This window comes from Solanum dulcamara, chromosome 10 (genome assembly GCF_947179165.1).
Source record: "Solanum dulcamara chromosome 10, daSolDulc1.2, whole genome shotgun sequence".
In the NCBI taxonomy this organism is placed as follows: domain Eukaryota; kingdom Viridiplantae; phylum Streptophyta; class Magnoliopsida; order Solanales; family Solanaceae; genus Solanum; species Solanum dulcamara.
Genome location: NC_077246.1, coordinates 70292277 through 70364365, shown reverse-complemented (window position 1 = coordinate 70364365; position 72089 = coordinate 70292277). Strand labels below are relative to the sequence as shown.

General features: G+C 34.2%; 3 protein-coding genes and 3 pseudogenes across 5 annotated transcripts; all 6 read right to left on the bottom strand.

Annotated features, from left to right (window-relative positions):
• Window positions 1-2507: 2507 nt before the first annotated feature.
• On the bottom strand, window positions 2508-4897 carry LOC129869934 (uncharacterized; annotated as a pseudogene).
• An 18676-nt stretch (window positions 4898-23573) lies between these two features.
• On the bottom strand, window positions 23574-33479 carry LOC129869984 (protein MAEA homolog). The gene is made up of 6 exons (XM_055944531.1): window positions 32915-33479; window positions 29935-30057; window positions 25223-25408; window positions 24434-24567; window positions 23929-24115; window positions 23574-23857 (listed from the first exon to the last, which is right to left on the bottom strand). The coding sequence occupies exons 1-6, from the start codon at window positions 33146-33148 to the stop codon at window positions 23756-23758; spliced, it is 966 nt and encodes a 321-aa protein (XP_055800506.1). The 5' UTR covers window positions 33149-33479; the 3' UTR covers window positions 23574-23755.
• Window positions 33480-33643: 164 nt separating this feature from the next.
• LOC129869985 (uncharacterized) lies at window positions 33644-34651 on the bottom strand. 3 transcript variants are annotated; one of them, XM_055944534.1, is made up of 2 exons: window positions 34627-34651; window positions 33644-34000 (listed from the first exon to the last, which is right to left on the bottom strand). In XM_055944534.1, exon 2 carries the CDS (start codon window positions 33977-33979, stop codon window positions 33797-33799), a length of 183 nt encoding a protein of 60 aa, XP_055800509.1. In that variant the 5' UTR covers window positions 33980-34000; window positions 34627-34651; the 3' UTR covers window positions 33644-33796. The 3 variants fall into 3 exon arrangements, with proteins under 3 accessions (XP_055800509.1, XP_055800508.1, XP_055800507.1); XM_055944533.1 differs by lacking the exon at window positions 34627-34651 and adding an exon at window positions 34515-34620; XM_055944532.1 differs by lacking the exon at window positions 34627-34651 and adding an exon at window positions 34329-34411.
• Window positions 34652-36653: 2002 nt separating this feature from the next.
• On the bottom strand, window positions 36654-39043 carry LOC129869933 (uncharacterized; annotated as a pseudogene).
• A 2271-nt stretch (window positions 39044-41314) lies between these two features.
• On the bottom strand, window positions 41315-43704 carry LOC129869932 (uncharacterized). The gene is made up of 3 exons (XM_055944496.1): window positions 43681-43704; window positions 42120-43582; window positions 41315-42035 (listed from the first exon to the last, which is right to left on the bottom strand). Exons 1-3 carry the CDS (start codon window positions 43702-43704, stop codon window positions 41315-41317), a joined length of 2208 nt encoding a protein of 735 aa, XP_055800471.1.
• Window positions 43705-49026: 5322 nt separating this feature from the next.
• LOC129869930 (uncharacterized) lies at window positions 49027-51416 on the bottom strand (annotated as a pseudogene).
• Window positions 51417-72089: the final 20673 nt, after the last annotated feature.

Sequence of the window (72089 nt, the reverse complement as noted above, 5' to 3'; positions counted from 1 at the left end):
AAATTATCAATGAAAATGATGAAATATCTATTTCCTCCACGAGTTAAAATTCCTCCAAATTCACAAATGTCAGTGTGAACTAATTCTAATAAATCAATTTTCTTTCAACTTTAAAATGAGGCCTTTTAGTGATTTTTGCTTTACTACAAGCTTCACACTTTTCAAAATTCTTTTTAATCACTGGGATTAATCCTAAACTACTCATGATTTCAACATAACGATCATTAATATGACACAAACGAGCATGCCAAAAATTAGTAGAAGAAAGCATGTAAACAGAAGTAGAAATTTTATTCATTTCAAAATTCAGTTTAAACATCCCATCACAAGCATACCCTTTCCCACAAAAATACCCTTTTTCACAATTACATATTGATCAGATTCAATAATCTGTTTAAAGCCTGCTTTATTAAGAAGAAAACTAGACATCAAGTTTTTTCTCATGGAAGGAGTATAAAGTACATCTTTCAAATTAATACCCTTCCAGAGGTAAAACACAATTCGACATTTCCCATTTCAAGCACTTGAGTAGTATGAGAATCACCGAGCATGATGGTTTTGGGCTCTCCAAAAGGAGTATATTTTTTAAATCAATCTTTGTCATAACAGACATGACGGTTTGCACCAGAATCAGCCCACCATCCATCAACATTCTCAACCATGTTTATGTTTGTAATCATTGCCACAAAAGGCTCTTCGGTAACGTTTGCCTGAGGTATAGGACCACGTTTTTGGTATCTGCAAAATCGAGCAATATGCCCACTCTTGCCACACAAAGCACGGTCCTTTATCATAAACTTGTTGATTTTGTGCTTGGCTATTTTCATCATTATTTTTCTGGGGAAGTCTACCATTATTTTTCTTGAACCTTTTCTTCTTAGGCTTCAAAGAGGTATTTTTGTTAGATTCAGGAGTAGCATATTTTGAAGTAACTAAATTTACCTTCGTTGTGATATTGCACTCTTCATTTTGTAAAAGTGCATCTTGTCCCCTTGCCTCCTCTTCCATGCGGATTTTCATGATCAAAGTCTCAAGAGAAGTTTCCTTTTGTTTGTGGCGCATAGTTTTTTGAAACTCCTTCCATGAAGGTGGAAGTTTGTCTATTATGCCACAAACAATAAGGTTGTCTCCAATTTTGACTTCCTCGGACCTGAGCTCTCCAACGATCATTATAAAATCTTGAGCTTGGTCTATTACTGATTTGTCATCCACCATTTGGAAACGAAAAAATCGACTAGCAACATATTTTTTCGCTCCAGCTTCTTCGGTATCATATTTACTCTGCAATGCTTTCCATATTTTCTTTGCACTAGAGTAAGTTCTATCATAATAATCAGAAAAATTATCAGATAGACAATTAAGAATATAATACCGATACTTGTAGGAATCATTATTGTACTTTTCCACTTTCTCTTGATGAGAAATAAATTCATCATTATCCATGGAGAGGATGTCAACTTTATTATGATTTTTTTGAGTTAACACATATGAAACATTGAGAAGACTTAAGTAGAAAAGTACTTTACCCTTCCATCTCTTGAAATGATTACCATTGAACCGAAATAGTTTGTTTAGATATCCCATCTTAATATCCGCGGATTTTTCAATTGTAGCCATATTGAATCTCCTTAAAATTATTGGTGAAATTACAAGATTACAAATTACAATTGAAAAATAAAATGAAGAAATTAACTTCACTTCTTGGCTGAGGCGCGGATATCTCGCTCTCTTTAAGGAGATTCAAGCCCACTGCAGTAAATCGTTTCACTGGTCCAGCAGTAGTTCTCTTGACTTGTCCCCTCCAGGATACAACAGCCTTATCACAAAAATATAACTCAACAAACTCTGGACAAGAGTTGAGTTTAAAGCTCTACACAAAGAACACCTCCTTTCAACTAATAAGAACTCTCTTTTTAGACAAACTTAATTCTCTCAATTTTTTCTTCTCTTATCTTACCTTTAAAAACAAAGAAGACCTCTCTATTTATAGGAGAGAAAATAATACAAAGATGAAAACAATAATAGAATGCCATCATTATCATCATTTAGTGCACCATTATGATTTAGTGCACCACTTATTAGTGATAATTAGATTAAAAATACATAATGAAATGATTTAGTGCACCACTTATTAGTGATAATTAGATTAAAAATACATAATGGAATGATTTAGTCTTGCACTAACTAAAGATGATAATGAAAGACATTTTTATGCACTAAAGAGAGAATAATAACATATGCCACTTATGCAAATTAATATCACTCAATATTGATATTAAAATGCTTAAACACTTACACAACATGTATAAATGCAACAAGATTGAAGCAAAAACATGTATAAATGCGTACTTTCCTATAGATTCAAGGTTTCGATAAAGAGATATCAACCTCACGTTCTGTCTGTTCGACAACTATCACTTATCTAGATGCATTCAGACGCCTTATCTATCTTCTATAATAAAAGAGCATGTTACTATTACTCGTCTCTGTATGAAACAATTATCCACTCAAAATCTTCTTTTCTTCAATTTGGAGAGATCAAATTCGTCTTCTTTCTCTTCGACATTTCTCATTTGCCTAGGTCCCCCTTGCCTCTCGCGATACTTCCTTCTTTCGTCAGTACTTTCACCACTTCCATCACCATCAACCCTCTCTCGATGATCTAATCTCTCAACTCTCCTATTGGTACTAGTAAATACCCGATCAGGTGGACTTCTTCTGCTAGAAAGAGACCTCGGATGCACGTGCTCCTGTACAACATCCACATTCCTCATATCATTCAGATGATGATCAGTGTAAGATGGAGAGTCACGCCTTTGAGAGGAAGACCTCGTTCTATCTTCCCTGTACATAACCGGAAACCTGTCCTGAGATGAATCTTGATGACCATTGAATCTCCTCCGAGGGGAGGACCAAGTACGGGATCTAACAGGAGATTTAGACCTCATTCGAGGGAAACCTCTTCTCTGCATCGCGGTAAAGTTTGTATTACCCTCAACGAAATGATAATCAGGTCCATCGTACATATATTGCTGAAATGTCTTCCTAGTCCTATAAGCAAAAGCAGCACCATTCAGCCAAGGAGCTGTACGTTTATGTCTGAAGCGATAATCAGCTTCACCTCCATAGCTTTCAAAATCACGCTCAGGATACCAATCTCTATGAAACCGGCTCCCTCTTCCACGCATGAAGTTCCCCCTTGAGCTACCAAATGAACGGTCCTCAAACCTATCTCTCAAAAATTTAAGTCAAGAGTTGAGCAGCATTATGAAAAAAATTTACAAATCAAACAGAAATAAAAAGAAAAATCACCTATTCCTTGGTAGATTGAATTTCTCCTCCTCCATATAATAATACATCTTCCTTCCACTTCTTGAAGACAGCGACCTACCCGTTACAGGATGAACTGGACTTAGCAGGTTCATTTTTTCAGCTTTCTCATCACAGCGTTTCACAAAGTCAGCATAAGACTCAGTATGAACATTTTTACTTGAATCTTCATTATTCTTTCCTGAATCCATCCCCTCAGCAATTGACTGCATCATTGGTTCTCGGATCTCACCTTCTTCATATTCCTCATCAGATTCATAATCAAAACCATAACATTCATCTTCCGACCCCTCACCACTTGCAACCAAATTATGCGTGTCTTGTGTCTTTCTGCATACCATGAGATCTTCAATGTTCATGCCCGCCGAAACAGATGCCTCAACTTTATCACTGGATACATTTGATTCTTTGAGGTCAAAGTTTGCATTTTTTGCAGCAATATCAGCATTTGCCTGATCTAGAACATTTTTACTCTTATTAGCTTCATTAGTATGAACAAAGTACTCAGATGGAGTAGAAAATCTAGAAGAACTACTCTCCTGAAGCTGCAAATCCCTTCCAATTGATTGGAGCGCAATCACATCTGATGTCATGGATATTTCCAGGCTAACTTCTTGGATTAGATCACATATTACTGGTTTTTGCTCAAGTAATTCCTTAGTTGACAACTCAATAGGCTGCAGATTCTGCCTCACAACCTCAGTGTTTACAACATTAGCCTCATATGTTCCACCTGGACGAACCGCAGTTCCAGCATTAGCTTGTACCAAAGTTTCTACAACAGATTCTGAGTTAACAGTTTTACAAGTAGGGGAATTCATTTTTCTATTCAATGCCAGATTTTCCAGCAAACTCGAGTTTGGACTAGCCCTGCTGGAGTCTACATTAGCCAACGACTGCAGTACTGAGGAGTCAAACCCTCGTAAAGTATCATCAGCATTCTTGCAACTTCCTTTCTGAGAAAGCAACGAAGGATTTACAGTTCCACGCATCAGACAACTCTCCTTAGTATTTGGATCAACCAAAGAGGAAACATGAGGTTTCTTTCGGCCTAATGACAGTTCAACATGCCCTGAATCAGCAGGAAGTTCAAATTTACTGTGGCTTTCCCCTTGTTTGGCAACAACTTCCTTCTTGACAGCTAATTTTTCGGCCAATGCTGGTTTCACTGGATCGCCAACATTACTTGAAGGACCGGAACTAGTCTTAGGATTTGCTTCTGGAGAGTCAACTTTCGCGGCCAAAGGTACTTCTTCTTTTACCTCTGGAAGAGAGTTATTGGGAGTATCAGATTTACCTGTACTATCACAAGAATTCAAGCCAGAGTCTTTGGTCTTCGATTCATTTCCAGTATGGAGAGGTGCACGCCGATAGATCATAGAGTACCTCTTCTTAATAGGAAGAACAGACCAAGAGTTACTAGACTGCCGGGCAACAACTCTAGGCTGCAAATACATGATGAAATAGAGTAGTATTAAAAAACAATGCAGGCAATACACAGTTAGACCAATTTTCAACAGCAAATGAGAAATCAGATTGAGACCTCATCGTTCCCGGAAACTGGCATGATTCCAGAATCAGCGAAAGCTTTAGCTCTTTTTTTTCCCATCTCGAGACGATATCAATCAAGTCTTAGAGCACAACTAAAACAGTAGATCACACTCCTCTAGTAGCACCCTGCAACCAGATATGCCAAAGTATCAATACAATACAAAAGAAGAGAAACAGAACATGCATACTCAAAATAAAAGAAGGGAATCCCCCCACCCCACCCCCCACTCATAACGTCGCATATCAACAACTTGAAGGATAAACCTACAAGAAAAATAGGGTATAGCTACTATAAAAAAGTAGGATAAAGGATAAAATAAAATTATTAAATAATAAGTAACAAAATGAGAAGAAAACAAATAAGGAACGACGCGATGATACCAAATTGATCGTTACACAAAGACTTTTGTCGTTACATAAAGATGGATTTAAACTAACAAAATAAATTAATTTACTATCAACAACTAACAGGTTTCGACCATCAAAACACTGACATAAATTACTGAAAATCAGAGAAAATCATCAGAATTCTGCAAAATAGACAGAAAAATCCTACCATTACCAGTAAATTCAACTAGTTTCGGATTGAGGCACAGTTGATTGATTGAACATATATAGGTGCAACCATCCACTTCTACTTTTCTTCTTTTCTGCATAAAGGAAACAAAATTGATCAACAAACAAGATATAAAGGCAGTCAAATATTCCAAAATCTAATCCTCATAACAAAAAAACCCTATATCAGGTAACAAACCAAACATTCAAGAATAAAAAACAAAACTTTACATGAAAAACATCAAAAACACCCCCCCACCCCCCCACCCAAAAAAGGAACAATCAAATAGCATACAGATATATTTATATATGTAGGAAACAAATGAGAACCTTTTTCAATGTTCTCAGACAGCAAAAAGAGTATTGAATGAGCAAAAAATGAGTGCAAAACCAGAGACAAAAAAGGGGAGAAAAGACTTTACTTGCTGAATTTTCTTTGATGTTTCCTTTTTAGTATAATGTGGGATAATTCTTCTTGCATACATATATATATATATAAACCTTAGTTAGGGTTTGTAGAGAATCTAAAAGAGATTCCTATTAAAGAGAATCTGAAAGAGATACCTAGCATTAAGGTAAGCTTTGTAGTCCTTTCTAGCAATGATTATTTAGTTCATGATATACACTCTAGCAATCTACATGGAAAGTTATTCATTTTGTCTTGTCCAATATTTACACCTTGTTTGGATTGTTGTAAAGTATCGTTTAAATTTATCGTTAGGTAATGTCGAAAAGGACCATTTTGTGTAACGATCGATTTGGTGTCATCGTGTCGTTACCTTAATATTTTTTTCTTATTTTGTCTTTACTTATTATTTAATAATCTTATTTTATCCTTTACCCTACATTTTCATTGTAGCTCTACCCCGTACCCTACTTTTCTTATACGTTTATCATTCAAATTATTGATGTGTGATATTATATAATGACGAAAAATGATATAATCTATCCAAACGTTGTTTTCATTCAAAGAAAACAATATGATACAATACAAGACGATACATTATGAAACAAATTTATTATCCATTTTACGAAAATCTGAAAAGGATGCGATTTCTCAAGTGATAGGGTTAGGTTAGTCTGATAACAATCTGCATTCCACAATCTGCATGAAGCCAACAATGACAAATTCTTAATTCCATCCATATATATAGAATTTGGAAAAGATTGTTTTCTAATTTATCATCGAGCATTGATTTTACGAATAAGAAAGCGATTTCACGAGTGATAGTTATTTTTTAGGGTTAGTCTGATAGTCCTTTTTAGCAATGATAGTTTAGTTCATGGTACATTCCAACAATCTGTATGGATCTAACAATCGGAAAGGACACATTAACTTTGTCTTGTTTAAAATGCTCCTCCTCGAATACTTCATGTAGACATAAAAATTTTGTGTGATTCTGCAAGATGAGTTCAGTTTTAGTTAGGATTTTTGGAGGCAATTCTACTCTAAACTCTAGTTCATGCTTATATATAAGGTTAAACCTCATTTATTTGCATTCAATAAAGGTCTGAAGCTGAATGGTTCATATATTAAACCATTAAGTGTATTTGTTTTCATTAAGCTTTAAGCATTTAATTGGTCTGAATTTGTCTTAATCATTAAGATCTAGAACAGAGTCTTGATATCATTAAGAGGTATTCTTTTGGGGATAATAACAATTACTCTATCAACAATCAACAACCACCATTAGTAATTATCTCTGCCATCACAAACACCACTCCCATTACCATTGTTTACCACAACCATCACCGCTGCTACTAATCACTACTGTTAGTTGTTATCACACATATCTTCTCCATCATTATTATAATTATATCCATTGTCACCACCACCTCCGTCTCAGTAGCTTTACATGTCTCCACCACCACTATCAACCACTGTCATCACTATAGTCAATTCCTACTACCAACAAACTCTACCGTCACAACTAGCAAGAGTTATTAAAATCAAATATTTTCCAAACTCAACTTTTCTTAAAGCTTCAATATCATCATCTGGATCATAGATATGGAAGAGTATTTTGTGGGAAGAGATCTTTTGACTAAAGGATAAATATGGAGGATTTCTGATGAAAAAAATATTAGTGTTTAGATCAATTCTTGGATACCAAATAATAATGGTTTTTTTTTCCTAAGAGTATCCATGGGCATAGAAATTTAGATTTATTGATTTCTGATTTAATTGATGAGAATATGCACACATGAAAAATACAAGAGCTAAATTCGATTTTTAAAGCTGGAGATGTCGATGCTATATTGTGTATCCCAATTTCTATTATAAATTCTAATATAATGATCGATAGGTTAATATGGTGCCATACAAAAATAGGAAAATATTTAAAATCAAGTTACTACTTCGGAAAGGATTTGATTGGTAAGATAATGAAACAAGCACGTTTTTGGGACTTCATGTGAAAGTTGGGTTAAAAATAAGTTTAAACATTTTTTAACAAAATGTGTGCTTAACTCTTTACTTGTTCATAGTAATTTAGCAAAAAGACTAAACAATGTAGATAATACTTGTAATATTCATGATCTTGGACCTAAAAATATAGTTCATATGTTATTCAAATGACCTGCGGAATAATTCCAGTAGCCTCTCTATGATCCACACAATTTTTTTAAGGGCCACTCAATAAAAATTAAGTGATTTTTTTTAGTTTTTCGTGTGTGTTAGTCCATGATTTTTTTGGTATTATGGCTTTCGGTCAATTTTTTTCTAAAACCTTTACAAAATCATCTGTAATGACCAAGGAAGAATTCTAGTAGTCTCAATTTTTCGTGTATGTTAGTCCATGAATTTTTTGTTTTTATGGATTTCGGTCAATTCTTTTCAAAATCCTTTACAAAATCATCTTTAATGACCTGTGAAAGAATTCTATTAGCTTCGCCATGATCCACGAGGACTTTTTTAGTACTTAGGGGTTACTTAACAGGATTTAAGCGAGTTTTCTCAGTTTTTCGTATGTGTTAGTATATGAATTTTTTGGTGATATGTCTTTCAATCTTATTCAAAGAATTTACAGAACCATCCGTAATGACTTGTGGAAGAATTACAGTAGCTTCGCAATGATACACACAACATTTTTTGGTATTTAGGGACCATTCAAAAGAAATTAGGCGATTTTCTTAATTTTTTTGTTTGTATTAGTCAATGAATTTTTTGGTGATATGACTTCTGATCAATTTTTTAAAAAATCCTTTATAGAACCATCCTCAATGACGTAGGGAAGAATTCCAATAGTATCGCCATGATACATGCCATTTTTTTTGCATTTCTGGGCCACTCAAAGAAATTTGGCAATTTTCTCAGATTTTCATGTGGGTTAGTCAATGAATTTTTTTGGTGATATAACTTTCGTTATATTTTTTGTTTTAAAACAACTACAGAACCATCCGCAATGACCTAAGAAAGAATTTTGGTAGTCTCGCCATGATCCAAGCAGTTTATTTTGACATTTAGGAGCGCCATTGAATAGGCATTAAACAATTTTCTCGATTTTTATGTATATTAATCAATGAATTTTTTGGTGATATGCCTTTCGATCTATTTTTTTTTCAAAATATTTACAAAATCATCCACAATGATATAGGGAAGAATTTCAGTAGCATCACCATGATCCACATATTATTTTTTTTGCATTTATATGCCACTCAAAAGAAATAATGATATTTTCTCTGTTTTTCACGTGTGTTAGTTCATAAACTTTTTGGTGATATGTCTTCCCATCAATTATTTTCCAAAATCTTTAAAGAACATTCCATAATGACCTAGGGAAGAATTCTAGTACACTGCCATGTTACACACGACATTTTTTTGACATTTAGGGACAATTCATTAGGAATTTGACGATTTTCTCAGTGTTTCGTGCGTGTTAGTCATTGAAGTTTTTAATGATATAGCTTCCGGTCAATTTTTTTAAAACCTTTATAGAACCATCCGTAATGTCTTAGGAAAGAATTTTAGTAGTCTCGCCATGATCCACACATCTTTTTTGGCATTTAGGGGCCAATAAACATGAATTAGACATTTTTTTTAGTTTTTCGTGTGTGTTAGTCCATAAATTTTTTGGTGATATGGCTTATGGTCAATTGTTTTCTAAAACTTTTACATAACCATCCGTAATGATCTAGAGAATAATTCCAGTATCCTCGCCATGATCCACACGGCCTTTTATGGCATTTAGAAGCCGTTCAACATGAGTTAGGTGATTTTTTCAATGTTAGACCATGAATTTTTTGGTGATATGACTTTCAATCAATTTTTTAAAAACTTTTAAATAACCACCCATAATAATGACTGTGAAACCCCAGAATTTTTTTTGCAAAGACTCGAACATTTCTTCACGTGTGGGTAGACTCGAACCGGAGGACTTGTAATTCTACACATGAGTTAGGATTAATTCCTAAGTATTTGAAGTATGTTAGATGTGTTTAGGGGTCATAAGGGATCTCTAACACCAAGTCGAGTCCAAAGAACTCCAATCGATTAAGTTTTCGGACGAGTTAGTATAAGGGTCAACTTCAAACGACCATATCTCCTAGGATATAAAGAGCTGGGTTTCCCACGACCTACCAAATTAAAGTTCTTTGAGTCTTCTTTCCAACGCCACCAAGATTGTAATTTTTGGTGTTCGGAGTCAAGAGTTATGGCCATTTTACTACAGACTAGTACTACAGGAATTTCAGGCCTGGGCGAAATTCAGGCTTGGCGCTCTAGTGGCGCCCCACGCCACTATAGCGCCAGAAAAAAACCTCAGTAGTTTGATCCTTGGCGCGACGCGCCACTATTAGATGTGCAGAGTTTTAGGCCTATTTTGGTTTGGCGCTGCAGTGGCGCGACGCGCCACTATAGCGCCAGCAAGGTTTTTGCCCAATTTTTTCAGATTTTTGAAGAAGGGCAACTTGGACTTTTCCCTAATTATATATACCCTATCCTTGAACGTTTTGGGACCATTTTTCATTCCTCCCTCTCTCTAAAAAGCCCTAAAAGTTTTTCTCTCTTCTTCTTCTCTAAATCCTTCTCCAACAAAGATTGCCTTCAAGAGCTTCAAGAATTCAAGCCTTCCATTGAAGACCTAACACCAAGGTTTCTTCAAAGTCTTCAAACAAGGTATGTAAGTCTAACCTAAAATATGGATTGAGTTCTTCCATATGCCCATAGATGTGTTGGTTAGGAGTTGTGAAAGAGTTGCACCTTCTAGAAAGGTTTTCTTGAAAGTTTTCCCTAAACTATGGGATGTTTTTAGATACAAATGGTTGATTGATGATTTTAATGACTTGAGTTACTAAATAGTTATTTTTCATATTATTAACTACAAATGTATCTTTGCATATAGATTTATAGGTATTGACGATATTCTTGAGTTGAGTTTTGTTGAGAGTATGGTTCATGTTTTATTCACATGAACCCAAGATGAGATTTCTTTTCATAAATGTCTTGAGGTTGAGATGGATAGTTGTGTGTATATATGTATTGATTGGAATGAAAAGAATGAATTGGTTAGTTAAGAATGTCCCTTTGCTTCAATAAAATGAACATAGGACAAAAATAAGGATTTTTGGAGTAGATGTTTGATGATTGATGTGATGATGATACTTGACAATGATGTGATAATAATGTTTAATGATGATGTAAATGATAGTATATGATGATGATGTGATGATGATGTTTTGATGACGGTGTGAGTGATGACGTGAATGGTGCTTATTTAATATGTGTAGAATGATTGATGAAGAGGTATATTGATGAGGATGTTATGTGATGGAGCGGATTGGAGTCTAATATGATTATGTGATATGTGATTTGCATGATCTGAGTTGATTGGAGTCTTATGAGTATTTTGAAAATAAGGGATCTTTTGAGAAAGAGTTTTAAATAAATTATTTGTGAGCATTTTTGCATAAACTATTTATACACTATTTTTGAGTTTAAGAAATAATTGTTTTCATCTATGATTTAAAAAGAGTTTAAGTATGAGTTGAGTATGAGGAGCCTTTAAATGAGTTGAGTATTTTTACATTAAAGTATCTATTTTGAGTTTGAGTTGAGGGGTTGAAATTATGTTTTAATGTACATAATATTTTCTACATTCACCGAGTTGAGATCGTACAAGTTTTAAAGAGAAGAGTTTGATGATTTGAGTTGAGTTTTGAAAAGAGTCCAATGAGACTTGCCATTATGACTCGATTGAGTTGAATTGAGGATAGAGTTGATGAGTTGGCAAGGTTCTAAATGAAACTAGCCGTGAGGGCTTGTTTGAGATGATTGAATGGAGTCTTATGAGCATAGAGTCATGGGAGGAGTATCGAGCACCGAAGCGGGTGAGAGTATAGTCCATACTCGAACCCCAGAAACTACGCCGCCAACGTAGGTAGGGATGGAACCGTTAAAGTCGGATGCTTCCCGAGGGATGGAACCGTTAAAGTCGGATGCTTCCCGTGGGATCGAACCGTTAAAGTCGGATGTTTCCCATTTTTATTGTCCTGAAATGATAGGACTTGACTAATCGATGGTATCCATGATTAGGGAGGCGTTCATGCCCTAGTAAGGTATGGACGGACGTGGCAACAACGTCTAATTGTTATACTATCACCGGCTCATAGGTGATGGTTGTCGGATAAGAGAAACTCCCATTTAGGTCTTGATAGTGCTCCGAGTCAGTTGAGTTGAGTGGTTTACAAGTTGGTCCTGTCTAAACTATTTCTTGTTAGACTTAGGGCATTTGAGTGAGTTGCTTTATGCTTATGAGTTAGTCCTATCTAAACTATTTCTTGTTAGACTTAGGACACTTGAGTGAGTTGTATACATATTTATTGAGTTGAGTCCTTTGAGTTGAATTGTAAAACATTGCATAATTTAATTTGCATATTTATTGAGTTGAGTCCTTTAAGCTGATTGTTGAGTTGAATGTTGAGTTAATTGTATATGGTCGGATTGGATTAGATGAATTGTGATTGGATTGAATAGAATGGTATGTGACTAGATTGGATTTGATTATTGAGTTGATTGTTGAGTTGAGTGTCTATAATCGGATTGTACATGATTGAAAGGGATCGAATTGTAAATGATTTGATTGAACTGTATTATACATAATTGGATTGGATTGTATGGTATATGATTGGTCTCTGTCTAAACTGTATCCTTACTTTAGATTTACGACGCCTTATTTGAGTCTCTCTTATCTTTCTGATTTGAGATATGTGGACCGATGTTATTCTTCCTTGAGGTATGTTTCATTCTGCCATATTACATACTCGTACATTCCATGTACTGACGTCCATTTGGACCTGCATCGTTTCATGATGCAGAGACAGGTTTAAAGATCATCAATAGGAGCATCATTGGGGATCTATTCGCACTCAGCGTATTGGTGAGTCCTCCCCTACTTTCGGAGGACACCGCTTATGAAATCTTGCATTGAGTTAGCCCTTTTCATTTTGGTTTGAGGTAGCCATAAACATGTCATTGGCACCAAATAAATAGTAGTGATAGAGGCTTCATAGACTAGATAGTAATGGGTCGATCGAGTATTTTCTTTTCTTGAATTATTTTCGTCGAACTATTTTAATGACAAATATTTTAGTTGATCTGTTGGCCCATGGCCTTTATTCTTCGAGTTGGATGGGTGATTTGAGTTTCCTGCTAAATTATTCTTTATTTTTAAACTTTCCACTGAATGAATGAATGAACGGATGTGTGATCAGGCTATGTGGTTCGCTTGGGAGCCAGAAATGGTTTCTGAGTGCCGGTTACGTCTAGGGTACCCTCCCGGGGCGTGACAATGACCTAATAAAGAATTCGAGTAACTCTTCCATGATCTGCGTGGCTTTTTTGGCATTTAGAGGCACTCAACATAATTATGACGATTTTCTCAATCTTTCGTGTGTGTTTATCGATGTATTTTTTTGTGATATGATTTGCGGTCAATTTTTTAAAAACCTTTTCAGAACTATCCATAAAGTCCTAGGGAAGAATTTTAGTAGTCTCTCCACGATCCACGCGTCTTTTTACACATTTAGGGTCACTCAACATGAATTAGTCAATTTTCTCAGTTTTTTATGTGTGTTAGTCAATGAATTTTTTGGTGATATAGTTATCAGTCATTTTTTTCAAAACATTTATAGAACCATCCACAACGACTAGGGGAAGAATTCCATTAGCCTCTCCACGATCCATGCGGATTTTTTTTGGAGTTTTAAGGTCACTCAATCGGAATTAGATGATTTTTACAATTTTTCATGTGTGTTAGTCTATGAATTTTTTGATAATATCGCTTCTCGTCATTTTTTTCAAAAACCTTTATAGAACCATCCGTAATGACCTAGGAAAGAATTCCAATATACTTGCCATGATCCACGTGACCTTTTTTGGCATTTAAAGGCCACTCAATAGGAATCAGGTAATTTTCTTAGTTTTTCGTATATTTTAGTCCATGAATTTTTTGATGATAATATGACTTCTGATAAAAACATTTCTGAAACCTTTCCAAAACCACCCATAATGATTTAGGGAAGAATTATAGTAGTCTCTCCGTGATCCACAATTTTTTTTGTTATTTAGAACTGTCTCAACAGGAATTAGGCAATTTTCTAAGTTTTATGTGTGTTAATCAATGATTTTTTTGGTGGTATAACTTTCGGTTAATTTTTATTCTACAACTTTTACAGAACCATCTATATTGACTTGAGGAAGAATTTTAGTAGTCTCTTCATAATCCATGCGACCAGTTTTTGCATTTATGAGCCACTCAATAAAATTAGTCCATTTTCTCAATTTTACGTGTGTGTAAGTCCATGAATTTTTTGGTGATATAGCTTTCGATCAATTTTTTTAAAACCTTTACTGAACCATCGTAATGACCTGGAGAAGAATTTTAGTTGCCTCGCCATGATTCATGCCGATTTATTTTGGCATTTTGAGGTCACTCAACAGAAATGAGGCAATTTTCTTAATTTTTCGTATGTGTTAGTCTATGAATTTTATGGTGATTTGGCTTCTGGGTAGTTTTTTCTAAAATATTTACAGAACCATCCGTAATGACCTAGAAAAGAATTTCAGTAGCCTCGCCATGATCCAGATGACTTTTTATGGTATTTAGAGGCCCCTCAACAAGAATTAAGCAATTTTCTCAGTTTTTCGTGTTGTTAATCCATGATTATTTTTTTTGTTGAATAGCTTCCAGTCAAATTCTTTTAAAACTTTTATCGAAACATATATAATGATCTGTGGAAGAATTCTAGCAGCATCTCCATGATCCACACGACTTTTTTTGGCACTTAGGGCCACTTAACAGGAATTAGGCGATTTTTCTTAATTTTTTGGGCGTTACTCCATGAATTTTTCAGTGATATGGATTCAAGACAAGTTTTTTCCATACCTTTACAAAACAATCTATAATGACCTTGGAAAAAATTCAGTAGCCTCACAATGATCCATATGGCATTTTTTGGTATTTAGGGGATCACTCAAAAGGAATTAGACGATTTTCTCAATATTTTTGTGTGTGTTAGTTAATGAATTTTTTCGTTGATATGGCTTCCGGTCATTTTTTTAAAACCTTTACAAAATCATCCACAATCACTGCACCAAAAATGATTTTTAGTAATAATTAATTAATGACAATAGTTTAATTGTCGCTCAATACTCATTTTTAGAGGTAATTAACACTCTTTTAAAATGTCTCTAAAGTCTATAGCAATATTTAATCTAATGATAATTTAGTAATGCCGGTAAAAACTTTATTACTCTTTGTTAATGTGTATATTTATTGTCGTTAAAAGTTATTTTTGTATAGTGAATGACCTGGGGAAGAATTTCAGTAGCAACACCATGATCCAGGCGGTTTTTTTTTGTGTGTTAGTTCATGAATCTTTTGGTGATATAACTTCGGGTCAGTTTTTTTTCAAAACCTTTACAAAACCATCTATAATGACCTAGGAAAGAATTTCAGTAACCTCGTCATGATCTACACGACTTTTTATGGCATTTAGAAGCCCCAATAGAAATTATGCGATTTTCTCAATTTTCTGTGTGTGTTAGCGTATGAATTTTTGGTGATATAAAAAACTTTTACCGAACCATCTACTATGAACTTTGAAAGAATTTTAGTAGCTTTTCCATGATCCATATGACGTTTTATGGCATTTAGAGGTATGTAATAAGAATTAGGTAATTTTCTCAGTTTTTCATTAGTGTTAGTCCATGAATTTTTTGATGCTACGATTTTCAGTCAATTTTTTTTCAAACCGATATGTACTGACTTGGGGAAGAATTTCAGTAGTCTCGCCATGATCCACATGGCTTTTTATGGCACTTAGAGTATACTTAACATGAATTAGGCAATTTTCTCAGTTTTTCATATGTGTTTAGCTAATTAATTTTTGGGTGATATGATTTCCATTCAATTTTTTTAAAAACCTTTACAGAACTATCTGTAATGACATGAAAAAGAATTTCAGTAGCCTCGCAATGATCCACACGTTTTTTTGTATTTAGGGGTCATTCAAAATGAATTAGACGATTTGCTAAGTTTTTTCGTGTATGTTAGTATATGAATTTTTTGGTTGTATGGCTTTTGGTCAATTTCTTTTCAAAAGCTTTACGAAACCATTCGAAATGACTTGGTGAAGAATTTTAGTAGTCTCGCCATGATCTACGCATTTTGCCATTTATGCGCCACACAAAAGGAATTAAGCGATTTTTTCAATTTTTGTGTGTGTTAGTCTATTAATTTTTTTATGATATGACTTCCGATCAATTTTTTCTAAAATCGTTACAGAATCATCCATAATGACCTAGAGAAGAATTTCAGTAGCCTCGCCATGATCCACTCGGATTTTGTTTTTTGCATTTTGAGGTTACTCTACGGAAATTAGGTGATTTTCTCAATTTTTTGTGTGTTTTAATTCATGAATTTTTTGATGATATGGCTTTCAGTCAGTTTATTTCTAAAATCTTTACAAAACCATCCGTAATGACCTAGGAAAGAATTCAAGTAGACTCACCATGATCCACGCAAATTTTATGGCATTTAGAGGCCATTCAACAAGAATAAGACATTTTTTTAATTTTTCGTGTGTGTTTGTCCATTAATTTTTTATTGATATGACTACCAGTCAAATTTTTTTCAAAACCTTTACAAAATCATTTGTAATGACATGTGGAAGAAGTCTAGTAGCCTCTTTATGATCCATGCAGTTTTTTTGGAACTTAGGGTCCACTTAATGGGGGATTTTTCTCAATATTTCGTGTGTGTTAGTCAATTAATTTTTCAGTGGTATGGCTTCTAGTCAGAAAATATTCAAAAAATTTGAATAACCATCCAAGATGATCTGGGGAAAATTCCAGTAGCCTCCCTATGATCCACACGACCTTTTTTGGTATTTAGGGACCACTCAAAAGAAACTAGGCGATTTTCACAATTTTTCGTATGTTAACGTTAATGAATTTTTTTTGTGATGTGGTTTTCGGTCAAAATTTTTTCAAAACCTTTACAGAATCATCTACAATGAACTATTAAAGAATCCCAGTAGTATCGCCTTGATCAACACGAATTTTTTGGCATGTCAGTGTCAATTAAAAGAAATTAGGCGATTTTTTTTTAGTTTTTTCGTGTATGTTAGTCTATGAATTTTTCAGTGATATGGCTTTTAGTCAAAAAAAAATTCAAAATCTTTACAAAACAATGTGTAATTAACTGGGGAAGAATTTCAATAGCCTCGCAATGATCCACATGACCTTTTTTGGTATTTAGGGGCCACTTATAACAAATTAGGTGATTTTCTCAATTATTTCGTGTGTGTTTAGTCTATGAATTTTTTGTTGGTATGACTTTCAATCAATTTTTTTTAAAACCTTTACAGAATCTTCCATAGTGACCTAGGGAAGAATTCTAGTAGCATCGCTATTATCGACGCAAGTTTTTGGCATTTATGGGCCACTCAAAAGAAATTGGCCAGTTTTCTCAGTTTTTCGTATGTGTTAGTCCATGAATTTTTCAGTGGTATGAAATTCAATCAAATTTTTTTCAAAACCCTTACAAAACCATCCGTAATGATCTGAGGAAGAATTCCAGTAGCTTCGCAATTATCCACATAACTTTTATTAGTCTTTAGGGGTCACTCAAAAGGACTTAATCAATTTTTTTGTTTGTGTTAGTCAATGATTTTTTTTGTTGATATGTCTTCTGATCAATTTTTTTCAACATCTTTGTAGAACCATCGTAATGACCTGTGGAGGAATCCGATTAGACTCGCCATGATCCACGCGACTTTATTTTGGCACGTAGGAGCCTCCTAACAAAAATTAGGCGATTTTCTCAGTTTTTTCATATATGTTAGTCCATGAATATTTTGGTGATATGACTTTCAATCAATTTTTTTTCAAAATTTTTACCGAACCATCCGTAATGACCTGTGGAAGAATCCAATTAGACTCTCCATGATCCACGCGACTTCAATTTGGTATGTAGGATCCACCCAATAGAAATTAAACGATTTTCTCAGTTTTTTCGTATATGTTAGACTATGAATATTTTGATGATATGACTCCGATCAATTATTTTTCAAAATTTTTACCGAACCATCCGTAATGACCTGTGGAAGAATTCGTGTAGCTTCGCCATGATTTACACGACTTTTTTGACATTTAGGGGCCACACAATAAGAATTAGGTGATATTCTTAATTATTCATGTTTGTTAGTCCATGATTTTTTTGGTGATATGTCTTTTGATATATTTTTCAAAATCTTTGCAGAACTATCTGTAATGACTTGGAGAAGAATTCTAGTAGTCTTGCCATGATTCACATGGACTTCTTGGCATTTAGGGTTCACTCAATAGGAATTAGACAATTTTTCTCATTTTTTGTGTGTTAGTCCATAATTATTTTTGGTGATATGACTTTCAATTTTTTTTTTCAAAACCTTTACAGAATCATTTGTAATGGCTTGGGCCAATTTCTGTCCTTGCACCGACCATCCAATGGACCATGGGAAGAATTTCAGTAGCTCGTCATGATCCACGCGGCTTTTCTTGGCATTTAAAGGCCACTCAAAAGAAATTAGGCGATTTTTTCAGCTTTTCGTGTGTTAATTCATGAATATTTTGGTAATATGGCTTTCGGTAAGTTGTTTTCCAAAAACTTTACTAAACCATCCGTAATGACCTGGGAAGAATTCTAGTAGACTCACCATGTTCCACGCGACTTGTTTTGCACTTAGCAGCCAGTTAACAGGACTTAGGCGATTTTTCTCTGTTTTTCGTGTGTGTTAGTCCACTCAGTTTTTGGTGATATGACTTCCATTCAATAGTTTTTCAAAACTTCTAAAGAACCACCTAATGACATGTAGAAGAATTCGAGGAGCCTCGCCATGATCCACGCGACTTTTTGTTGGCACTTAGGGGTCACTCAACAGAAATTAAAAGATTTTCTCGGGTTTTCGTGTGTGTGTTAGTACTTCAATTTTTTGGTGATATGTCTTCTGGTCATTTTTTAAAAATAAACTTTACAAAACAATTTGTAATGACCTAGGCAAGAGTTTCAGTAGCCTCGCCATGATCCACACAACTTTTTTGATTTTTATGGTTCACTCAAAAAAAATTAGGCAATTTTTCTCATTTTTTTTTTGTGTTTTACGAAAGTTAGAAAAGAAGGCGATTATATATATATAAAAGAGAATCCTTTCCAAAATTGCCATTCAACATTAATTTTCCAGATAAGGAAATAGTTTCTTAAGTGATGGTTCTTTTTTAAGGTTAGCTTGGTAGTCTTTGCAAGCAAAATCATTAATAAGGTGTAACCCAGAATAGAGTCAAATTTATTATATACAAATATTATTTGTCATTCTAATAAAGAATTTATGATGTTAGTAAATATACATATGTAAAAATTTTAAAAAAAGCAGTTATTAATGCTTGCATTAGGTAAACTAGACTGTCTACATCACACTTTATGTGGTGTAATCTTTCCCTAAACTCGTATTAATGGGATGTTTTGTGCAGTGAACTACGCTATTCCATTATAGCTTTTGATTAATTGCATTTATGTTGAGACAATAATTATATTTAAGTAAGAACCACCACAGAAAGTTTCTCCATATTTTGATTTATTCACCTATTTTGATGGTTCATGTCATTCAGGTTGGGTTAAGTCTTTAATTTGGACTTTATGGGGGCATTTTGTGGCAGAGCAGAGCTATATTATCAGAAATGGTTTAGACGAACTCAATAGCTTTTTCTTATGTTTTGTATTTGTATTAGTAAATATATTAACTATGTATACATGTTAGTTACAAATCCAATAATTAAAATAAGCTATTGGTTTTAATAGCAAATTTCAGAACTCATAAACTTCAAATTTTGATTTTATCTCTGCATGTGAGCCGCGCCAATTTGTATAACTTGAATTTTCTTAACATAACTCATTAAATAACTCAATACATGGATGATGGATTTCATAAATCTATTGACATTGAATAGGTAATCTCTTTTTATGTAAATTGATTGTGCAAAGTATGTTTGTTTGTTTATATAAATAGTGTATTTAAGAATTTGTTATTACTCAGCAAGATAATTTCAGTCGGTTATTTTCTTGTGATACAGCAACAACATATCCTATGAAATTTTACTAAGTGGGGTGTAGATTATATGAAGACCTTACCACTACCATGTGAAGGTAGAGAGACTGTTTTTAAAAGATCCTTGGTTCAAGTGCAATCAAATCAAGTAAAAAGAAGAAGAAAAACACAATGAAGAAAGCATAAGAGTTAATACGGAAAGATAGTTTTCAACTAATATATGTTGCTCAAGCTCTCTGAAAATATTGTCGTATCACTGTCGGATAGAGTCCGACCAACATAGATTCTCTTATAACTAAAACTAGTCCATCACCAACCAAACAAATTAAGGACAAAAAAATGGCAGATTCCATAGACTCAAAGCTCCAAATAGTCATATTCCCATGGCATGCTTTAGGCCATATGACCCCATTTCGCAACCTCTCCAATGAACTTGCTAAAAAGGGTCACAAAATCTCATCCTTATTACCCAAAAATACACAAATCAAACTTCAAAATCTCATTCTAATTTTTATGGCATCAACTGCAGCTGAAAAAGTTAGGCCACCACCAAGTTTTCCTTCTGCCCCCTCCCTTTTATTTTTCAGAAAAATTTCAGAAATGGGGATAGTTTGAAGGCGTAATTACTAAACATAGCGATAATTTGGATAATTACCAACACAGCAATTTATTTTTAAAAAATTCTACTTTATATCAGTGATACAACAGTTTCTGAAAATTTGCTTTGTATCAGGGGACAGTGTTGCACAAACACGAAACTTAGTTGTTTAATTTCGATTTCATGAATATGCTAAGGGAGTGACAATTTACGAACGAGATTGAAGGAACCTTTGGTGACTACATAGCAACACAATTTAAAAGGTTAGTTGGGTGTTTGCGTTGATTTTCTTACCATAATTGGGTTTTTCTTTGGCTAAAGGTTGATCTCATTCCTTCTAACTTGGTAGCATTCACAATGTAGTTCTAAGGGTTTTGAGAGTTTTGCTTAAGGGAGAATTTGTGAGACACAAGTGATACGTTAACACTTGTGTGAACCTCTTTTTTATTTCGCATTTCGAGTAAATTGTGTGAGGTTATTTTTCTCGATATTTTGTACTCTTCTATATAATAAATTGTTCATCTCTTCTTGTGGATCCAAACCACGTTAAACGTATGTGTCTCTTTCGATATAACTCTTGTTTGTCTTCTTACTCATGGTCTTTCGAGGTTTGATTTGCTTTGCTAGCTTCTGCATGACACTTGATTATTTCGATCCTAACAAGTCCTTTACACAGGACCTGTTCTTCCTGAGCCTGAAAAAGGGCCTTTACAAGAATTTTATAAAGATGTCCTCAATTGATGAATCTCCAGGTTATCCTTCTACTACTGTGGTGTTGCACGAACACGAAGCTAAGTAATTAACGTTTCTATTTCATGAAGATGGAAAGGGAGTGACAATATTCGAACGGTTGGCAAAGGGAATGACACTATGTGATGCAATAGCTTTGAAAATATGTTGAGAGATTGAAGGAACATTTGGTGACTACATAGCAACACAATTTAAAAAACCAGTCCTTTACACTAGACCTGTTCTTCCTGATTCTGAAAAGGGGACCTTTAGAAACATAGATTACCAAATTGGCTCGAGAAATTCGAACCAGGATCAGTAGTGTTCTGTGCATTTGGAACCTAAACAGTTTCAAGAACTTGTTTTAGGCCTTTCAAGTCCTGGTTTCATGAGCAACTATATTGCTAATTTCATTCAGAACTTGCATGGACTGACCTAGAATTGACATGCGGTTGGAGTTTACAGGTTAGATTTTATCAACCTATTCCAAACTCATGAACTTAAAAACTTGAATCCGCCTCTGATCGGAGACAAATGTTTGTACTTTGTGTCATACTTCATTTTCTGAATAGATGTAATGTTGTTATAATGATCACCTAGTGTTGATTTGATTTATTAATAGTTCATACGCGTCTTGGTTCCATGGGGAATTTTGAGTTTTATGCTATACATATGCTTCTTGATAATACATCCCAAAATTAAATCCTCTAATGATATAACATTGCATTTGGATAGGACGTTTTAATGCAGTGTTTAGGAGTTACACAGCTTTCCTTCAAAATATTTTCCGTCGAAAACATTTTCCTTCGTACCAAACACGAATATCCATATTGATGGAGTTAAGAAGGACTTAATAACTAAAGTATCACTAGCGTTTAAAAGACGAGTATGTAGAGATGAGCGTTTTATCTGCCATTGGACTGGCATAGGTCTCAAGTCACAGTTATGTTACCTTTTTTTTTTCTCCAATAATATTGATATTTAAACTAACTTGCAACTTCAACATTTCACTAAGGGTGCCAATTTCAGTCCATTTAGTCCATATTTATTTAAATGGATCACTCATATTTTTTAAATAGGTAAATATAGATTGACCTATTTCAAAAGCTCATAAAAATATAAACAAAATGGGTAAAATATGAATATTCATATAGACCCCTAGATCACTCAAAATTTCTAATTGCACTAAAAAATATTTTTATTTAAAAAAAAAAAGAAAATTAGGGTGGGGCGGGGCAGGGTGGAAGGTGAGTGGGTGGAGGCAAAAAAAATTTTAAAAAAATTTGGAGTGGGGTGGGTGGGAGAGGGCCAAAAAATTGATTTGAATTTTTTTTAAAAAGAATTGGGGGTGGGGGTGGGGGTTTGGGGTAGGGTGATGGACGGGGGGGGAGCAAAAAATTATTTTTTAAAAATTTTTGGGGTGGGATAGCGTAGGGTCCGATGGGGGGAGGGTAAGGTGGAGAGAGGGTCAAAATTTTTCTTTATTTTTAGAAATTATTTTAATTTTTTTAAAGAAATTGTGGTGGGTGTGGAGGTAGGTGGTTGGCGTGGGGGTAGGCGGGAAGGGGGTTGGGGTGGAAAAAATATATATTTTTTTAAAAAAGTAGGAGTGATGGATATAGGGGGTAGACGAAAAATTTGGTTGGTGGTGGATAGAGGTGGGTGTTATGGGGATAAAAGAAAAATTAAATTTCATTTTTGTATGAAAAATTAATTGTTTAAAAAATAATAATTTAGGCATGGGTTAGGAGTTGTAGGAGTTAGAACATCAACAATTTTGCTTTGACTTAATGTTTTTTTAATTTTAGAAGATTAAAGTGGGTTAGAACCATTTTAACCAAACCATATTTGACCAAATCCGTATTACTCATATTTTATATGGGTGAATTGTAATCCAATCCATTTTGACTCAATCCATATTCAATCCATCCAAATCTGATTCAATCCAACCATTTGCCACCCATATCTCAGACCAACACATATACTAAGCAACTCTACTTATAGGCGGATGAAAGGAGAACCCCTTGTGTTTTTATCTCTGTCAGAGCTTGAACTCTGACAATTTAAAGTTTTTACCAACTTCATTGACCGTTAGACCACTCTCTTGAGTCAGGCCCGCATACGCCACCAACTGCAATTGATCAGTAGTGAACAAGTAACATGCAAGAAAATACACTTCAGATCTCCTGCTAATTGGGGTGGGGGTGAGTGGGGTAAAAGCATACTATTAGGATTAAAGGTATGCTTCTTAGCTTATAAATTTTCTGCTTGCATGCAAGGATTACAGACTTGGTGGTTCCCATATGTACAATTGTCCCCTAAGAAGCTCCCAGAGCAAGTTTCTTGCTTGGGAGTTGATCACTGCCCACAATCTACAGTGACGGACGACAGTCCAATGAAAACAGAAACTCATGAAATGTAAGCCTTGACCAGCTCTGTGTAGTTGTAGGTTTGGCCTGTCCTAGGACACGTGATTCTGCCATCATTCATCTTCGCCATTTCTTCGAGTGCCTGTCATCACATAGATGCAAGTCAGATTAACACTGAAGGAAGCACAATTGTAGAAGCAAATAAAGGCATACCTTGGTGCTATAGACATAGTCATTAGGCAATACAAGGGGTGGATTTTCAGTATCCATCAGTTCTTTGGTTATGTAGCAAACGAGCTTCGAGTGATGCTGCTTTGAATATGGCAGTGGCGATGCTAATTTACGGAAGCTCTCCTGTGACAAAGGATCCTCCTTAGTGCAATCATCTTCATAACAGAATCTATAGATTTGGTCAAGGAGAAGTCATGGAGCAGATAAATATAAAATTTTCCTTTGGTTCCTCTTTTCCTTTTCCCAAATGAATATTAGGAACTTTGGCCATGGGTGCCAGTGAAAGTTTGAAAATATCAGTAGTTAGTAAATCTGAAAATCATTACCAGCTGACACTTCCTAGTTCCCACATGTAAAAGCATATACAGCAGACCACCCTCATTATACCGTCACCTATGTAATTGATCATTTATATTAAACTACAAATTTGTATAGTGATAATCTGTACGCAATATTTCCCTAGCAAAAAATCATGTGTTAAGGATACGGAGTTTTCAGTGCAGACAGCCCTGCTTGCAGATATATATTCAGCAAAGGCTCAAGAGTCATGCCATATAACTTGCAGAACTCTTGTTTGAATTGATCAATCAAGTAATCCCACTGCTTTGGTTCAAATAAAACCTGTAGCAGAAACTGATAACTGTCAAGTAACTTCCCGTTGGTGCATAATTATCTGCAACTGCTTGTATTAGACTCAAGTGTGATTCTTCATATACAGCAGACAACCATCTCACAAGATCATGAAGAAACACAAGACCAATGAGGAAAAGTGAAAACAGACGTAAGAATTTCCATACATGATATCTAAGAGTTGCAGAAGCAATTCATAAATATTGTATTGCCATCACTTAAACACTTCAGATCACCACAATAAAGAAATTCTTACATGATCAACTTGTACAACACATTTTCTTCATGCTTTCCGACTGAACTTCCTCAGCTATTACTTTGTGTTTTATAAACACATGCAAACCAAAAAAAAAAAAAAAAAAAAAAAAAAAAACATGCATCAAGCCATCAACAAGCATACATTATTACATATAGTAGAATAGTCCATTTTTCTAGTAACTCATTGCTCTGAGTTGAATTTATGCGACAAACTTATACTGCATCCAATAATGAGTTACTAGAAATATGGACCATATGTAATAATTCTTGAAAGCGCTGATGGTGAAAGAGTCGAACCTAATTGAAGAAACTAATCAAGTATTCTAAACTCTTAACTCTCAAACAAAAAAGTGCAAATATACAGAAAACTAGCACGAAAGACCTTAACCTTGTATGCTGTACACTCAGTATTACTCTTGAAAGCAAGTGTCGCCAAGACCCGCTGCAACTCTTTCATGTGAGTCGAACCCCAAGGTGCAAGATATTTCCGAGCATATGCAATGGCCCGCATCATGCTTTCAGCTCTTACCAACTCTATGAACTCTTGCAGTCTCAGCTGGAATTCAAATTTGCTCTGTCAACAAGAGAAGCAATCAGCACCTTGTATTGGCGGCACAATGATCCAACATGCAGCACTACTACTACCAAAATCCTAAGGGATCGTTTGGTAGCAGGATAAGAAACAAGTTATTCATGTATTAATTTCCGTATAACTTATACGACATTTGGTAAATAAATAGGAAATAAGTTATTCATGTATAAAATTAATACAACGTTTGGTTGACAATTTAAAAATATCCACATGACTAATACATGTATAAGTTATGAGGGAACATGTATTATTTTATTCAGGATAGAAGTTGGAATAACTAATCCCTTCATAACTAATACCTAAATAAAATAATCATAGATTCACTCATAACTAACCCCTACACTACTAATACTTGTATAACTCTAACCAGCTACCAGACGACCCCAAGAGAACACTGTTATCCAAAGATATAACTCCGAAATTGGAGTTAGAAAAAATCCTCCCCGTCTTCAAATACTTGACAGTTCTGCCTTTTCACCATTTTAAAATAAGAAAAATTGCAACTTATTTTATCTTTTTGAATATTTTTTTAATATCCGCATATTAATTAAAGATAAATTAATCTAGATTGTGCAGTTCCAAAAAAAAAGGTCAAACTGATCATTGATATAGCAAAACATGTTAAATAAATTGGCACAGGGGTGTAGTTATACACGCAGATACTTTACTCAGTTTTAGCTCAATGATATGCAAGTTGTGACAACATTCTGCAGTAGACATCCAATCATCTATCCACGAACAGAGCCCAACTTACAGACTCGCAGGACCTAGTCAACTAGCAAGATTACTTTCATGACCATTGATAAGTTTCCTGATCATTTATCCTTCTGACATGTAACACAATGAAGCCTGGTAGAAAGGAAGAGCAGTCTTTCTAGATACATCTGACTTTTCATTTGAAAGTATGCCGAGAACAGACATAAGAGACCACTAAGTGAATGGCTTTCTAAAGCAACTTCATCCAACAAAAAGGGGATGGGTTTCCGAATTACAAGCTCACAGCATATACACCTTTATATTCAGGACAAACGTAAGCACAATTCCAAGCGATCATCCAGTTACATCTCAATAAAATGAATCAAAAGTATTTAAACTAGTACATCCTCTCTTTTTTTAAAATAACGTAAAGTAGTATTGAAACAGGACCAAGAAAGTACACAGGGATACAAGAAACGAAACAAGACCCAACCAGACAATCTTCTCTTCTTCTCTACTTAACAACTCCAGAAAATCCATGTACATCCTGATCAAATCATTGGAATGACAGATGGAAAGAGAATGCAGATATCCTATGATTAACCTTTTCAATCAAGACAAAGACAGGATTCACCATTAGCCTCCGCTATGGTTGTTACCAGCTGCAATTATATTTTTGCACTACTAGTCTAAAATACAATGGCTATAGGAATTACTACTGTTGTTATGCCTTTACAACTCTGCTATGACTACTACAATCGTCAACATTTCAAATCAAAAGGTATTGCATTGTTACAGCAATTAATGCATTTGATGAACATCATCCAATGTCAGATACTCCTTTTTTAAGCTTTGATCTCCTGAAGCATTAAGTAGCTCATAAAATTGTATCATGCATAAAACTGCTCTATTGATAAGAGAAGATCAAGTGATCTACCCATTGGACCGCTGCTTTAAACGCGAGCCATTAATAAAGTGACAAACCAAAAGTTTTACATCACACAAGCAGTCTATCCCTCAATTTTATTCCAAAACTGTGTAATAAAGATAGTGATATACCCCCAAACCCCTTTTTATGCTATTTTTCCATCAATAATACCTACTATACCAATAAAAAAAGTGAACCCCAAACCCATATTCTCTCCTCTGTGGATCTCATAACAATCTGGTGGGCAATGCTACAGTTAAGAGGGCAGATGCAGAGTCCTCGTGTATGCTTTATCAAGATAGAATTAAATCCTAAAGCCATTGTACCCTGTATATTGGTCAAGGATTACCCCACTCTTCACAATATCCAAAAATATGATAAACTCAATTCTGCTGGTGTGCATGCTAAGGTATGCTTCACATGCCATGTTTCACATTTGATGTATTATATTGGACAATATTATCTCTGACTGACTTCAAAATATCCAAGACTATGGATACTTAGTTCTCCTCATGAGAATGCTTCACATCTGTCGCAATGATCAAAAAGGAAGCTGGAACCAGTGGCACCATGGATAGACTGCTGTCAGACAACTCTTAAATATCTACTCTCCAAAAGATACACCAGGTCAAGAAAATCCATCTGCTTATGTATCGCCCAACAGATAGTGGCCCGCCCCAGGATTGCATTAAACCCCTTTTATCAGTTGCCTCTCTCTCTCTCTCCCCCCCTGTCCCTCCCTCCCTCCCTCCCTCCCTCTCTGTCATGATTGTTGTTCATGCCAAGGGGTTGGCAGTACAGACTGATGTTGCTTCAAGCTTCAAATTACACATCAAAATGGATATCATTTCTTTAAGTAACGGAATTTAAGATCCATTTAGATGCTCAATGTACTGCACATTTTCTTGAGCTAACAGTCCCTTGAGTAAAAAATCTAGTACTTGAAGATTAAAATCAATCAAGGATCATCAGCTGGCTGCCTATGACCTTTTGCGTTGTCAGGTCAAGGTTGAAGAGATACTGATGACACTTCACAGAAAGATGAATTAGTATTATTCTCTTGGTCACTTCGATCTTTCTCAATAACATGTGGAAAAAGGTTGTAATTATGAATTCCACAAGTGATTTTACGAAGAATAGCAGACTGAACCTTTTTTTTTTTGGTTTGGTAAACAAGCACACTGAACATATCAACCGGGTTTACATTTTTTGCAAGTTCATCCTCAAGAATTTCTAATCAGTATGTTGATCAAGACGGCCCTTCCACAAACCCATGCATAGGGGAAGCTTGGTGCACTGGACTGCCCTTTTTTGTGTTAATCAAGACGGCAATGAAAAAATACAGATTTATCAACTCATAATTTGCGATTCCAGTTGTCAATAAATTTTCCTCCTTTATCGGGACTTTCTTCACGAAACCTTTTAAGGGAATGTATTCTTGTTCCGTTGGTAAATAGAACACACAATTGACATTTCTCCCTTTCTCAGGGAATTCAGAGAGAATGTATTCTGATGATTATGTAGTTCCTCATCAACCAATTGAGACATATGCATGCATTACTACAATAATCAATTCATCATGTTTTCCATCTTCACAAAAGCAGTACAGTGATTATGTAGCTTCATGATTCAGAAATCTACAATACCAATTAAGGAAGAAGAAAATTTTCTGGTCTGAGTGACCACTTAATCTAAGAAGCAACCCATAGCCTTCCACAGGAGAACACCTCTTCATCTAAACCTCTTTTTTGACGTAAATTTCTGCAACTCAACTTAATGAAATTATTTGCCCACTGGCATCTTTCTGACAGTCTTCCCTAACTATTCCCAAATAATACCCAGATTAAAGTTTCCATGATCTCAGCAGTGGAAGGATTTGAAAGAATAACCTAATCCACACAACAAAGCATGCATGAAGCAGCTGACATTTATTCTAGAATCCATGGCACATGAGAAACTCAAGAGGTGACAGTCAAATTAAGGTTTCCATTTTACGCGAAGATGCCGTCTAGAATGGACATTCCAATCTTTAGAGCAAAGCAAGGATAGTACAATTAATTTCTGCAATCCATTGCAGATGAGAAAGCTGAAGAATTTCACAATCAACTAAATCTAAAATCTAAATTGATGTGCCTCCATCTTATAATCTTGCTATGACATAAGCTAAACTAATTTGTCCAGAGAAATTTCTTTAACCCATGAAAAGCAAAGCACAAAAGTTCAAAACTCACCATCACTTTAAGCATATTATGCTCAAGATATCCTTTTTGTGCTTAAGGGGGTTTGAGATATCCTTCATCAGAAACCATGAAATGAAACAAGTAGAGCCAAGCAGAACTTCTGTTCATTCTATTGATTTCAAAAAGGGGATATCTGAGGCTTTACAAACGCTAACAAACCATCAACACAGTGGAAGTGCCTTTCTCAATTAAAAAACCATCAGGCTTCACATAGGTTTTCACGCTTTCACTAAACTTTTATTGTTCTGTACATTGGCAGCCCAAAACGTCTGCAGTCATCAAAATGCTATCTTTCTCTGACATACACTAATTGAATCTTATGTCCATCAAATTAGTCAGAAGGAGATTCCCTCAAACCGGTAAACATGATAAGAGGCTGATCTGAAACTTTTCATGCTTTTTCATATTGAGCTACATGATTGAATAACATCTTGAAACCAGAATTAGTGGTTAGCCCTATGAAGAAAATATGTAATATTAAAATAATGTTATACTGATGGACACTCTGGCTATGCACAATAAATATGCATAGGACTAGAATGAATTATCACTTTTGTCACTGATTACAATACAATCATAGGATTGTTAAATCAGTAATAAGAATATAAAAGACACAAGCTCAAAATAAACAAAGATAATCGTACCTTTGATTTCTTTAGCCTGGATTTGTTATCAGCACACCAGGCTAAAGCAGGAGTAACCTCCTTGTTTTGGAGAGCATCAATGACCTTTTTGGCTTCATGAAAGACATCAATGTCAACAAGAACCTAAAATAGAAAAGACCAAACTTAATCACAATGGCTCAATGATTTTGCAGCTAAAAGAAATTCACAAGAACAATCGACTCTACAGAAAGAAGCATCCATGCTGGGTAGCTGACATAGTTACTGCATTATTCAAGTCAACACATCAAAAAGTTAGATTAGATCAAGTGAGAAAACCAGTTCATGCATTGTATCACCTAAAAGCTGTATTAAAATTTAACTACACAACTTGAGCCTTCAGATCCTGTATGGATTAGGTTTAAAATGTCTATATTAAATGTCATAATGAGGTCACAGTGGAGTTCTCAACGATAGAAAACATTGCTTCACTGATGAAAACATGAAGTTAACAGTTTGTTGATGTGATGGGAGTAATCTGCATACAAGGTGTACAACAAAGATAGGAGAAATTGCTATCAAAATGATAGTTGACTTCTCATCAAAAGTTCAATCAAATTCCAAACTGGAATATTTGTTGAAACCATACAACAAAAACCCAACATACTCCTAAAAATATTATGGAAGCACGAACTACCAATTCTTGAGTGAAAAGTTCGGAAATAGTGGCTTCTAGTTTAGACATACATTTTAATAATAATAATAATAAGGAGATGATCATTACCGCAGATAAGAAAACAAGAAGTTGTTGAGTGGTAGAGAATTGACACAATAGACACAACAAAGCAGGACTAGTGCATTCTTTTGGGTAAAGACAAAGCAGGACTAGTGGATTATAGGCCGCAAAGATGAGTATACCGAGAACACACATTAAAGTGCATGTCAATCGTGCTCACTTAAAATCCTTGTACACCCTACAGGCAAACAGATTATAGTTTGGCACCACGAACAGATTATGCAAGTGCCTTGAACCATTTGAAAAAGGTGTTGGCACCATTGCAATTTAACCAAACTTGCTACATGGTAGCTTCTACAGGTAGAAGAACAGAGAGCAAAACCGCTTAACTCAGTACCCTATCGCTGAGTTCCTTCTTTAGACTTCCTGATTGGAACCTTTCCCCGCTGGATGAGACGTCCCCAATCACCTGTTTTCCCATGACTTTCAAAAAGCATATTCCGGCTGGCCATTCCAATTTCACTACAAGTTTCGATCTTGGCAAGGAAGCCTCATTATGTTCTATGTTTATTTTTTTAGAAAGGTTAAAGATCCTCATTATTTTCTATTTTCCTTTATAGTTATTCATATATGTAGACTCAGAGAATATATGTGGAAAGATAACAGATATCTCACCACAAAATGGACATTTTTAAAACATATCTAACATATATAATGGGAAGCTAAGAAAAAATGAAATCTAAATGGAAATATATTTTCCTGAATCCTGATAAGTTAGGTTTGAATCTATTTTTAATGCCTTAAATATTCCATATAGCTGGAATACTTAGAAAGAACAAGGCACCTGCATCCAGAAACATTTGTCAGTGGTAAGGTATCCGACCCAAAAAGACAAACATATTCAAGATAATTACTTAAAGGTTGGGAGCAGAAGCACACCCTAATCTGAGAAAAGTTGCTCATATCGACAACAAAGACATACAAGGAAAAAATGAATCAATGGAACATCATGTGCAAAATACCCTATGTCAACTTCTGTTTAAAATCGAAACAAGCTACGGTTTTCAGAAAAGGGAGGATAAAAAAGCTTTCCCTTCCATATTTCCACCTTCCTCTTCAGTTTTTCCATAACAGATAAAGCAAAATATCAATCCTTCTTTACATTGGTATGCCTTCAATTTTTTTTGTCTTTCTATTCTTTTGTTTTCTTTTAATTATTATTATTTTGGACTGACACGGACTTAAAATGGAGCCACGTGGACAGCGAATATTCACATAGCTGATCCTAACTTGCTTTGGATTGAGGCGTAGTTCTTGTATCATTATTATAGGTCAGTCGGCACCTGTAGTCCTTATGCTCGACAATAGTCGGTTAAATAAAAACAAGAGCTAGTATTGCCCTTTCCAAATCCACATATCCCATCAACTGTCACCCAATAAGGGTGGAAAGAGTCAAAGACGATATAAAACCACATAAACAAGAAACTAAGAGAAAACTAGAAATAATTTAAATTTTACTTATGATGGAACAGAGAAAACTAGAAGGAATTCTTCCTTTTTAAAAGTAATAAGAATTTTTATTATTTGTAGCCCACAGGGAGTGCTTACAGAAAACTAGTAGGAATTCTAAGTGCAAGATGTACAAAGATCAATGAAGAAACATTCAGATACATTCATATAGAATGAACTCGTTTTTAATATTATGCTATGTTAGGTCGATGTGAAAAGAGGAAAGGTGAGGAGCCTAAGAGGAGATACATATTGGTTCTCCTGTTCGATAAGTAAGTAAATGTTGAGTTTGATACCCCTCCAGAAAAGATTTAAAGAGGATTTAATTTCTCAAAAATAGATCTAAATAGATTACATATCTATCACTTCCTTCTAATCGCACCAAACATCCGAAAGTAAAAGATTAATCATCCATCTAAGAAAAGTAATACACTATAGTTCCATTTCTTTACCCATCCTATTCCCTTGATGGTTGCAAACACAGTTCTAATGTACCTCCTAAACAACAAACGACCACTGAAAGTTAAGATCTTAAGTATAGTTGTTTCTTTTTTCAGGTAAACAATGTCATTTCATAAATCAAAAGGCCAAAATCGGCCGTATACAAGAAGTACTCCAAAAAGTAAAGAACCAAGATCTTAAGTATAGTAATATGCTAGATCCAAGAAAGTTGTCAAATGAGGGGAGCTTGTGTGACTCAAAAACTGGAGCAACAGGACCCTTTAACCATAATAAATGATACCATATAATAAAAGGTGAAAGAACAAAGAAAATCACCTGGATGTTGCTGCTTTCAGCAAGTTTCACAGCAGTGTTATAATATGACAACCGCAGCATGTAATCCACCAGTATCCGCTTCAAACGGGTGTTATACCAGTCTGATAAATTTTCTGGATCAGCAGATTCTAGATGATCTAGCCGTGCTCTGCATCTTTGCGCTTGCAGGTTCTCTGTTCGACTCCCCTCTTCCAACTGATTGTTCTCACAATACAAAACATATGATACATCCATTTTTAACTGCTTAAAAGGATTACTGAAGCTTTCAAAAAGCTTCGTGCTGGGTTGTTTTAGCTTCCAAACATATTAGTCACTAGCCGACTAACTAAATGAGTAAATGGGATCCATTTTAGGATCCAATATTCAACAAAAAACAGAGAAATCAAAGACACACATATCGAAGTTCCATTTACTTTGTCCAATCTTATACAGTCAAAAATATGGCTTATTTGTGTCACTTTTATCTCTTTATGGCTCAAATAGGTTCCGAACTCCTAGAATACTAGCAACAGCTATGGATGGATTGTATGAGGAAATCAAATCTTTTCTTCGAAATCTAAAACCCATTTCGTTTCCTTTGATTTTGCTCATTGAGTTTGTGAAATAGCATTAGAAATTGGGGTTATCAAGACTATATGTTATAAAATTGTTTGCCCTGCTACATCAGCTATTTCATTGTCAAAGTCACTCTTGTATAACTATGTTTCACTCATCATGATCACGAACGAATTCAGAGAACTGCATAAATAAAACTAAACAAACAAACATTATTGTTGTAGCACAAGTGAGCCAAAGGTCCTATTGTCTAATTTCACAACTGGCTGCTGCAAAAATGAAAGCTAACAGTTAAAAAGATGATTTGGAATAAGTTTGGCGTTTGCATCACTTCATCTTTTCTTCCTTGAACAGAACATGACAATTCACACGAGGATCAAACTTTCTAAATTCAAGCTTGGTCTGATTCGTTACAAGTGTTTTGGTCTTCTTCTTCACATAGAAAAATCCAGTTCCAGCAGCTGAAACAAGCCTCACGAATAGAGCGCCAGCCTTCTTCTTGTCACCCATTAGCTTATTTGGTAGAGACAACTGAAAAGAGAATGAAGTTTTAGTTTTCCAAATATATAGAGCTAAACGGCTGAAAAACTAACAATTATCACAGATAAGTTTAAACTTATGAAGAACCTTCAGTTTGGAATGGTAGTTCTCAATGGTTTAGGTTAGGAAGGATCAACAAACATAATTACCACCACCATTTACAATTCACAACAGTAAAATAGTCCAAATCTAATAGATTTCAACGAAACACCGTATCTAAAAACCTCCATAGATAACAAAAAAAAAACATATTCATCACTCATCAGATCCTATTTCAGGAAAACCCCAGATAATCAAGAATCAAAAAACAAAAATTTACCTGACAGAAAATCAATACATACATATTCATCACTCATCAGATCCTATTTCAGGCAAAACCCCAAAAAATCAAGAATAAAAAAACCAACTTTTACCTGACAAAAAATAAAGACATACCCAATATAAAGCAACAATTAAACATGTAGGAAATTAACAAATCTTGCATAAAAAGAAGAAAAGTGAGAACCTTTCTTTGTTCTTAGACAGCAAAGAGTATTGAAGGAGGCAAAAAAAAATAAAAGCGTGATAAACAGAGAAGAAGAAGAAAAGGGGAACAAGACTTAGGTTATGAACTTTACTTTATTTAAGGCCCTTTATTGCTTATCTACCTACCAATTTTATTTTATTTTTGTTTTTTCGTATTTCATATCCAGCTTTAGCTGCGCTTGGAAGATTTCTTTCTCAATCATGAATCCGAGCTTATTACTTGAATTTGATTATTTGAAGTCACGTCGAATAGGATTTCATTCGAAGAATAATACTCCCCACCAAAGATTTATTCATATCCAAAATTTGAATCTAAAATATTTTATTAAAAAATGAGTAATCTCATTCATCGCTCTATGGTAATATCGGCCAATTTCATTTCCCTATTTTTTTTATTAATGACACTTTTGACATATTCTTTTTCTTAATTTTCTTGTATGTGAAGATAATTGACAAGATGTAATGTGGTATGGGTTAGGTGGCACACCATGATACTCCATAGTCTTGTTTACATTGCTTAAAAACTAAACAAGAATCTAGAATAAAGATTGCTTTAAAATTTACTATCATCTAGCTTTGATTTTGAGAAAGGTACAAAGGAGTCGATTTTTCGAGTGATAATTATTTATAAGGGTTAATTTTTTTAAAAAAATGATAATATTCGTTTAATTCATGTTTTATTTGAGCAATCTATATGAAATTACGTAATATTGAAAGGGGTAAAGATAAATTCTCAATTTCCACTTTTATTTGAGATGCTCTATCTCATTTTTTTTTCTTTGAATATTAATGAGGTGAGCGAAAAAAAAGGAGCCCAAATTACTATTATACGAATATTACTTATCAATTTAATAAAGAATTTATAAATATTAACGAATATACATATATAAAATATTTGAAAGAGATTGCTCTTAAATTTATCATCTAACATCAATTTTACAGATCTGAATTATTATATGTGAATATTTTTTTATCATTCTAATAAAGAATTTATAATGTTGACAAATATACATATGTAAAGAATCTAAAAGGAAAAATTAATCTAAATTAATCATCTAATTAATAATAAGAAAGCCACAAAAGGGGGTCATCTCTAAAATGCTCTTCATTGGATTATTCCCTCCAGATATTAATGAGGTGAGCGTAAGGATACAACCAAATTTATTATATATGAATATCACTTGTCATTTGAATAAAAAAATTATAATGTTAAAAACATACATATTATTAGAAAAATTCATTGTAGCTGTAATTAATCAGTATTTCTATAAGATATATAGCAGTGATATATATTTAAAAATATGTAAGATTTTTTTTATTTTTTCAAAGTTTAATAAATAGAGTTTCTTAGTTTTTCGATTGCTGGGAGATAACACAAATCTCATTAAAATAATTGACAAGTACATTACGGTTTCGATCAAATTTATAGCTTTGATCCAAATTTTATATTTATTTTAAGAAATTCATTAAATATGTACAAATTATTAATTAGAATTCAATAACTTAAAAAAAAACTAAAATTTCAAATGCATAAATTCAAATCATGATTATGCGTCTACACACAAATTAGCCCGAATAACAACAAAAGGTCGTGGAAACAATGCATAAGGTTACTGGGTACAAAAAGAAATAGACATCGTAACAAATTATCCAAACCACTTGCATATATTTGTCTACCTTAGATCGAAAACTATGGAGGACACAAAGTATGGTAAAATGTTACAGTGGATAGTTGAGTATGATATATCTTATCCTGTCATACTACTAGCGGTAGTAATACACTTGTAGTTTCTTTTATTCCATTTATTGTTTCTTCTACTTCGACTATTTTCCTCATCTTAAACTAGTTCTTCGCTCATTCTGCAACAACAAGATTGAAGCAACATGTATAAAAGCAACAAGATTGAAGCAACATGTATAAATGCAACAAGATTGAAGCAAAAACATGTATAAATGCGTACTTTCCTATAGATTCAAGGTTTCGATAAAGAGATATCAACCTCACGTTCTGTCTGTTCGACAACTATCACTTATCTAGATGCATTCAGACGCCTTATCTATCTTCTATAATAAAAGAGCATGTTACTATTACTCGTCTCTGTATGAAACAATTATCCACTCAAAATCTTCTTTTCTTCAATTTGGAGAGATCAAATTCGTCTTCTTTCTCTTCGACATTTCTCATTTGCCTAGGTCCTCCTTGCCTCTCGCGATACTTCCTTCTTTCGTCAGTACTTTCACCACTTCCATCACCATCAACCCTCTCTCGATGATCTAATCTCTCAACTCTCCTATTGGTACTAGTAAATACCCGATCAGGTGGACTTCTTCTGCTAGAAAGAGACCTCGGATGCACGTGCTCCTGTACAGCATCCACATTCCTCATATCATTCAGATGATGATCAGTGTAAGATGGAGAGTCACACCTTTGAGAGGAAGACCTCGTTCTATCTTCCCTGTACATAACCGGAAACCTGTCCTGAGATGAATCTTGATGACCATTGAATCTCCTCCGAGGGGAGGACCAAGTACGGGATCTAACAGGAGATTTAGACCTCATTCGAGGGAAACCACTTCTCTGCATCGCGGTAAAGTTTGTATTACCCTCAACGAAATGACAATCAGGTCCATCGTACATATATTGCTGAAATGTCTTCCTAGTCCTATAAGCAAAAGCAGCACCATTCAGCCAAGGAGCTGTACGTTTATGTCTGAAGCGATAATCAGCTTCACCTACATAGCTTTCAAAATCACGCTCAGGATACCAATCTCTATGAAACCGGCTCCCTCTTCCACGCATGAAGTTCCCCCTTGAGCTACCAAATGAACGGTCCTCAAACCTATCTCTCACAAATTTAAGTCAAGAGTTGAGCAGCATTATGAAAAAAAATTACAAATCAAACAGCAATAAAAAGAAAAATCACCTATTCCTTGGTAGATGGAATTTCTCCTCCTCCATATAATAATACATCTTCCTTCCACTTCTTGAAGACAGCGACCTACCTGTTACAGGATGAACTGGACTTAGCAGGTTCATTTTTTCAGCTTTCTCGTCACAGCGTTTCACAAAGTCAGCATAAGACTCAGTATGAACATTTTTACTTGAATATTCATTATTCTTTCCTGAATCCATCCCCTCAGCAATTGACTGCATCATTGGTTCTCGGATCTCACCTTCTTCATATTCCTCATCAGATTCATAATCAAAACCATAACATTCATCTTCCGACCCCTCACCACTTGCAACCAAATTATGCGTGTCTTGTGTCTTTCTGCATACCATGAGATCTTCAATGTTCATGCCCGCCGAAACAGATGCCTCAACTTTATCACTGGATACATTTGATTCTTTGAGGTCAAAGTTTGCATTTTTTGCAGCAATATTAGCATTTGCCTGATCTAGAACATTTTTACTCCTATTAGCTTCATTAGTATGAACAAAGTACTCAGATGGAGTAGAAAATCTAGAAGAACTACTCTCCTGAAGCTGCAAATCCTTTCCAATTGATTGGAGCGCAATCACATCTGATGTCATGGATATTTCCAGGCTAACTTCTTAGATTAGATCACATATTACTGGTTTTTGCTCAAGTAATTCCTTAGTTGACAACTCAATAGGCTGCAGATTCTGCCTCACAACCTCAGTGTTTACAACATTAGCCTCATATGTTCCACCTGGACGAACCGCAGTTCCAGCATTAGCTTGTACCAAAGTTTCTACCACAGATTCTGAGTTAACAGTTTTACAAGTAGGGGAATTCATTTTTCTATTCAATGCCAGATTTTCCAGCAAACTCGAGTTTGGACTAACCCTGCTGGAGTCTACATTAGCCAACGACTGCAGTACTGAGGAGTCAAACCCTCGTAAAGTATCATCAGCATTCTTGCAACTTCCTTTCTGAGAAAGCAACGAAGGATTTACAGTTCCACGCATCAGACAACTCTCCTTAGTATTTGGATCAACCAAAGAGGAAACATGAGGTTTCTTTGGGCCTAATGACAGTTCAACATGCCCTGAATCAGCAGGAAGTTCAAATTTACTGTGGCTTTCCCCTTGTTTGGCAACAACTTCCTTCTTGACAGCTAATTTTTCGGCCAATGCTGGTTTCACTGGATCGCCAACATTACTCGAAGGACCGGAACTAGTCTTAGGATTTGCTTCTGGAGAGTCAACTTTCGCGCCCAAAGGTACTTCTTCTTTTACCTCTGGAAGAGAGTTATTGGGAGTATCAGATTTACCTGTACTATCACAAGAATTCAAGCCAGAGTCTTTGGTCTTGGATTCATTTACAGTATGGAGAGGTGCACGACGATAGATCATAGAGTACCTCTTCTTAATAGGAAGAACAGACCAAGACTTACTAGACTGCCGGGCAACAACTCTAGGCTGCAAATACATGATGAAATAGAGTAGTATTAAAAAACAATGCAGGCAATACACAGTTAGACCAATTTTCAACAGCATATAAGAAATCAGATTGAGACCTCATCGTTCCCGGAAACTGGCATGATTCCAGAATCAGCTAAAGCTTTAGCTTCTTTTTTTTCCCATCTCGAGACGATATCAATCAAGTCTTAGAGCACAACTCAAACAGTAGATCACACTCCTCTAGTACCACCCTGCAACCAGATATGCCAAAGTATCAATACAATACAAAAGAAGAGAAATAGAACATGCATATTCAAAATAAAAGAAGGGAATCCCCCCACCCCACCCCCCACTCATAACGTCGCATATCAACAACTTGAAGGATAAACCTACAAGAAAAATAGGGTATAGCTACTATAAAAAAGTAGGATAAAGGATAAAATAAAATTATTAAATAAGAAGTAACAAAATGAGAAGAAAACAAATAAGGAACGACGCAATGATACCAAATTGATCGTTACACAAAGACTTTTGTCGTTACATAAAGATGGATTTAAACTAACAAAATAAACTAATTTACTATCAACAACTAACAGGTTTCGACCATCAAAACACTGACATAAATTACTGAAAATCAGAGAAAATCATCAGAATTCTGCAAAATAGACAGAAAAATCCTACCATTACCAGTAAATTCAACTAGTTTCGGATTGAGGCACAGTTGATTGATTGAACATATATAGGTGCAACCATCCACTTCAACTTTTCTTCTTTTCTGCATAAAGGAAACTAAAATTGATCAACAAAAAAGATATAAAGGCAGTCAAATATTCCAAAATCTAATCCTCATAACAAAAAAAACCTATATCAGGTAACAAACCAAACATTCAAGAATAAAAAACAAAACTTTACATGAAAAACATCAAAAACACCCCCCCCCCCCACCCAAAAAAGGAACAATCAAATAGCATACAGATATATTTATATATGTAGGAAACAAATGAGAACCTTTTTCAATGTTCTCAGACAGCAAAAAGAGTATTGAATGAGCAAAAAATGAGTGCAAAACCAGAGACAAAAAAGGGGAGAAAAGACTTTACTTGCTGAATTTTCTTTGATGTTTCCTTTTTAGTATAATGTGGGATAATTCTTCTTACAAATATATATATATATATATATATATATATATATATATATATATATATAAACCTTAGTTAGGGTTTGTAGAGAATCTAAAAGAGATTCCTATTAAAGAGAATCTGAAAGAGATACCTAGCATTAAGGTAAGCTTTGTAGTCCTTTCTAGCAATGATTATTTAGTTCATGATATACACTCTAGCAATCTACATGGAAAGTTATTCATTTTGTCTTGTCTAATATTTACACCTTGTTTGGATGGTCGTAAAGTATCATTTAAATTTATCGTTAGGTAATGTCGAAAAGGACCATTTTGTGTAACGACCGATTTGGTGTCATCGTGTCGTTACCTTAATATTTTTTTCTTATTTTGTCTTTACTTATTATTTAATAATCTTATTTTATCCTTTACCCTACATTTTCTTTGTAGCTCTACCCCGTACCCTACTTTTCTTATACGTTTATCATTCAAATTATTGATGTGTGATATTATATAATGACGAAAAATGATATAATCTATCCAAACGTTGTTTTCATTCAAAGAAAACAATATGATACAATACAAGACGATACATTATGAAACAAATTTATTATCCATTTTACGAAAATCTGAAAAGGATGCGATTTCTCAAGTGATAGGGTTAGGTTAGTCTGATAACAATCTGCATTCCACAATCTGCATGAAGCTAACAATGAAAAATTCTTAATTCCGTCCATATATATAGAATTTGGAAAAGATTGTTTTCTAATTTATCATCGAGCATTGATTTTACGAATAAGAAAGCGATTTCACGAGTGATAGTTATTTTTTAGGGTTAGTCTGATAGTCCTTTTTAGCAATGATAGTTTAGTTCATGGTACATTCCAACAATCTGTATGGATCTAACAATTGGATAGGACACATTAACTTTGTCTTGTTTAAAATGCTCCTCCTCGAATACTTCATGTAGACATAAAAAAATTGTGTGATTCTGCAAGATGAGTTCAGTTTTAGTTAATAACATATGCCACTTATGCAAATTAACATCACTCAATATTGATATTAAAATGCTTAAACACTTACACAACATGTATAAATGCAACAAGATTGAAGCAAAAACATGTATAAATGCGTACTTTCCTATAGATTCAAGGTTTCGATAAAGAGATATCAACCTCACGTTCTGTCTGTTCGACAACTATCACTTATCTAGATGCATTCAGACGCCTTATCTATCTTCTATAATAAAAGAGCATGTTACTATTACTCGTCTCTGTATGAAACAATTATCCACTCAAAATCTTCTTTTCTTCAATTTGGAGAGATCAAATTCGTCTTCTTTCTCTTCGACATTTCTCATTTGCCTAGGTCCTCCTTGCCTCTCGCGATACTTCCTTCTTTCGTCAGTACTTTCACCACTTCCATCACCATCAACCCTCTCTCGATGATCTAATCTCTCAACTCTCCTATTGGTACTAGTAAATACCCGATCAGGTGGACTTCTTCTGCTAGAAAGAGACCTCGGATGCACGTGCTCCTGTACAGCATCCACATTCCTCATATCATTCAGATGATGATCAGTGTAAGATGGAGAGTCACACCTTTGAGAGGAAGACCTCGTTCTATCTTCCCTGTACATAACCGGAAACCTGTCCTGAGATGAATCTTGATGACCATTGAATCTCCTCCGAGGGGAGGACCAAGTACGGGATCTAACAGGAGATTTAGACCTCATTCGAGGGAAACCTCTTCTCTGCATCGCGGTAAAATTTGTATTACCCTCAACGAAATGACAATCAGGTCCATCGTACATATATTGCTGAAATGTCTTCCTAGTCCTATAAGCAAAAGCAGCATCATTCAGCCAAGGAGCTGTACGTTTATGTCTGAAGCGATAATCAGCTTCACCTCCATAGCTTTCAAAATCACGCTCAGGATACCAATCTCTATGAAACCGGCTCCCTCTTCCACGCATGAAGTTCCCCCTTGAGCTACCAAATGAGCGGTCCTCAAACCTATCTCTCACAAATTTAAGTCAAGAGTTGAGCGGCATTATGAAAAAAAATTACAAATCAAACAGCAATAAAAAGAAAAATCACCTATTCCTTGGTAGATGGAATTTCTCCTCCTCCATATAATAATACATCTTCCTTCCACTTCTTGAAGACAGCGACCTACCCGTTACAGGATGAACTGGACTTAGCAGGTTCATTTTTTCAGCTTTCTCATCACAGCGTTTCACAAAGTCAGCATAAGACTCAGTATGAACATTTTTACTTGAATATTCATTATTCTTTCCTGAATCCATCCCCTCAGAAATTGACTGCATCATTGGTTCTCGGATCTCACCTTCTTCATATTCCTCATCAGATTCATAATCAAAACCATAACATTCATCTTCCGACCCCTCACCACTTGCAACCAAATTATGCGTGTCTTGTGTCTTTCTGCATACCATGAGATCTTCAATGTTCATGCCCGCCGAAACAGATGCCTCAACTTTATCACTGGATACATTTGATTCTTTGAGGTCAAAGTTTGCATTTTTTGCAGCAATATCAGCATTTGCCTGATCTAGAACATTTTTACTCCTATTAGCTTCATTAGTATGAACAAAGTACTCAGATGGAGTAGAAAATCTAGAAGAACTACTCTCCTGAAGCTGCAAATCCCTTCCAATTGATTGGAGCGCAATCACATCTGATGTCATGGATATTTCCAGGCTAACTTCTTGGATTAGATCACATATTACTGGTTTTTGCTCAAGTAATTCCTTAGTTGACAACTCAATAGGCTTCAGATTCTGCCTCACAACCTCAGTGTTTACAACATTAGCCTCAAATGTTCCATCTGGACGAACCGCAGTTCCAGCATTAGCTTGTACCAAAGTTTCTACAACAGATTCTGAGTTAACAGTTTTACAAGTAGGGGAATTCATTTTTCTATTCAATGCCAGATTTTCCAGCAAACTCGAGTTTGGACTAACCCTGCTGGAGTCTACATTAACCAACGACTGCAGTACTGAGGAGTCAAACCCTCGTAAAGTATCATCAGCATTCTTGCAACTTCCTTTCTGAGAAAGCAACGAAGGATTTACAGTTCCACGCATCAGACAACTCTCCTTAGTATTTGGATCAACCAAAGAGGAAACATGAGGCTTCTTTGGGCCTAATGACAGTTCAACATGCCCTGAATCAGCAGGAAGTCCAAATTTACTGTGGCTTTCCCCTTGTTTGGCAACAACTTCCTTCGTGACAGCTAATTTTTCAGCCAATGCTGGTTTCACTGGATCGCCAACATTACTTGAAGGACCGGAACTAGTCTTAGGATTTGTTTCTGGAGAGTCAACTTTCGCGCCCAAAGGTACTTCTTCTTTTACCTCTGGAAGAGAGTTATTGGGAGTATCAGATTTACCTGTACTACCACAAGAATTCAAGCCAGAGCCTTTGGTCTTGGATTCATTTACAGTATGGAGAGGTGCACGACGATAGATCATAGAGTATCTCTTCTTAATAGGAAGAACAGACCAAGAGTTACTAGACTGCCGGGCAACAACTCTAGGCTGCAAATACATGATGAAATAGAGTAGTATTAAAAAACAATGCAAGCAATACACAGTTAGACCAATTTTCAACAGCAAATAAGAAATCAGATTGAGACCTCATCGTTCCCGGAAACTGGCATGATTCCAGAATCAGCTAAAGCTTTAGCTTTTTTTTTCCCCATCTCGAGACGATATCAATCAAGTCTTAGAGCACAACTCAAACAGTAGATCACACTCCTCTAGTACCACCCTGCAACCAGATATTCCAAAGTATCAATACAATACAAAAGAAGAGAAACAGAACATGCATACTCAAAATAAAAGAAGGGAATCCCCCCACCCCACCCCCCACTCATAACGTCGCATATCAACAACTTGAAGGATAAACCTACAAGAAAAATAGGGTAGAGCTACTATAAAAAAGTAGGATAAAGGATAAAATAAAATTATTAAATAATAAGTAACAAAATAAGAAGAAAACAAATAAGGAACGGCGCGATGATACCAAATTGATCGTTACACAAAGACTTTTGTCGTTACATAAAGATGGATTTAAACTAACAAAATAAACTAATTTACTATCAACAACTAACAGGTTTCGACCATCAAAACACTGACATAAATTACTGAAAATCAGAGAAAATCATCAGAATTCTGCAAAATAGACAGAAAAATCCTACCATTACCAGTAAATTCAACTAGTTTCGGATTGAGGCACAGTTGATTGATTGAACATATATAGGTGCAACCATCCAATTCTACTTTTCTTCTTTTCTGCATAAAGGAAACAAAATTGATCAACAAACAAGATATAAAGGCAGTCAAATATTCCAAAATCTAATCCTCATAACAAAAAAAACCCTATATCAGGTAACAAACCAAACATTCAAGATTAAAAAACAAAACTTTACATGAAAAACATCAAAAATACACCCCCACCCACCCACCCAAAAAAGGAACAATCAAATAGCATACAGATATATTTATATACGTAGGAAACAAATGAGAACCTTTTTCAATGTTCTCAGACAGCAAAAAGAGTATTGAATGAGCAAAAAATGAGTGCAAAACCAGAGACAAAAAAGGGGAGAAAAGACTTTACTTGCTGAATTTTCTTTGATGTTTCCTTTTTAGTATAATGTGGGATAATTCTTCTTGCATACATATATATATATATATAAACCTTATTTAGGGTTTGTAGAGAATCTAAAAGAGATTCCTATTAAAGAGAATCTGAAAGAGATACCTAGCATTAAGGTAAGCTTTGTAGTCCTTTCTAGCAATGATTATTTAGTTCATGATATACACTCTAGCAATCTACATGGAAAGTTATTCATTTTGTCTTGTCTAATATTTACACCTTGTTTGGATGGTTGTAAAGTATCGTTTAAATTTATCGTTAGGTAATGTCGAAAAGGACCATTTTGTGTAACGATCGATTTGGTGTCATCGTGTCGTTACCTTAATATTTTTTTCTTATTTTGTCTTTACTTATTATTTAATAATCTTATTTTATCCTTTACCCTACATTTTCATTGTAGCTCTACCCCGTACCCTACTTTTCTTATACGTTTATCATTCAAATTATTGATGTGTGATATTATATAATGACGAAAAATGATATAATCTATCCAAACGTTGTTTTCATTCAAAGAAAACAATATGATACAATACAAGACGATACATTATGAAACAAATTTATTATCCATTTTACGAAAATCTGAAAAGGATGCGATTTCTCAAGTGATAGGGTTAGGTTAGTCTGATAACAATCTGCATTCCACAATCTGCATGAAGCCAACAATGACAAATTCTTAATTCCATCCATATATATAGAATTTGGAAAAGATTGTTTTCTAATTTATCATCGAGCATTGATTTTACGAATAAGAAAGCGATTTCACGAGTGATAGTTATTTTTTAGGGTTAGTCTGATAGTCCTTTTTAGCAATGATAGTTTAGTTCATGGTACATTCCAACAATCTGTATGGATCTAACAATCGGAAAGGACACATTAACTTTGTCTTGTTTAAAATGCTCCTCCTCGAATACTTCATGTAGACATAAAAATTTTGTGTGATTCTGCAAGATGAGTTCAGTTTTAGTTAGGATTTTTGGAGGCAATTCTACTCTAAACTCTAGTTCATGCTTATATATAAGGTTAAACCTCATTTATTTGCATTCAATAAAGGTCTCAAGCTGAATTGTTCATATATTAAACCATTAAGTGTATTTGTTTTCATTAAGATTTAAGCATTTAATTGGTCTGAATATGTCTTAATTATTGAGATCTAGAACAGAGTCTTGATATCATTAAGAGGTATTCTTTTGGGGATAATAACAATTACTCTATCAACAATCAACAACCACCATTAGTAATTATCTCCGCCATCACAAACACCACCCCCATTACCGTTGTTTACCACAACTACCACCACTGCTAATCACTACTGTTAGTTGCTATCACACTTATCTTCTCCATCATTATTATAATTATATCCATTGTCACCACCACCTCCGTCTCTGTAGCTTTACATGTCTCCACCACCACTATCAACCACTATCATCACTATAGTCAATTCCTACTTCCAACAAACTCTACCATCACAACTAGCACCGTCGTCAACTACCTCCATACATTCTTCGACTGTCACATGCATCCACCATTACTATCAGCCACTACCATCACTATGGTCAATATAATCTCTATTACCAACCACCGCAATCATCATAACTAGCACCACCGCCAACTACCACATACACATCATCAACCGTCGCGCATTCTTCATCCACCATGCACTATCAACACCACCAACTACTAACATCAATCAACTTTACCATTACAATCGCTAACACCACTACCAATCGTCACTATTATGACAGTCACCACAACACCAACCATCTCCACCGTCAAAACTATTACTACCATCATTATTAATCACTAACAATAACGATTACCATCACCAACACCACTACAAGCTATCTCCACCTTCACTAGCAAGCATAAATATTTTATTTTTTTATTAAATAATGATATTTTATTTGAATTCTCGAGTGATATTTTTTAAGGTTAGCTTGGTAGTCTTTTCTAGCAATGATTAATTAGTTTAGGGTACACTCTTAACAATCTATATGGAGTCAACCATTGAATGAAATAATAAGAAATATTAAATTTTTTTCTTGTCTATGATGCTTATATCGGAGGAACAAAATTAAATTCAAGTGCTAAAGTTGAATAGAAATGGATCCAGCGTAACTCATTTATTTTTTGCTGCTGACTCCTTTACATTTTGTTCAGCTAACAATCAAAATGCAGGTTGTGTAGCCAATATTTTGAGGAAATATGAACGAAGCTCTGGGCAAGTGATTAATCTGGATAAATCAACAATTTGTTTTACTACCATGCCCACATTAGGTTTTAGAGATCTAAAAACTTTTAATATGGCTTTATTAGCTAAGGAAGCTTGGTGAATTCTATCGAAGTAAGATTCTTTACTAGCAAGAGTTATTAAAATCAAATATTTTCCAAACTCAACTTTTCTTAAAGCTTCAATATCATCATCTGGATCATAGATATGGAAGAGTATTTTGTGGGAAGAGATCTTTTGACTAAAGGATTAATATGGAGGATTTCTGATGAAAAAAATATTAGTGTTTAGATCAATTCTTGGATACCAAATAATAATGGTTTTTTTTCCTAAGAGTATCCATGGGCATAGAAATTTAGATTTATTGATTTCTGATTTAATTGATGAGAATATGCACACATGAAAAATACAAGAGTTAAATTCGATTTTTAAAGCTGGAGATGTCGATGCTATATTGTGTATCCCAATTTCTATTCTAAATTCTAATATAATGATCGATAGGTTAATATGGTGCCATACAAAAATAGGAAACTATTTAAAATCAAGTTACTACTTCGGAAAGGATTTGATTGGTAAGATAATGAAACAAGCACGTTTTTGGGACTTCATGTGAAAGTTGGGAGTTAAAAATAAGTTTAAACATTTTTTAACAAAATGTGTGCTTAACTCTTTACTTGTTCATAGTAATTTAGCAAAAAGACTAAACAATGTGGATAATACTTGTAAGTAGGGCTGAATCGATAAACCGCACCAAACCGACAAACCGAACCAAATCGAAAAAAAACCCGACTAGTGGTTTGGTTTGACTTGGTTTGGTGTTTGGAAAAAAAACCCGATCATATGGTTGGTTTGGTTTTAACTAAAAAAGGTCAAACCGACCCGATTATAGATATACTACTTTTAAATTATGTTATACATAAAAATATTTATTAAAATGTAATTTATAAATATTTTTTTAAAATTTTTCATAATTTTTGTTTTCTTTCTTACATTTAGATTTGGACTTGAGAAGCCCATCTAAATAAGAGAAACTTACATAAATATACAATATTAAGAAAATATTTACCATCTATAGCAATAAAATAAAAAATTCACTGAACACTTATAATACATTTATAATATAGTTTTAATACATATTGTACAGAACTATTTATAAATCATATATAATACAAGTTTTATAGATGGATAATACATTTTTCACATAATTTAATAAACTTATAATACATTATGTCAGTTTTTTACTACACAAACATAATATATATTTTAAAACACTTATAATACATTTATATTATATGCATAATTCACTTTTAATACAAATGTATATTTATTATAATATTGCTATGTATTGCTATAAATTGTAATAAATAAAAAATATCGCTAAAATCAGTAATTAATTTTTAAAAAGCACTCAATTAAGTAATTTTTTCTCTAAATAATATACAAAAAAAGCCCATCTTATAAAGTTATATTATAAAGTTAAAACTTCAAATAGTGTTTTGCCTCCATCTTATATGTTGATATTTTATACTACAACTCTTTTTAAGAAGCAGTGCTTTTTATTAGATACTATAAAAAACCCGAAAAACCCGAGAAAAATTGATATCGAAAAACCCGACTTTTATTGGTTTGATTTGGTTTATAGATTTAATAACCCGACACAAATGGTTTGGTTTGATTTGTAAAAAGTCTGAACCAACTCGATCCATGTACACCCCTAGTGATAGTAATACACTTGTAGTTTCTTTTATTCCATTTATTGTTTCTTCTACTTCGACTATTTTCCTATTTCAAGTCAGCATAAATACTAGAGCATCTTAAACTAGTTCTTCGCTCATTCTGCAACAACAAGATTGTAGCAACATGTATAAATGCAACAAGATTGAAGCAACATGTATAAATACAACAAGATTGAAGAAAAAACAGGTATAAATGTGTACTTTCCTATAGATTCAAGTTTCGATAAAGAGATATCAACCTCACGTTCTGTCTGTTCGACAACTATCACTTATCTAGATGCATTCAGACGTCTTATCTATCTTCTATAATAAAAGAGCATGTTACTATTACCCGTCTCTGTATGAAACAGTTATCCACTCAAAATCTTCTTTTCTTCAATTTGGAGAGATCAAATTCGTCTTCTTTCTCTTCGACATTTCTCATTTGCCTAGGTCCTCCTTGCCTCTCGCGATACTTCCTTCTTTCGTCAGTACTTTCACCACTTCCATCACCATCAACCCTCTCTCTATGATCTAATCTCTCAACTCTCCTATTGGTACTAGTAAATACCCGATCAGGTGGACTTCTTCTGCTAGAAAGAGACCTCGGATGCACGTGCTCCTGTACAGCATCCACATTCCTCATATCATTCAGATGATGATCAGTGTAAGATGGAGAGTCACGCCTTTGAGAGGAAGACCTCGTTCTATCTTCCCTGTACATAACCGGAAACCTGTCCTGAGATGAATCTTGATGACCATTGAATCTCCTCCGAGGGGAGGACCAAGTACGGGATCTAACAGGAGATTTAGACCTCATTCGAGGGAAACCTCTTCTCTGCATCGCGGTAAAATTTGTATTACCCTCAACGAAATGATAATCAGGTCCATCGTACATATATTGCTGAAATGTCTTCCTAGTCCTATAAGCAAAAGCAGCACCATTCAGCCAAGGAGCTGTACGTTTATGTCTGAAGCGATAATCAGCTTCAGCTACATAGCTTTCAAAATCACGCTCAGGATACCAATCTCTATGAAACCGGCTCCCTCTTCCATGCATGAAGTTCCCCCTTGAGCTACCAAATGAACGGTCCTCAAACCTATCTCTCACAAATTTAAGTCAAGAGTTGAGCAGCATTATGAAAAAAAATTACAAATCAAACAGCAATAAAAAGAAAAATCACCTATTCCTTGGTAGATGGAATTTCTCCTCCTCCATATAATAATACATCTTCCTTCCACTTCTTGAAGACAGCGACCTACCCGTTACAGGATGAACTGGACTTAGCAGGTTCATTTTTTCAGCTTTCTCGTCACAGCGTTTCACAAAGTCAGCATAAGACTCAGTATGAACATTTTTACTTGAATATTCATTATTCTTTCCTGAATCCATCCCCTCAGCAATTGACTGCATCATTGGTTCTCGGATCTCACCTTCTTCATATTCCTCATCAGATTCATAATCAAAACCATAACATTCATCTTCCAACCACTCACCACTTGCAACCAAATTATGCGTGTCTTGTGTCTTTCTGCATACCATGAGATCTTCAATGTTCATGCCCGCCGAAACAGATGCCTCAACTTTATCACTGGATACATTTGATTCTCTGAGGTCAAAGTTTGCATTTTTTGCAGCAATATCAGCATGTGCCTGATCTAGAACATTTCTACTCCTATTAGCTTCATTAGTATGAACAAAGTACTCAGATGGAGTAGAAAATCTAGAAGAACTACTCTCCTGAAGCTGCAAATCCCTTCCAATTGATTGGAGCGCAATCACATCTGATGTCATGGATATTTCCAGGCTAACTTCTTGGATTAGATCACATATTACTGGTTTTTGCTCAAGTAATTCCTTAGTTGACAACTCAATAGGCTGCAGATTCTGCCTCACAACCTCAGTGTTTACAACATTAGCCTCATATGTTCCACCTGGACGAACCGCAGTTCCAGCATTAGCTTGTACCAAAGTTTCTACAACAGATTCTGAGTTAACAGTTTTACAAGTAGGGGAATTCATTTTTCTATTCAATGCCAGATTTTCCAGCAAACTCGAGTTTGGACTAACCCTGCTGGAGTCTACATTAGCCAATGACTGCAGTACTGAGGAGTCAAACCCTCGTAAAGTATCATCAGCATTCTTGCAACTTCCTTTCTGAGAAAGCAACGAAGGATTTACAGTTCCACGCATCAGACAGCTCTCCTTAGTATTTGGATCAACCAAAGAGGAAACATGAGGTTTCTTTGGGCCTAATGACAGTTCAACATGCCCTGAATCAGCAGGAAGTTCAAATTTACTGTGGCTTTCCCCTTGTTTGGCAACAACTTCCTTCTTGACAGCTAATTTTTCGGCCAATGCTGGTTTCACTGGATCGCCAACATTACTTGAAGGACCGGAACTAGTCTTAGGATTTGCTTCTGGAGAGTCAACTTTCGCTCCCAAAGGTACTTCTTCTTTTACCTCTGGAAGAGAGTTATTGGGAATATCAGATTTACCTGTACTATCACAAGAATTCAAGCCAGAGTCTTTGGTCTTGGATTCATTTCCAGTATGGAGAGGTGCACGACGATAGATCATAGAGTACCTCTTCTTAATAGGAAGAACAGACCAAGAGTTACTAGACTGCCGGGCAACAACTCTAGGCTGCAAATACATGATGAAGTAGAGTAGTATTAAAAAACAATGCAAGCAATACACAGTTAGACCAATTTTCAACAGCAAATGAGAAATCAGATTGAGACCTCATCGTTCCCGGAAACTGGCATGATTCCAGAATCAGCTAAAGCTTTAGCTTTTTTTTTCCCCATCTCGAGACGATATCAATCAAGTCTTAGAGCACAACTCAAACAGTAGATCACACTCCTCTAGTAGCACCCTGCAACCAGATATGCCAAAGTATCAATACAATACAAAAGAAGAGAAATAGAACATGCATACTCAAAATAAAAGAAGGGAATCCCCCCACCCCACCCCCCACTCATAACGTCGCATATCAACAACTTGAAGAATAAACCTACAAGAAAAATAGGGTAGAGCTACTATAAAAAAGTTGGATAAAGGATAAAATAAAATTATTAAATAATAAGTAACAAAATGAGAAGAAAACAAATAAGGAACGACGCAATGATACCAAATTGATCGTTACACAAAGACTTTTGTCGTTACATAAAGATGGATTTAAACTAACAAAATAAACTAATTTACTATCAACAACTAACAGGTTTCGACCATCAAAACACTGACATAAATTACTGAAAATCAGAGAAAATCATCAGAATTCTGCAAAATAGACAGAAAAATCCTACCATTACCAGTAAATTCAACTAGTTTCGGATTGAGGCACAGTTGATTGATTGAACATATATAGGTGCAACCATCCACTTCAACTTTTCTTCTTTTCTGCATAAAGGAAACTAAAATTGATCAACAAAAAAGATATAAAGGCAGTCAAATATTCCAAAATCTAATCCTCATAACAAAAAAAACCTATATCAGGTAACAAACCAAACATTCAAGAATAAAAAACAAAACTTTACATGAAAAACATCAAAAACACCCCCCCCCCCCACCCAAAAAAGGAACAATCAAATAGCATACAGATATATTTATATATGTAGGAAACAAATGAGAACCTTTTTCAATGTTCTCAGACAGCAAAAAGAGTATTGAATGAGCAAAAAATGAGTGCAAAACCAGAGACAAAAAAGGGGAGAAAAGACTTTACTTGCTGAATTTTCTTTGATGTTTCCTTTTTAGTATAATGTGGGATAATTCTTCTTACAAATATATATATATATATATATATATATATATATATATATATAAACCTTAGTTAGGGTTTGTAGAGAATCTAAAAGAGATTCCTATTAAAGAGAATCTGAAAGAGATACCTAGCATTAAGGTAAGCTTTGTAGTCCTTTCTAGCAATGATTATTTAGTTCATGATATACACTCTAGCAATCTACATGGAAAGTTATTCATTTTGTCATGTCTAATATTTACACCTTGTTTGGATGGTTGTAACGTATCGTTTAAATTCATCGTTAGGTAATGTCAAAAAGGACCATTTTGTGTAATGACCGATTTGGTGTCATCGTGTCGTTACCTTAATATTTTCTTCTTATTTTGTCTTTACTTATTATTTAATAATCTTATTTTATCCTTTACCCTACATTTTCATTATAGTTCTACCCCGTACCCTTCTTTTCTTATACGTTTATCATTCAAATTATTGATGTGTGATATTATATAATCACGAAAAATGATATAATCTATCCAAACGTTGTTTTCATTCAAAGAAAACAATATGATACAATACAAGACGATACATTATGAAACAAATTTATTATCCATTTTACGAAAATCTGAAAAGGATGCGATTTCTCAAGTGATAGGGTTAGGTTAGTCTGATAACAATCTGCATTCCACAATCTGCATGAAGCCAACAATGAAAAATTCTTAATTCCATCCATATATATAGAATTTGGAAAAGATTGTTTTCTAATTTATCATCGAGCATTGATTTTACGAATAAAAAAGCGATTTCACGAGTGATAGTTATTTTTTAGGGTTAGTCTGATAGTCCTTTTTAGCAATGATAGTTTAGTTCATGGTACATTCCAACCATCTGTATGGATCTAACAATCGGAAAGGACACATTAACTTTGTCTTGTTTAAAATGCTCCTCCTCGAATACTTCATGTAGACATAAAAAATTTGTGTGATTCTGCAAGATGAGTTCAGTTTTAATTAGGATTTTTGGAGGCTATTCTACTCTAAACTCTAGTTCATGCCTATATATAAGGTTAAGCCTCACTTATTTGCATTCAATAAAGGTCTGAAGCTGAATGGTTCATATATTAAACCATTAAGTGTATTTGTTTTCATTAAGCTTTAAGCATTTAATTGGTCTGAATTTGTCTTAATCATTAAGATCTGGACAGAGTCTTGATATCATTAAGAGGTATTCTTTTGGGGATAATAACAATTACTCTATCAACAATCAACAACCACCATTAGTAATTATCTCTGCCATCACAAACACCACCCCCATTACCATTGTTTACCACAACCATCACCGCTGCTAATCACTATTGTTAGTTGTTATCACACTTATCTTCTCCATCATTATTATAATTATATCCATTGTCACCACCACCTCCGTCTCTGTAGCTTTACATGTCTCCACCACCACTATCAACCACTGTCATCACTATAGTCAATTCCTACTACCAACAAACTCTACCGTCACAACTAGCAAGAGATATTAAAATCAAATATTTTCCAAACTCAACTTTTCTTAAAGCTTCAATATCATCATCTGGATCATAGATATGGAAGAGTATTTTGTGGGAAGAGATCTTTTGACTAAAGGATTAATATGGAGGATTTCTGATGAAAAAAATATTAGTGTTTAGATCAATTCTTGGATACCAAATAATAATGGTTTTTTTCCTAAGAGTATCCATGGGCATAGAAATTTAGATTTATTGATTTCTGATTTAATTGATGAGAATATGCACACATGAAAAATACAAGAGCTAAATTCGATTTTTAAAGCTGGAGATGTCGACGCCATATTGTGTATCCCAATTTCTATTATAAATTCTAATATAATGATCGATAGGTTAATATGGTGCCATACAAAAATAGGAAACTATTTAAAATCAAGTTACTACTTCAGAAAGGATTTGATTGGTAAGATAATGAAACAAGCACGTTTTTGGGACTTCATGTGAAAGTTGGGAGTTAAAAATAAGTTTAAACATTTTTTAATAAAATGTGTGCTTAACTCTTTACTTGTTCATAGTAATTTAGCAAAAAGACTAAACAATGTGGATAATACTTGTAAGATTCATGATCTTGGACCTAAAAATATAGTTCTTATGTTATTCAAATGACCTGCGGAATAATTCCAGTAGCCTCGCTATGATCCACACAATTTTTTTTAGGGCCACTCAATAAAAATTAAGTGATTTTTTTTAGTTTTTCGTGTATGTTAGTCCATGATTTTTTTGGTATTATGGCTTTCAGTCAATTTGTTTTTCTAAAACCTTTATAAAACCATCTGTAATGACCTCGGAAGAATTCCAATGGCCTCGCAATGATCCACGCAGAATTTTTTGGTATTTAGGGGCCACTCAACAGGAAATAGGCGACTTCTCAATTTTTCGTATGTTTGTCCATGAATTTTTTGGTGATATGACTTCTAGTCATTTTTTTTGTAAAACCTTTCCAGAACCATCCGTAATGTCGTTGGGAAGAATTCCACTAGTCTCGCCATGATCCATTCATCTTTTTTCGCATTTATGGGTCACTCAACATGAATTAAACAATTTTCTCAGTTTTTTGTTTATGTTAGTCATTTAATTTTTGTGGTGATATGGCTTCTGGTCATTTGTTTTCAAAACATTTATAGAATCATACGCAATGACCTGGGAAGAATTCTAGTAGCCTCTCCATGATCCACGCGGTGTTTTTTGGCATTTAGGGGCCACTCAACATGAATTAGATGATTTTCTCAATTTTTTGTATGTGTTATTCTATAAAAATTTTGGTGATATGGCTTCCGATTGTCTTTTTCAAAAACTTTTACAGAACAATCTGTAATGACCTAGGGAAGAATTCTCATAGCCTCTCCATGATCCACAAGGCCTTTTTGGCTTTTAGGGGCCACTAAACTGTAATTAGGTAATTTTCTCAATTTTTCGTACGTGTTAGTCCATAATTTTTTTGGTGATATGACTTTCGATCAATTTTTTATTAACCCTTTACAAAACAATTCATAATGACCTGGGTAAGAATTACAGTAGTCTCGCCATGATCCATGCGGCCTTTTTTGTTATTTAAGAGCCAATCAAATAGAATTAGGCGATTTTCTCAGTTTTTTCGTGTGTTCTAGTCAATAATTTTTTTTGTTGCTATAACTTTCGGTCAAAAAAAATTTCAAAACCTTTAAACACCATTTATGATGACTTGGAAAAGAATTCATGTAGCCTAGACATGATCTACGCTCTTTTTGAGGCATTTATGGGCTACTAAATAGGAATTAAACGATTTTCTCATTTTTCGTGTGTGTTAATCCTTGAACTTTTCGGTGATATGGTGTTTCGATCAATTTTTTTCGAAAAATTTACAAAATCATTCGTAATGACCTGGAGAAGAATTCGATTAGTCTCGCCATGATCCATTTTTTTGCATTTTGGGGGTCACTCAATAGAAATTAGGCGATTTTCTCAGTTTTTCATATGTGTTAATCCATTAATTTTTTGGTGATATAGCTTCTGGTCAATTTTTTTCTAAAATCTTTACAGAACCATCCGTAATAACCTAGGGAAGAATTCCAATAGCGTCTCCATGATCCATACGACTTTTTATGGTATTTAGAGGTTCCTCAACAGGATTAAGGTGATTTTCTCAATTTTTCATGTATGTTTTTGTTTATATGGCTTTCGGTCAAACGTTTTTCAAAATCCTTTACAAAATCATCTTTAATGACCTGTGAAAGAATTCTATTATCTTCACCATGATCCACGAGGACGTTTTTAGTACTTAGGGGTCACTTAACAAGATTTAAGCGATTTTTCTCAGTTTTTTGTATGTGTTAATATATGAATTTTTTGGTGATATGTCTTCCAATCAATCTTATTCAAAGAATTTACAGAACCATCCGTAATGACTTGCGGAAGAATTACAATAGCTTCGCAATGATACATGCGACATTTTTTGGTATTTAGGGACCACTCCAACGAAATTTGATTTTCTTAATTTTTTTGTTTGTGTTAGTCAATGAATTTTTTGGTGATATGGCTTCTGATTAATTTTTTTAAAAAAACTTTACAGAACCATCCACAATGACGTAGGGAAGAATTCCAATAGCATCGCCTTGATCCATGCCATTTGTTTTTGCATTTCTGGGCCACTCAAAAGAAATTTGGCGATTTTCTCAAATTTTCCTGTGTGTTAGTCGATGAATTTTTTTGGTGATATGACTTTCGTTATATTTTTTGTTTTAAAACAATTACAGAACCATCTGCAATGACCTAAGAAAGAATTTTGGTAGTCTCGCCATGATCCAAGCAGTTTATTTTGACATTTAGGAGCCACTGAATAGGCATTAAACAATTTTCTCGATTTTTATGTATATATTAATCAATGTATTTTTTGGTTATATGCCTTTCGATCTATTTTTTTCCAAAATCTTTACAAAATCATCCACAATGATCTAGGGAAGAATTTCAGTAGCATCACCATGGTCCACACATTTTTTTTTTGCATTTATGAGCCACTCAAAAGAAATAATGATATTTTCTCAGTTTTTTACGTGTGTTAGTCTATAAACTTTTTGTTGATACGTCTTCCCATCAATTATTTTCCAAAACCTTTAAAGAACATTCCATAATGACCTAGGGACGAATTCTAGTATCCCGCCATGATACACACGACCTTTTTTGACATTAAGGGACGATTCATTAGGAATTTTGCGATTTTCTCAGTTTTTCGTGAGTGTTTGTCAATGAATGTTTTAGTGATATGGCTTCTGGTCATTTTTTTTAAAACCTTTATAGAACCATCCGTAATGTCTTAGGAAAGAATTTTAGTAGTCTCTCCATGATCCACACGTCTTCTTTGGCATTTAGGGGCCAATAAACATGAATTAGACATTTGTTTTTAGTTTTTGTATGTGTTAGTCCATAAATTTTTTGGTGATATGGCTTATGATCAATTTTTTCTAAAATTTTTACATAACCATCCGAAATGATCTAGAGAATAATTCCAGTATCCTCGTCATGATCCACACGGCCTTTTATGGCATTTAGAAGCCACTCAACAACAGTTAGGTGAATTTTTTAGTTTTTCATGTGTGTTAGATCATGAATTTTTTGGTGATATGACTTTCGATCAATTTTTTAAAAACTTTTAAATAAACACCCATAATAATGACCTAAGAAAGAATTCCAGTAACTCTGCCATGATCCACGCGGCTTTTTTGGCATTTAGAGACACTCAACAATCTTTCGTGTGTGTTTATCCATATATTTTTTGGTGATATGACTTGTGTTCAATTTTTTTAAAACCTTTACAAAACTATCCATAATGTCCTAGGGAAGAACTTTAGTAGTCTCTCCATGATCCACACGTCTTTTATGTGTGTTAGTCAAAGAATTTTTTGGTGATATAGTTATCAGTCTTTTTTTTTTCAAAACATTTCTAGAACCATCCACAATGATTAGGGGAAGAATTCCATTAGCCTCGCCATGATCCACGTGGATATTTTTTGGAGTTTTAAGGTCACTCAATCGGAATTAGACGATTTTTACAATTTTTCATGTGTGTTAGTCTATGAATTTTTTGATAATATCGCTTCTCGTCATTTTTTTCAAAAATCTTTATAGAACCATCCATAATGATCTGGGGAAGAATTCCAATATACTTGACATATTCCACGCGACCTTTTTGGCATTTAAGGGTCACTCAACAGGAATCAGGTAATTTTCTTAGTTTTCGTATATGTTAGTCCATGAATTTTTTTATGATAATATGGCTTCTGATCAATTTTTTTCTGAAATCTTTCCAAATCCATCCAAAATGATTTAGGAAGAATTATAGTAGTCTCGCCATGATCCACAATTGTTTTGGTTATTTAGAAGTGTGTCAACAGGAATTAGGCAATTTTCTCAGATTTATGTGTGTTAGCCAATGATTTTTTTGGTGGTATGACTTTTGGTTAATTTTTATTCTAAAACTTTTAAAGAACCATCTATAATGACTTGAGGAAGAATTTTAGTAGTCTCTTCATAATCCACGGGGCCATTTTTTGCATTTATGAGCCACTCAATAAAATTAGTCTATTTTCTCAATTTCACGCATGTGTAAGTCCATGAATATTTTGGTAATATAGCTTTCGATCAATTTTTTTTAAAAAAAGTTTTCTGAACCATCGTAATCACCTGGAGAAGAATTTCAGTTGCCTCGCCATGATTCATGCCGATTTATTTGGCATTTTGAGGTCACTCAACATAAATTAGGCGATTTTCTTAATTTTTCCCGTGTGTTAGTCTATGAATTTTATGGTGATTTGGCTTTTGGGTAGTTTTTTCTAAAATATTTACAAAACCATCCGTAATGACCTAGAAAAGAATTTCAGTAACCTCGCCATGATCCAGACGGCTTTTTATGGTATTTAGAGGCCCCTCAACAAGAATTAGCAATTGTCTCAGTTTTTCGTGTGTATTAATCCATGAATTTTTTTGTTGAATAGATTCCAGTCAAACTTTTTAAAACTTTTATCAAAAAATATGTAATGATCTGTGGAAGAATTCTAGTAGCATCTCCATGATCCACGTGGCTTTTTTTGGCACTTAGGGGCCACTTAACAAGAATTAGGCGATTTTTCTCAATTTTTCGTGCGTTACTCCATGAATTCATCGGTGATATGGCTTCAAGACAAGTTTTTTCCATACCTTTACCAAACCATCTATAATGACCTTGGAAAAAATTCAATAGCCTCACAATGATCCATATGGCATTTTTTGGTATTTAGGGGTCACTCAAAAGTGATTAGACGATTTTCTCAATATTTTTGTGTGTGCTAGTTAATGAATTTTTCGTTGATATGACTTTCAGTCAATTTTTTTTTGAAAACCTTTACAAAATCATCCACAATCACTACACAAAAAATAATTTTTAGTAATAATTAATTAATGACAACAGTTTAATTGTCGCTCAATACTCATTTTTAGAGGTAATTAGCACTCTTTTAAAATGTCTCTAAAGTCTATAGCGACATTTGATCTAATGATAATTTAGCAATGCCAGTAAAAGCTTTATCATTCTTTGTTAATGTGTATATTTATTGTCGCTAAAAGTTGTTTTTGTGTAGTGAATGACCTAGGGAAGAATTTTAGTAGCAACACCATGATCCAGACGGTTTTTTTGTGTATGTGTGTTAGTTCATGAATCTTTTGGTGATATGGCTTCCGATCAAATTTTTTTCAAAACCTTTAAAAAACCACCTATAATGACCTAGGGAAGAATTCCAGTAACCTCCTCATGATCTACATGACTTTTTATGGCATTTAGAAGCCCCAATTAAAATTATGCGATTTTCTCAATTTTCTTTGTGTGTAGCCTATGAATTTTTGGTGATATAAAAAACTTTTACTGAACCTTCTGCTATGACCTGTGAAAGAATTTTAGTAACTTTTCCATAATCCATACGACGTTTTATGGCATTTAGAGGTCCCGTAATAAAAATTAGGTAATTTTCTCAGTTTTTCATGTTTGTTAGTCCATGAATTTTTTGATGCTATGATTTTCAGTCAATATTTTTCAAAACCTTTACAGAACCATATGTACTGACTTGGGGAAGAATTTCAGTAGTCTCGCCATGATCCACATGGATTTTTATGGCTCTTAGAATATACTTAACATGAATTAGGCGATTTTTCTCAGTTTTTCATGTGTTAACTAATTAATTTTTGGTTGATATGACTTTCATTCAATTTTTTTTAAAACCTTTACAGAGCTATCTGTAATGACATGGGAAAAAAACTCTAGTAGCCGTGCAATGATCAACACAATTTTTTTTTGTATTTAGGGATCACTCAAAATGAATTAGGTGATTTGCTAAGATTTTTCGTGTATGTAGTATATTAATTTTTTGGTTGTATGTCTTTCAGTCAATTTCTTTTCAAAAGATTTATGAAACCATTCGAAATGACTTGGAAATGAATTTCAGTAGCCTCGCCATGATCCACTCGGATTATTTTGTTTGCATTTTGGGGTTACTCTACGGAAATTAGGCGATTTTCTTAGTTTTTCGTGTGTGTTAATTCATGAATTTTTTCGTGATATGGCTTCCAGTCAGTTTATTTCTAAAATCTTTAGACAACCATCTGTAATGACCTAGGAAAGAATTCAAGTAGACTCACCATGATCCACGCAAATTTTTATGGCATTTGGAGGCCCTTCAACAAAAATAACACATTTTTCTCAGTTTTTCATGTGTGTTTGTCCATTAATTTTTTACTGATACGACTCCAGGTCAATTTTTTTCAAAACCTTTACAAAATCATCCGTAATGACATGTGGAAGAATTCTAGTAGCCTCTTTATGATCCATTCAGTTTTTTTGGAACTTAGAGTCCATTTATCACACATTGGGGGATTTTTCTCAATTTTTCGTGTGTGTTAGTCAATTAATTTTTCAGTGGTATGGCTTCTAGTCAGAAAAAATTCAAAACATTTGCATAACCATCCAAGATGATCTGGGGAAGAATTCCTGTAGCCTCCCTATGATCCACGCGACTTTTTTGGCATTTAGGGACCACTCAAAAGAAACTAGGCGATTTTCACAATTTTTCGTCTGTGTTTGTCGATGGACCACTCAAAAGAAACTAGGCGATTTTCACAATTTTTCGTCTGTGTTTGTCGATGAATTTTTTTTGTGATGTGGTTTTCGGTCAATTTTTTTCAAAACCTTTACAAAATCATCTACAATGACCTATTGAAGAATCCCATTAGTATCGCCATGATCAACGCGAATTTGTTGGCATTTAAGTGTCAATTAAAAGAAATTAGGCGATTTTTAAAGTTTTTTCGTGTATGTTAGTCTATGAATTTTTCAGTGATATGACTTCTAGTCAATTTTTTCCAAAATCTTTACATAACAATGTTTAATTAATATGGGTAGAATTTCAATAGTCTCGCAATGATCCACATGATCTTTTTTGGTATTTAGAAGCAACTTAAAAGAAATTAGGTGATTTTCTCAATTATTTCGTGTGTGTTTAGTCAATGATTTTTTTGTTGGTATGATTTTCGATCCATTTTTTTAAAAACCTTTACAGAATCATTTGTAGTGACCTAGGGAAGAATTCTAGTAGCATCGCTATTATCGAAGCGATTTTTTGGCATTTATGAGCCAATCAAACGGAATTGGCAAGTTTTCTCAATTTTTCGTATGTGTTAGTCCATGAATTTTTCAGTGAGATGAAATTCAATCAATATTTTTTCAAAACCTTTACAAAACCATCCGTAATGATCTGAGGAAGAATTCCAGTAGCTTCGCAATTATCCACATAACTTTTATTAGTATTTAGGGGTCACTCAAAAGGACTTACTCATTTTTTTTGTTTGTGTTAGTCAATGATTTTTTTTTGTTGATGTCTTTTGATCAAAAAAATTTCAACATATTTTTAGAACCACCGTAATGATCCACTCAACTTTATTTTGGCACATAGGAGCCGCCCAACAAAAATTAGGCGATTTTCTCAGTTTTTTCATATATTTTAGTCCATTAATATTTTGCTGATATGACTTTCGATCAAAATTTTTTCAAATTTTTTACCGAACCATCCATAATGACCTGTGGAAGAATCCGATTAGACTCTCCATGATCCACGCGACTTTATTTTGGCACGTAGGATCCACCCAACAGAAATTAGGTGATTTTCTCAGTTTTTTCGTATATGTTAGTTTATGAATATTTTGGTGATATAACTTCTGATCAATTATTTTTTAAAATATTTACCGAACCATCCATAATAACCTATGGAAGAATTCATGTAGCTTCGCCATGATTTACACGACTTTTTTGACATTTAGGGGGCACACAATAAGAATTAGGTGATATTCTTAATTATTCATGTTTGTTAGTCAACGAATTTTTTGGTGATATGTATTTCGATATATTTTTTCAAAATCTTTGCAAAAATATCTGTAATGACTTGGAGAAGAATTCTAGTAGTCTTGCCATGATTCACATGGACTTCTTGGCATTTAGGGTTCACTCAATAGGAATTAAGCGATGTTTCTCATTTTTTGTGTGTTACTCCATAAATTTTTTTGGTGATATGACTTTCAATTATTATTTTTTCAAAACCTTTACAGAATCATTTGTAATGGCTTGGGGAAGAATTTTAGTAGCCTTTTCATGATCCACACGGCTTTTCTTGGCAATTAAAGGCCACTCAAAAGAAATTAGGCGATTTTTTCAGCTTTTCGTGTGTTAGTTCATGAATACTTTGGTAATATGGCTTTCGGTCAGTTGTTTTCCAAAAACTTTACTAAACCATTTGTAATGACCTGGGAAGAATTCTAGTAGACTCACCATGATCCATGCGACTTGTTTTTGCGATTTTTCTCTGTTTTTCGTGTGTGTTAGTCCACTCATTTTTTGGTGATTTGACTTCCATTAAATAATTTTTTAAAACTTCTAAAGAATCATCTAATGACATGTAGAAGAATTTTGTTGGCACTTAGGGGTCACTCAACAGAAATTAAACGATTTGCTCAGGTTTTCGTGTGTGTTAGTACTTGAATTTTTTGGTGATGTGGCTTCTGGTCATTTTTTAAAAAAAACACCTTTACAAAACAATTTTTAATGACCTGGGGAAGAGTTTTAGTAGCCTCGTCATGATCCATACAGCTTTTTGGATTTTTATGGTTCACTCAAAAAAATTATGCAATTTTTCTCAATATTTTGTGTGTGTTATTATATGAATTTTTTGGTGAAATGACTTCCATTAAATTATTTTTTAAAACCCTTAAAGAACCATACGTAATGACCTAGGAAAGAATTCCAGTAACCTCTCAATGATCCACGCGGATGTTTTCTTTTGTATTTATGGCCAGTTAACAGGAATTTGGCGATTTTCTCAATATTTTTTGCGTGTTAGTCCATAAATGATTTGGTGATACGACTTTCAATCAAAAAAAATTCAAAAACTTTACATAACAATTGTAATGACTTGGGAAGAATTTCAATAGCCTCGCCATGATCTACGAGTCTTTTTTGCATTTAAGGGTACTCAACAAAAATTAGTCAATTTTCTCAAATATTTGTCTGTTAGTCCATTAGTTTTTTGGTGATATGAATTTCAGTCAATTTTATTCAAAAACCTTAACAGAACCATCCATAATGACTTGGGAAGAATTTCAGTAGTCTCGCCAATATCCACGCGCCTTTTGTTGGCATTTAGGGCCACTCAACAAGAACTAGATGATTTTCTCAATTTTTTGTTTGTGTTAGTCCATAAATTTTTTTATGACATGACTTCCGGTCAATTCTTTTCCAAAACCTTTATAGAACCATTTGTAATGACCTAGGGAAGAAATCCAATAGCCTCGCGATGATCCACGCAACTATGTTTTGGTATTTAGGGGCCACTGAAAATGAATTAGATGATTATTTTTTTCAGTTTTTTCGTGTGTTTAGTCTATGAATTTTTTGGCTATATGACCTCTGGTAAATTTACATTCCGAAATGACCTGGTGAAAATTTTTAGTATCCTGGCAGTGATCTATGCATTTTTTTTTGGCATTTATGAGCCACTCCACATGAATTAACAGATTTTCTTATTTTTCGTGTGTGTTAGTCTATAAATTTTTCTGTGATAAGGCTTCCGATAAATTTATTCTAAAACCTTTATAGAACCATCTGTAATAACCTGAGGAAGAATTCTAGTGGCCTCGCCATGATCCATGCGGCGTTTTTTGGCATTTAGGAGCCACTTTATAGAAATTAGACGATTTTCTCAGTTTTTTGTGTATGTTAGTCCATAAATTTTTTTGGTGATATGACTTCTGCTCATTATTTTAAAGAAACATGTACAAAACCATCCGTAATGACCTGGAGAAGAATTTCAGTAGATTCACCATGGTTCACGCGACTTTTATTAGCATTTAGGGGTCACTCAAAAGAAATTAGACGATTTTCTCAGTTTTTGTGTATGTTAGTATATGAATTTTTTGGTTATATAGTTTCATCAATTTAATTCCAAAACCTTTACACAACCATCCGTAATAACCTAGAGAAGAATTCTACTAGCTTCACCATGATCATAACGACTTTTTTGGCATTCAAAGGTCACTCAATAGGAATTAGACGATTTTCTCAGTTTTTTGTGTGTGTTAGTCCATTAATGTTTTGGTGATATGGCTTCCGTTATATTTTTTTCAAAAACCTTACAAAACCATTGAAGAAATCCAGTAGCTTCGCCATTATTCACGCGGCTTTTTTGACATTTAGGGACCACACAACAAGAATTAAGTGATTTGTTCAGTTTTTCATTTGTGTTAGTCCATGAATATTTTTGTGATATGATTTCAAGTAAAAAAAATTCCAAAACTTTATAGAACCATTTGTAACTGTCACGCCCCGAGAGGGTACCCTAGACGTGACTGGCACTTAGGAAACATTTCTGGCTCCCAAGCGAACCACATAGCCTGATCACACATCCGTTCATTCATTCAATCAGCGGAAGACTTAAAATAAAGATAATATTTGGTGGACAAACCCCAAATCGACAATCTAGCCCAAGAAAGAAAGGTCGTGGGCCAATAAATCAAACTTCAATCTTTGTCATTAAAATAGTCTGACAAGAATAATTCAAGGAAATAAAATATTCAATTGACCCATCTCTATCTAGTCTATGAAGCCTCTATCACTAATATCTGATTGGTGACAATGACATGTTCATGGCTACCTCAAATCAAAATGCAAAGGGCTAACTCGACGCAAGAATAACATAAGAAGTGTCCTCCGAATGTAGAGGAGGACTCAACAATAAGATGAGTGTGTATAGATCCTCGATGATGCTCCTATTAACGATCTCCTAAACCTGTCTCTGCATCATGAAATGATGCAGGTCCAAATGGACGTCAGTACATGGAATGTACGAGTATGTAATATGGCAGAATGAAACATACCTCAAGGAAGAATAACGTTGGTTCAAATACCTCAAATCATAAAGATAAAAGAGAGACTCAATCAAGGTGTCATAAGTCTAAAGTAAGAATTCAATTTTTAGACAAAGACCAATCATAAACCATACAATCCAATCCAATCATGCACAATACAGTTCAATCAAATCATTTACAATTCGATCCCTTCCTCATCATGTACAATCCGATCATACACTATCTAGTCACATATCATTTAATCCATTCCAATTAAATACTATACAAACAACTCAACAAACAACTCAACAATCAAGTCAAAGGACTCAAATCAACAATTATGCAACTTAGAACTTAGTAATGTTATACAACCCAACTCAATCATCAACCAATCTCAATTGAACCAATCATATCATGCACAAAACACTCAATTTGGGAGTTTCTCTAACCGACAACAATCCCACCACCTATATATAGGTAATGCACAACGAGTCACGCTGTTGCTCCGTCCGTTCATACTTGCCAAGGTATGAACGACTCAAACCAATCATGGATCCGTCAATCAATCAAGTTCTATCATTTCAGGACAATGAAAAGGGAAACATCCGACACGGTACAATCCCTTCCTACGTTGGCGGGGTAGTTTATGGGATTCGAGTATGGACTATACTCTTACCCAATTCGGTGCTCAATACTCCTCCCAAGACTCAATACGCGCATAGCTATTAAGTGAGTAAAATATTTAAAATACTCATTTAGCCTCGTCGGACTCTTTCAAATCAACTCATTTAGTCTCATTGGACTCTTTTCAAAACTCAATCAAATCTGGCCTCATTGGACCCTCTTTCAAATCGACTCATCTCCAATCATCAAACTCTTCTCTTTAAAAATCTATACAAATCTCAAAATTTACATTTTTAAAGAAAAATAATGCTCAACTTATTTATACTCCAAATACTCATGTTCAAAAATGATTAAAAGACTTCCCAAACTCAACTCGTATTTAAACTCTTTTTAAATCGTAGATGAAAATAATCATTCTTTAAAACTCAAAATAGTGCGTAAATAGTTTATGCAAAAATGTTCACAAAACATTTAATTAAAACTCTTTCTCAAAAGATTATATTATTTCCAAAATATTTGTAAGACTCCAACCACATCAAATTAGGTAAATCACATATCACATGATCACATTAGACTCCAATCCATTTCATCACACAACCTCCTCATCAACATAATCTCTTCATCAATCATTCTACATATATTAAATAATCACCGTTCACATCATCATTCACACCATCATCAAAACATCATCATTCGCATCACTATCAACATCATCATCCACATCAATATTAAACGTCTACTCCACAATCTTTATTTTAGTCCTATGTTCAATTTATAGAAGCAAAAGGACATTCTTAACTATCCAATTCATTCTTTTCATTCCAATCAATACACATATACACAAAACCATCCATCTCAACCTCAAGACATTTATGACAAGAAATCTCATCTTGAGTTCATGTGAATGAAACATGAATCCATACTCTCAACGAAACTCAACTCAAGAATATCGTCAATACCTATAAATCTATATACAAAGATACATTTGTAGTCAATAATATGAAAGATAACTATTTAGTAACTCAAGTCATTAAAATCATCAATCAACCAATAGTATCAAAAAAACATTCTATAGTTTAGGAAAACTTTCAAGAAAACCTTCCTAGAAGGTTCAACTCTTTCACAACTCCTATCCAACACATCTATGGGCATATGGAAGAACTCAATCCATATTTTAGGTTAGCCTTACATACCTTGGTGAAGACTTTGAAGGAACCTTGATGTTGGGTCTTCAATGGAAAGCTTGAACCTTAGAAATTCTTGAAGGCAATTTCTTGTTGGGGATGTTTGGAAGAGAAGAGGGATGAAGGTTAGGGTTTCTTTGGAGAGGCAAAAATCTGAAAAAATATGGTCCAAAACGTTCCAAGTGAAGGTATATATAATTAGGGAAAAAGTCCAAGTTGCCCCTCTTCAAAAATCTGAAAAACTGGGCAAAAATCTTGCTGGCGCTATAGTGGCAAGCCAAAATTGGCTTAAACCCCTACACATCTAATAGTGGCGCATCGCGCCAAGGACCAAACTACTGAGGCTATTTTCTGGCGCTATAGTGGCGCGTCGCGCCATTGGGGCGCCAAGCCTAATTTTCCTGCAGTGGTCGCCCAGGCCTGAAATTCCTGAAGTACTAGTCTGTAGTAAAATGGTCATAACTTTTGACTCTGAACTCCAAAAATTGCAATTTTGGTGGCGTTGGAAAGAAGACTCATATACCTTTAATTTGGTAGGTCGTAGACCACCCAGTTCATTATAGTATAGGATGTATGGTCATTTGAAGTTGACACTTATACTAACTCCTCCGAAAACTTAATCGATTGGAATTCTTTGGACTCAACTTGGTGTTAGAGATCCCTTATGGCCCCTAAACACATATAACATACTTAAAATACTTAGGAATTAATCCTAACTTATATATAAAACTACAATTCCTTCGGTTTGAGTCTACACACACGTAAAGAAATGTTCGAGTTTTTGCGAAAAATTTTCTGGGGTGTTACAGTAATAACCTAGGGAATAATTTCAATAATCTCGACATGATCCACACAACTTCTTTTTTGCATTTAAGGGCCAGTCAACATGAATTAGGTGATTTTCTTAATTTTTTGTGTGTATTTATCCATGAATTTTTTGATGATATGAATTCCGATCAATGTTTTTCCAAAGCCTATACAGAACCATTTGTAATGGCCTAGGGAAGAATTCCAGTAGTTTCTCCATAATCCACGTAACTTTCTTTTGGCATTTAGGGGCTATTTAACAAGAATTAGATTTTCTCAGTTTTTGGTTATATGGCTTTCAGTCAATTTTTTTCAAAAACTTTTCATAATAACCAGTAATGACTTGGGGATGAATTCCAGTATCTTCTTCGTGATCCACGCAACTTTTATTAGCATTTAGGGGCTCAACAGAAATTAGATGATTTTCTCAATTTTCGTGTGTTAGTCCATGAATTTTTTTGTGATATAACTTCGGTCAATTTTTCAAAAAACCTTTAGAGAATCATCAGTAATGACCTAGGGAAGATTCTAGTAGCCTCTCCATGATCCACCCGATTTTTTTTGCATTTAGCTGTCACTCAACAGGAATTAGGTAATTTTCTCAGTTTCGTGTGTTTTAGTCCATGAATTTTTTGATGATATGGCTTCCGATCAATCCTGTGTGGAAACAATTGTCCTATAAATTGGCTTGATATTGAAAATATTACTGATTTTTCTATCCAGTGATATGACTTGTTCTTAAATACTAACTATTTTCCTGAATCTATAGACTTATTAAACTTGAGCGTTAATAATATGCGGCAAATTTGAAAAGGTAGAAATGTTTGAATGTTTAATCAGAAAAGGTTAGAACCAAGAGATGTTGTTTCTAGATCTATTTTTGAGTACGAAGAATATAAAGATTAACTAATAAAAAGCCTTTCATCTTGTTTCTCTTGAAATCATTATGTGATTAAATTAATAAATTTGCAAGATGATATTTTATTGTTTACGGACGTAGGATTGCAGAATGATGATAGAAGGGAAAGTATCGGTATTGTGGCTTAAAAAAGCCTTGGGAAACTATTTCATTGCCATTGATATCCAATCCAATAAGTTGAAAAAGTCGTGACTACTGAAGCTATTGCTATTAAGAAAGCTCTTGAATATGCTATCAGCAAGGGTTGGAAGATAGTGAATATATTATCTGATGCAAAAAATATTGTTGATATGATTCAGAAACGAGCGACTACTTCATAGGAGATAGAAGTGATGTGTGATGATATTTGGAAGCTTTCAATCATGTCGAATTTTAAATATATTCCTAGATGTTTGAACACAATAACTGATAATTTTTAGCTAGATTTTCTCTCTCTTTGTTGAAGGAAATCTCTTGGGAGAATTTTTTTTCCCAAATTGAATCATACAGGATGCTAAACATATGTTTCAACTATGTAATTTGTTGGTGCAAAATAACATGAGGCGTTATGTTTCAAAAAAAAAATAATCTTCCCTCTAGATATTAATAAGGTGTGCGTAAGAATAAAGTCAAACATATTATATACAATATTACTTGTCATTAATGTTAATAAATATACATATGTAAGGAATTTGGAAGAAAAGAGTGCTACCAAATTTATCATCTAGTTAATTTTACAAAAGTTAGAAAAGAAGATGATTATATATATATATAAAACAGAATCCTTTCCAAATTTGTCATTCAGCATTAATTTTCCAGATAAGGAAATAGTTTCTTAAGTGATGGTTCTTTTTTAAGGTTAGATTGGTAGTCTTTTCAAGAAAAATCATTAATAAGGTGTAACCAAGAATAGAGTCAAATTTATTATATACAAATATTATTTGTCATTCTAATAAAGAATTTATAATGTTAGTAAATATACATATGTAAAAATTAAAAAAAAGAAGCAGTTATTAATGCTTGTATTAGGTAGACTAGACGGTCTACATCACACTTCTTGTGGTGTAATCTTTCCCTAAACTCGTATTAACGGGGATGTTTTGTGCAGTGAACTACGCTATTCCATTATAGCTGTTGATTGATTGCATTTATGTGGAGACAATAATTATATTTAAGTAAGAACCACCACAGAGAGTTTCTCGATATTTTGATTTATTCATCAGCTTTGATGGTTCATGTCATTTAGGTTGGGTTAAGTCTTTAATTTGGACTTTATGGGGGCATTTTGTGGCAGAGCGGAGCTATATTATCAGAAATGGTTCAGACGAACTCAAAAGCTTTTTCTTATGTTTTGTATTTGTAATAGTAAATATATTAAATATGTATACATGTTAGTTACAAATCCAATAATTAAAATAAGTTATTGGTTTTAATAGCAAATTTCAAAACTCATAAACTTCAAATTTTGATTTCATCTCTGCATGTGAGCCACGCCAATTTGTATAACTTGAATTTTCTTAACATAACTCATTAAATAACTCAATACATGGATGATGGATTTCATAAATCTATTGACATTGAATAGGTAATCTCTTTATATGTAAGCTGATTGTGCAAAGTATGTTTGTTTGTTTATATAAATAGTGTATTTAAGAATTTGTTATTACTCAGCAAGATAATTTCAGTCGGTTATTTTCTTGTGATACAGCAATAACATATCCTATGAAATTTCACTAAGTGGGGTCTACACACGGTAGATTATATGAAGACCTTACCACTACCATGTGGATGGTTCAAGTGAAATCAAATCAAATAAAAAGAAGAAGAAAAACACAATGAGGAAAGCATAAGAGTTAATACGGAAAGATAGTTTTCAACTAATATATGTTGCTCAAGCTCTCTGAAAATATTATCGTATCCGTGTCGGATAGAGTCCGACCAACATAGATTCTCTTATAACTAGTCCATCACCAACCAAACAAATTAAGGACAAAAAAATGGCAGATTCCATAGACTCAAAGCTCCAAATAGTCATATTCCCATGGCATGCTTTAGGCCATATGATCCCATTTCTCAACCTCTCCAATGAACTTGCTAAAAAGGGTCACGAAATCTCATCCTTATTACCCCAAAATACACAAATCAAACTTCAAAATCTCATTCTAATTTTTATGGCATCAACTGCAGCTGAATGTTAGGCCATCACCAAGTTATCCTTCTGCCCCCTCCCTTTTATTTTTCAGAAAAAATTCAGAAATGGGGATAGTTTGAAGGCGTAATTACTAAACATAGCGATAATTTGGATAATTACCAACGTAGCAATTTATTTTTAAAAAATTCTACTTTATATCAGTGATACAACAGTTTCTGAAAAATCGCTTCGTATCAGTGGATAGTGTTGCACAAACACGAAACTTAGTTGTTTAATTTCGATTTCACGAATATGGTAAGGGAGTGACAATTTACGAACGAGATTGAAGGAACCCTTGGTGACTGACTACATAGCAAAAAAAAGGGCAGCTCGGTGCACTTAAGCTCCCGCTATGCACAGGGTTCGGGGAGGGTTTTGAGAATTTTGTTTAGGGGAGAATTTGTGAGACACAAGTGATACGTTAACACTTGTGTGAACCTCTTTTTTATTTCGAGTAAATTGTGTGAGGTTATTTCTCTCGATATTTTGTACTTTCTTCTATGTAATAAATTGTACATCTCTTCTTGTGGATCAGGTCGATTTACCGAACCACGTTAAACGTTTGTGTCTCTTTCGAATATAATTCTTGTTTGTCTTCTTGCTCATTGTAACACCGCCTAAAACGTTGTATGTGGTGTTTCAATTCTCGATGAAAATGATACTACTTCTGTATTTTGGTCATAACTTTTCATAGAATAGTCCAAATTAGGTGATTCAAATTTTTGAATAACTCCAACGGTATTACCTACAACTTTTCTGCGACCATATCTTAAGGTTCGGAGGATACGTAAGTCAAATTAATTAATTTTTGCAAGACATGGTGTTGTGACGAAATTGAGTGTTTGTAGAAGAAAACTCATATCTCATGGTAGGATGCTCCAAATCGGTTGATTCTTGAACGACATAAAAGTATACTTTTAGACCTACAATTCATATGAGATACCAAATCCTAATTAGGAAGTTATCTTGTTCAAACGCAGCTCCGAAAAAGGGTATTCCGTTAAAAGAAGGTTCACCTCACCAACCATAGAAAGATCTAGATCCATTTGACA

Excerpts from the sequence above, each read along its gene's own strand:
- LOC129869984 (XM_055944531.1), bottom strand. The coding sequence starts at position 33,148 with ATGGATGTATCATATGTTTTGTATTGTGAGAACAATCAGTTGGAAGAG. Across the intron at positions 30,058-32,914 it reads CTGAAAGCAGCAACATCCAG|GTTCTTGTTGACATTGATGT; the intron begins GTGATTTTCTTT and ends TTTCTATTTTAG. Across the intron at positions 25,409-29,934 it reads CCAGGCTAAAGAAATCAAAG|AGCAAATTTGAATTCCAGCT; the intron begins GTACGATTATCT and ends TCTTGTTGACAG.
- LOC129869932 (XM_055944496.1), bottom strand. The coding sequence starts at position 43,704 with ATGCCAGTTTCCGGGAACGATGAG. Across the intron at positions 43,583-43,680 it reads CAGTTTCCGGGAACGATGAG|CCTAGAGTTGTTGCCCGGCA; the intron begins GTCTCAATCTGA and ends ATGTATTTGCAG. Across the intron at positions 42,036-42,119 it reads TTCCATCTACCAAGGAATAG|GTTTGAGGACCGCTCATTTG; the intron begins GTGATTTTTCTT and ends TGTGAGAGATAG.
- LOC129869985 (XM_055944532.1), bottom strand. The coding sequence starts at position 34,358 with ATGAATATGTATGTATTGATTTTCTGTCAG. Across the intron at positions 34,001-34,328 it reads ATGTATTGATTTTCTGTCAG|TTGTCTCTACCAAATAAGCT; the intron begins GTAAATTTTTGT and ends TTCTCTTTTCAG.